At 44.2% G+C, this 72089-nt stretch overlaps 3 protein-coding genes across 5 annotated transcripts in view; 2 read left to right on the top strand and 1 right to left on the bottom strand.

Moving 5' to 3' along the window:
* Positions 1-13434, top strand: part of necab3 (N-terminal EF-hand calcium binding protein 3) — a 31555-nt gene extending 18121 nt beyond the window's left edge. Inside the window, exons 7-13 of the mRNA XM_034532865.1 lie at positions 2251-2372; positions 3901-3980; positions 5712-5765; positions 8188-8306; positions 9395-9472; positions 10154-10245; positions 12568-13434. Coding sequence (XP_034388756.1) covers positions 2251-2372; positions 3901-3980; positions 5712-5765; positions 8188-8306; positions 9395-9472; positions 10154-10245; positions 12568-12596 — 574 coding nt within the window. The 3' untranslated portion in view covers positions 12597-13434. The remainder of the gene's footprint in view (positions 1-2250; positions 2373-3900; positions 3981-5711; positions 5766-8187; positions 8307-9394; positions 9473-10153; positions 10246-12567) is intronic.
* Positions 13435-25690: 12256 nt separating this feature from the next.
* Positions 25691-61473, bottom strand: cbfa2t2 (CBFA2/RUNX1 partner transcriptional co-repressor 2). 3 transcript variants are annotated; one of them, XM_034533798.1, is made up of 11 exons: positions 46895-47327; positions 35184-35342; positions 34791-35032; positions 34613-34702; positions 32263-32447; positions 31905-32164; positions 30316-30401; positions 29839-30031; positions 28563-28631; positions 28225-28415; positions 25691-27635 (listed from the first exon to the last, which is right to left on the bottom strand). In XM_034533798.1, exons 2-11 carry the CDS (start codon positions 35314-35316, stop codon positions 27297-27299), a joined length of 1788 nt encoding a protein of 595 aa, XP_034389689.1. In that variant the 5' UTR covers positions 35317-35342; positions 46895-47327; the 3' UTR covers positions 25691-27296. The 3 variants fall into 3 exon arrangements, with proteins under 3 accessions (XP_034389689.1, XP_034389688.1, XP_034389690.1); XM_034533797.1 differs by lacking the exon at positions 46895-47327 and adding an exon at positions 61207-61473 and having other exon boundaries at positions 25692-27635; XM_034533799.1 differs by having other exon boundaries at positions 25698-27635; positions 35184-35338; positions 46895-46909.
* A 9375-nt stretch (positions 61474-70848) lies between these two features.
* snta1 (syntrophin, alpha 1) overlaps positions 70849-72089 on the top strand; it is a 26273-nt gene continuing 25032 nt past the window's right edge. The window contains exon 1 of the mRNA XM_034533025.1: positions 70849-71200. Within this exon, the coding sequence (XP_034388916.1) occupies positions 70918-71200 (283 nt within the window). The 5' untranslated portion in view covers positions 70849-70917. The remainder of the gene's footprint in view (positions 71201-72089) is intronic.

Below are 72089 nucleotides of genomic sequence, written 5' to 3'. Positions count from 1 at the left end.
CAGGAACCACAGGCTTACATAAGGAATTTAAATATATATATATATATATATATATATATATATATATATATATAAACATGAAAAGAGAGGGTAAAGATTGACCCAGTTCTGTTTGAATGAGTGGAGCGGTGAGGATAATGTGCTCTTGGGTACCTAATGTTTTGGCACCTGGAAACATGTTTTAAAACAGGATATTTATTCAAGTACATTTTTTCTTGCACTTTACACAGTATAAAAAAGAGAGAAAGTGCCACTCTACATACAGCAAGTAACACTATGAGCAGTAAGACACAACACTGGGTCCACATACACAAAAACCCTGGAGGTGAAGAACGCCAAAGGTTCATGCGGATGTCTGAGGACTGATGGAGAGAATTGTCAATTAGTTTGAATTACTAATTATGCAAGTTCATCCATAGCTTTGTTTCTTTACTACACCGTATTATCAAAAGCACTGCAGGAAATCAGCCCTATAAAGCACATCAGCTACCATTAAGCTGTTAAAAAATGAAAATGTTGACGGAGAAGTCCGCCTTGGTCTTTGCAGAAAGGAAATCCAACTAATCAGCGCTGCAGAGGCCATTTTTTGTTTACATTCTCACAGTATTCAAACGGACACTAATAAGCAGACTGCTTGGAATTCAATATTTCTCTCAAAGAGCCTCACTTTCATAAAATAGAGCTCAGAATAAAAACAGTTCTAAATTGCTGTCACCAATTTGGGATTTGGTGAACCACCACTTGAAGGGACACACTTTATACATTTCTCTACACGTTGTGGTTCATCAAAGACCTCGGCATAGGCCCCCGCATGTCTTTGATGCTTCACCTATTAAAGAAATTCAATGCAGAAGATGTTTAGAGGAGCGATCCGTCAAGGACCTTTTGATGAGTCGATACCATGACCAACACCTTCATCTCACTGTTGACTATTTTGAATAACAAAGATGCTTCCTCCTTAACTTACAGCTGAGGTTGTCTGGTACACTGCGTGCGTCTTTCTCCCTTCTTGGTGCCACAGTAGTATTATTGGAAATAATGGAGTGAAACATAGCCAAGGTGAATTATTGAGATGGGACTGGGGGAAGGCAGAGGGGGAGCAGAATGTGAAAGGATGATATGGGTGGCATTGAAATATGAGTCATAGGGAAAGAGAAAGCAAAAGAATGATGAATACAAAAATTAAATGAAGGTCTGATATGAAAGGGACAAATAGAAAAGAGAGAGAGAAACAAGGACACCATGAGGATCCTTTAGTCCACACATAGCTCCTAAGATTGTATAAACATGTATAGGTTTTGGAAAGAGAAAGGGAGAGTGTGGCAGGCGGGGAGGGGCTAAATTAGAGATACATTGAGTTGGAGTTTCTCTCCCCTCTGGTTCCCTGCAGTGGATATGGCTGTTCGGTGGCCTTTGGGCTCCAGGCTGTTCTCAGCATGAAAACCTCCTAGCAATGCGCTCCCTCTGCGCCGTCAGCATGATGCTGGACACACACACACACACACACACACACACACGTTGTGAGCGTTTCTCAAGTGTCACACTCGTAAATGCACTCGACATGATGCATTTACAGGCGGCAAACACTGTGTGTGTGGGATTGTTTTACCTGTCTTGTGGGGACAATAATCAGACCACATGGTCACATTATGTGATCAATTGCATGTACCCATAACATTAATCATAACATTTGAGGGAGAATACTTGGTTTAAGGTTATGGTAAGGGTTAGGATTAGGCTGGTAGTGGTTAAAGTTAGGGTAAGTCTCCAGGAAATAAATGAAAACCAGACAGTGTGTGAATATTTGAGTGTGTATGTAGAAGGCCTCATCCCCCTTAACACATAGCCTGTGGGTTAATAAGCAGTGGTGTGTATCTGGCCTTTCTCTAAACGGGTTCACCTCTATTCTGGACACTTTCTCTCTGCTTCTTGTGTCTCTACACAATTGACTGCTCTCTCTCTCTCTCTCTCTCTCTCTCTCTCTGTCTCTCTCGCTCGCTCTCTCAGACATTAATCTCTGATTTGAATCAAATATTAATGCCTCCTTCCATACCTTTCTCTGCTTTTCTGTTGTGCCCTCTCTCCCCATCTTCTCTCTTTCCTCTTTAGTGTACTCTTCTCTATTCCCTTGTGCGGCTACCTCTGTCTTCCCAATCTTCAATTTAATTAATTTGTATGTTGTTTTACTCTGACAGCTGCTGTCTTTCTCTCTGATGTTTGTCTCCCTGGGTCTCGGCCGCTGCATGGCAGGAGAGAGGTAAAGGTACCGGAGCTGACAGCAGTACAGAAGAATGGCAGGCGGTGTGGTCGCAGGATCCATAATAACCTGTGCATGTCCCCATCAGATCCCTCCTCTGGCATCCTGACCACAGGTAGGAAGACTATCATATTATCTAAAAAAAAATGTTTTACCATTTTATACCCTCAACAAATCTCAGAAAAAAACAAAAGCGAATTTATACCTTTACATATTACTACACACGCATTAATTGATGCATTGTCAATACTCACTAATTTTGATACTCTTTGAGTCTCTCAACCCCAGGTTCCTGCTGAAGACGTAATTATTAAATAACAGGTCACGCTTATTAAAACAGTGAGTCTACATCGACGCTGACTTAACCAGCCGCACCAAACATATGCAAAGCCGTTTTGTGTTTATCATGGAAAATGTTGTTCCGTAAGATTTAAACTCGTAAACTGTCAAATTAAGAAAAACATTTGACTTTTTCACACCGACATTAACAACCTAAAAAAAAATGTATGTTCAAATAAACCCTTGTCTAGTTTAGAAAACAGTTTACGTGTTCATTTAATTGTGAGTATTGTACGTCAGAACTACTTTTTCATAAGCTGCCACATCAATATGCAGGCAATAAGACGTGTGAGGCATTCGGAGGAAGTTTGGGAAAACTGTGAGGTCCTGACACTCTTTGGGTCTAATGATGGTCAGCAAGCATTTTTTTTCTCCATTTAAAAAAAAAATATTTGTAAGATACGCTAAAGCCTTTTGACAGTTTTTGTTATAGTAGAATGTGGATAAATCAGAGAGCCAACAAGTATTATGTTTGCAAGAGAGCGGTACGACAGTAGCATGCTGACACATTAGTAACATTAACTCGCTAACAACTAACTTGTCTCATCCCATCATGCTTTTAGTTATCAACTGCACCACTGGTAGACATTTGGTGCTAGATTAATCCTTTGACATGCATAAATCTGATATTTATAGTGAGATACTTTCAGCTACTTTTCAGTCCTTGGTTGCGTATTAAGGAGCTGATTGTTTTTCCCCACCGGCGGTCGTGGTTTCCACAGTGTGACGGGGTGCGCTGTAAATCTATTGAATCAATTTCTGCCTACATGGGCAAATGACACCATGCTATAAATCGACATTTCAAAGGTCCTAATGACATTCCAACCAAAGCATATTAGTAATAACGTGTACTTATTGTCATCCCTTGGGGAAATAGTCACTGTCATTACAAGTATTGGGCATTATTGGAAGCGTCTGTAAGCTCTCTCTGAGGGCTCTTTTCACTTAGATCATATCGACATTTTCAAAGTCAATTTTCGATCAACTGTATTAGTTGGGTGTCTTTTCGATACATGATAACAAGGCAGTAATTGTACAGTAATTATCATTTAGTATCGTATAGATTTTGCTCTAAACTGGGATTATATTTTTACAAGGAGGCATTTTCACACACAAACCATGTCTGAATTGCTTTCTGTGTTTTTTTGTCCTTGGGCAGATGGAAGACATCTGTTTTGACAAGACATGGTCTTTTATATAAATAGTACTACTGCTCCAACCCAGTCAGTTGTATGCACAAAGGAGCTGTGACCGTTTTAATTGCTGTTTGACATTCCGATGACTCAGCGTTGTGGTGTCTGCAGGTGTCTGCATGCAAGATGGAGAGAACTGGTCCTCTCAAATCAACAGGCTGCAGCAACTGCTGGATAAACTGGAGTGTCAGGTATGAAGCGGCGCCTTGTGTATTTTTTTCATTTATTGTCATTGTACAACACGGTTGCACATTGTTTTTGCTACATAAGAAAAACCACAGACACAAAAAAAAAACACAACTATAATATATGGTGGATGGTGGAGAATGAATTTATGAGTCTAGCAAGAAGGAAATACGCTGCTCTGAAGTCTGCTGGTACGGCAGCGGATACTTCTGCTCTCTTACTAGACGGCAGCAGGTTGAACAGGGTTTGACCGAGGAGGGGATTGTCTTTTAATGCCATTTGGGCTTTTAGCAGGCACCTCTATCACCAATATCACTGATGCTCAGTAGATGGGTACCAATAACGTTCTGGGTGGTTTTAATCACCCGCAGTAGATACGCTAAATACCCGCCATACTAGTTTGTGATGCCTCCAGTCAGGATGCATTCTATTTAAAGTATACTACAGGTGTTCATTACCTGTAAATCTGTCTGCAAGGCTACATGATAACCGAGGACACGTGGATTTCACTTGTATGGTTCAACGTTCTGTTTTTCATTATGATGTCTGGGACAAGGTGTCATGTGCTTGAATGGTTTCGGCCGTGATGTCAACACGCCCGCTTGACTGTGTTTTCAGTTGTTTAGGTCTTATAAGCTGTCTATCATTTCAAATAATGAGCGTAATTCAGAGGATTGTCTTTGTGCGTTTGCGATGAGCAAAAGGTGCACTGGAAGCACGTGAAAACGAGTTCAGCAGATCTGAGTATCTGTCAAGTCGCCTCCCTGCCTCTCGTTTCTCATCCTGCGTCCTGTGACCCGTTCTCGCTGCCGTGTCACCAAACCTCTCCTCACTCCTGCCCCGTCTTCTGCTCCCTCTCGTTCTCTCTCTGCCTGTCGTTTTCTTTATCAACTCCTGTTATTCCCTTCTATATATGCTCATTGATATATGCTCATTCTTCCTCTCACAGAGCATTTTTCTCTCTCCAGCCCTGCGTTATGCCGACCCAGAGGGACTCAGAGTGCAATATCAAAAGCAATGCATAACCTGCAGCATGTTCTGAGTGCAATATTCATCCCCACACTTCAACGCTGGCAGCATAACACACACACACACACACACACACACACACACACACACACACACACACACCTTCTGTGCACTTCGCTCCCTTTCTCGGCTCTCTCAAATGCAACAGAATGGGTTTTAAGCCTCACAGGTTATGTTCTCTGTGGATAAACACACACACACACACACACACACACACACACACCTACACCCACACAATAATCATAACCTTTAAGATGGGAAGCTCAATCTGTTGTTATCACATTTACTGTATTTCATTATTCATAACCTCATACATTTACTATGTGCTGTATATAGCCTACAGGTGTGGTTGAAAGAAAGACAACATGTGCGTTGAATTACATGTTTCCACTTGTTTTCCTTCTCCGTAGTGCTGCAATGGCTGAAGTCATCCCATCATCTGTTTACTTTCACATGACATATTTAGTTATAAGAAACATAATGGCATTATTGAATGCATAGATGTAACCTTTATAGCCCTGGAGGCAATATGTTCTGCACATGAAAAATGCCAAATCACATCGCGAGTACACTTTGGTGTTTACCCAATTGTTTTTCTAATGACTTTCAAGAATGAAAAATGATGACCATGACTATTGCGTCACCGAGCTTTCATTACGAGAAGTTTAACAATACGTTCTTCTCATGTTGTTATCTTCTTGTTTCAGGGTCCCAAGTTGGAGCCACTGAGGGAGGACACACTGGCCAGCACGTACAAGTCTGTAAGTCAGCACTGATGAACACTGATGAACACTGATGAACACTGATGAACACTGATGAACACTGACTAAGTAAAGACGCAATGACTAAACAGGTTGTTTTGGGGCAAATATCTTTATTGAGTATTTGGGCTTTTCGTCATTAAAGTAGAATTTGTAAACGGTTATTGATCGCTTAAGTGCGTGGATTAAACTTCAGGCCGCCACATACAGGGTGTTATGATAGCAAGGTGTAAAAAGGTTGCCAATTACACAACTTACTTTGACATTTTACAGGATAATTAAGGTTGCATAGCCACACACACACAATTCTGTCAAATGTATTTCATTGTCCTTATAAACTGAAAGTTTACAGACAGCATTTTACAGCAATCAAACACAGTGAGGCTTTTGCATTGTAATGTTAACATGTGATATTTAATCTGCCTGGGTTATAATATGGAACAACGCTTTCTTCATGAGACTTCACAGTGCCTTGATTACAACGCTTGTGAATGACTAAGTAGAGTACACTGTGGAAAGAAAATTATTTCATTTTTTTAATTAATCATTTTTGATTGCGTAATTCCCCTTTTAACTAAATATTCTACTCCGTTGCCACCCCCGGTTACTCCACGTGTCACTCTCTCTGACTGTGTACTCCTCCGGTAGTTACAGTACGTTCCAAACAGCTGTTTCTGCACACAGGAACTGGATTTAGTTCACTGTCCCCATTCTAAATGTCAAGCGGCGCATCTGTTTCCTCCTCAAAGCAAATGATACCATAACAGCAGGTAGCTGTTTTTCAGTCACATTTGTACTCATTCTAGCTATACAAGTCAATATATGACAAAGCCTCAAGATGAAATGGTGTTCAAGATGAAGCAGGCGAGGGCCAGTGTGTGTTGGACAAGGTGAGACAAAAGAGAGTCAATGATTATTGGTCTGAGTTTGGCTCTGAGTGTATTTGATCACGTGGACAAAATAATGTACTGACGCATGATGCACTTGAGAGGTAGAAAATGGTGTGAAAACTCAGGCAGGTGGGGGTGCCAGTGACCTATATTGTTAAGGGGAACTATGGTGACCCTTACTTAAGTATTTATAACAGCGATAGTAAAGTGAAGTCTGTTTTCACAAGTTTCAATACATGTGAAAAGGAAAATGATGAAAAAAGCAATGTTTGCGTTTCTCTCTGTTCTTCTAGGATTTTAGAATAAGCCTTCCGAAATGAAACCCAGTAAAAAGCAAACAATATTTCAATAAGGGCTTGTGACTAAATACTAAAATACACACAGGATGCATGCATAAACTCCTGTCCTTTTTCACTGTGTATTTCCGTGCACAATAAAATCCACAAGATCTAAATGGTAGATTTTTACTTAGATTACAAAACAATATATATTTTCAGTGACTTTAGTCGTTTTTTACGTGTATGAAAGATGCACCTATACAATTTCTGCCACTGCGATTCAATTGAGCTGGATGTAATTTTGCTTGCGCCTCAGAACACTGACACATTATTGACAGCTCTTTAAAGATCGGTCTGTGGGTTGTGCAGTTTATAAATGTAATTTTTAAATGCCATGAGAATTATCAATTCAATTCCCATTCTCCTCTTTTAAAAATTGGTATCTGAACACTAAAGCTACATGACAAATACAACCAAAAATATATTTTTGCCATTCTACCTTTGTGAAAAACAGACCTTACCAGGGACCTTTTCTACTGGTTGCAGTGGTGACTCACCCGTGCATTGATTTGTTGAGAAAGTAAAGAGGGCAGCAGGTCACCGTTGGGCTTCAGGGACTTTAGTTCAGCCCAGTTTCCCTGAAGAGGACGCTGAATCACGGCCAGCTGCAAGGATGTTGCTCGTTAGCTGGGTCCATCAATCGATAAAGTTACATATTTCAACGTTTCTTTCCTCCTCCTCTGTCAGGGGGTCCAGGGATTGATGCAGCTGCTTTGTGGAACGTTTAGTTGGTATTTTATATGAAGAAGTAGTGACAAAGGGCTCTGGTGTCATGGCAACAGTTATTATAGTGCCGGTATTGTTTTACAATTCGGTTATGCAATGCGGTTTTCCTTTAATTACTATATTAAGATTACTTTATTGTACTGCCTCTATCTTACTTCGTGCTGCTGTTTCCACTCAATATAAATATTGCCGAACAAAATGTCCCAAAAAAGTGGGTGAACTAGGAGCATAAGTGGCATACATGTTGATTTATTTCCCATCTGTTGTTAGTGATAGGGAGATTTCTACATTAGAATATGATCACTTCCTCATCAAAAAAAGTATCCATCTCGATAATATCTACACACACACGGCTGCGCCTCAGGGGGTGATGTGAGCCTCCTCACACACACACACACACACAGCAACATGCTCTTCTTCTGGTCCACCAATGTGTCATCCCTCCGTCTCTTGTCTCGTTGCCAACAGAACATCCTGTTGGTTCAGAGGCAGATGTCGCTGACCGATGAATCTGAAGATCTGGAAAACTTCCGTAAAGTCCTGAAGAGCTACATCGATTCCACCGCAGCGCAGTCTGACAACCTGCAGTGAGTGTTTTGCCCGTTTTCAGACAAAGTAATACTGTGTCAGGCTCTGCTGCTGATGGAGCTTCGTGAAGATGGAGGCCATGTTGAATCGGGGTTTTGGAGCGTCGACTTTGCCAAAACTAAAAAGTACTTTATCATCTCTCATCCTTACAGCGTTCATACATTACAGCAGCTGTATCATTGAAATAACAATCTAATATTTTCACAAATATGAAGGCTAATCTTTTAATGATGTCTGTTGTCTTGCAACAAGCTTTGCTCTAGCGTTGCCTAGTTGTAACACGTTGTGGAAGAAGTATTCAGATCTTTTACTTCAGTAAAGCTACAATTGGTAACTGATAAAATATATTATATTCATAATTACTCAGACTGTCGCTATATGCGGACAGTGGTACGTGAGACGGATCTGTGAACCAATCCAGCTCCTCTGCCTCCTTTTGGTGCTCCCATTGGCATTTGAAAGATTCCAACACACCAAAACAGCCAATCAGAGACTCTAACGCAGCTGTCAATCACAGCTTGTGAAGCTCTGTGCTGATCAAGCTGTCAAATTAAGCAGCGTTGATCAAACATGAATCAATACTCTGTGACTGTATTGATTAATTCTCGCCTCAAAATGTGTTCAGAAAGATACTTTAGTGTTCCGTTTAGCTGTGAGATGAGAGCGCTTTCTCCGGTCAGTGGGCGGTTCTTGGTTTTAGCTTTTACAGCTTACTTAAGTATTATCATCAAAATGTATGACAAGTAAAATAAGTCATTGTGCAGTAAAATGTTACCTGTCAGTGTTTTACTATTATTATGATTTTGGATCAATATAACTGCTGTGTTGCATTTTACTGATGTAGATGTTCTAATTTGAACTACTTTATACTGTAAATTAAACAACAGCAATACATCATATCCTTAGATACATGGTTTGACAGGAAGGGGTTGATCATTATTTTTCTGAAAAGCAATGAAAGGAACTGAGGTGCAGCAAAAAGTACAATGAGATGAAGTGAAGGAGGAGGATAAAGTTGTATAGGGAAATACTATGGAACCTGTACAAGTACGATGTATTCTCTTCTTCTTCTCCCTCCCGCCGTCAGTGTGTCCGTTCAGAAGCTCCCGGGAAAGTTGTGTTACATAATGTATGAGTTCTGGCAGGACCGCATCTCCTGGATGAGGTCAGTATAGTGTGTGCGTGTGTGTGCGTGTGTGTGTGTGTGTGTGTGTGTGTGTGTGTGTGTGTGTGTGTCAGATATTGGCAGACTGTTTGGCAATCTTAACATTTTGATGGAAATGTTCCCCCACCAGGGAAGATGAGCAGATGGCACATCTTTCAGTTCGCAAACATACACACACACACGCACGCACACACACACACACACACACACACACACACACACACACACACGCACACACACGCACACACACTCACACACACATGGATGTAGATTAAATGGTTTTAAATAGCATCTATATCTTTATCTGGGAATGAATTACTCTGCACGGACCTGTTGAAAATGTGATAAAAAAAATAAATAAATTAAGGTTTTCAATTACAAGTTCTAAATAATTAAAGGTCCAGTTTGTAGGATTTAGTGCCATCTAGTGGTTTGGTTGTCGATAGCAACCAGACAGCAACCACCAGATCTGTTGTGTGAGAAAACGATCCTATTTTTCACTTGATTTAACACCTTAGTAAACATTATTAACATTAGTTTAGTCTCAATAGCTAGTCTCAAGTCATATTCGAAACAACAAGATGTGCGTTTTATGAATTACGGTTCCAGTAAAATAGACCATAAAGCACAATAAATGTATAAAGCCGTCTCTATGTTGCTTCATCGTTGTCTTCTCTGTAGCTACCTGCAGTCCAACAGCAGTAAAGACTTCCAGCGCTGCACCATCGACATGTTGGAGGATGCTGAAGTAGTTTCCACCATGTTGCTGCCAGGTTTGTATACGTGTGTGTGTATGTGTGGGTGTGTGTGTGTGTGTGAGTGTAATATTAATGAGCATTTCATTGTTTTAATGTTATTAAATGAACATTAAAACCAGTTCTGTAAACTAACTTTCAGTGAGACCTCGTTGTGGTGTCCAGTAGCAATGAGTCACCCGAGACCACAGACATTATGACATTTTGTCACTGTTTTTGGAACAGTGATGGCACATTAGACCCGGACTGTGATATGTGGTCATAATGTGCGCGTCACTCAAACAGAGCCTTGTGTCTTCAGCAATTCCAAGTCTTTTCGAGAATATCTTTCGGGGGAAAAAAAGCCTCCCTTGATACTGGAATTGTAAATGGCAGCCACACGTATCCGTGACAGGGATCTGCTCACATTCACCCTTTTCAAGTGAGAACACACTGCTTAGTCACAAGATCCAGAGTACGTAATATGGAATTGGGACACAGGTGGATGTTGTTTTTTCATATTGGCCAAGACGAGTTCATGTGGTAATCTGTGTGTCACATTCAGCTGTTGCATTAGTACATGAGGCCTGGATGTGTTGTGATATGTTAAGATGTACTAAAACCTCCCATCTGTGGAAGCCGGCGGTGCGTCCAGAATTTCTGGTCCTCCTGACAATAAATCACTTTAAGAATTTGGTTAAAGGTATAAATGTTTTCTAATCGGGGATTTAATGAATGAATAAATATATGGGGATATTCACTCCAAACACCCCAAAGACCGGCGTATTGTGATGTGTTGCTCACACGGCACAGATGTATTTGTGTATTGTAAAGGTGTAATCACTGCAAAAACATTGATTATCAAATACTTTCTTTGCGTGTGGAAAATGTTTTCCAGCTGGCAGACTTATCCTTGGCATTATGACTTCTATCTGACGCACATTTCTCATTTTCTTATGTTCTTATTTTCCAGTCATGACATCATCACCTACATGGCAGAGTAGCACTGATCACTGCCAGCCCACTCCGGGCCACAATCACGACTCTCCTCTTGACATTTATTTATTTATTTATTATTTGATTAATTTGTTGCGGGCCTCAAAAACATGCTTCAGAAAGCAATAAGATTAATTATTAATTCTGCGTCCATTGCACAGGGTTTTTAGCTGTGTGGGCTGCACGGGTCGCACTCGTTGCTAGGTTACTGTACGTGGTTGTTTACTTCCACATCTGTGACTCGCACGTATGCATGCTGACTGTTTCCGACATAAATAAACACTTGTGGCGTAAATACAGGGATTAGATAAGAGCCACTTTTTTTTAAAAGCAGGCATAAACAGGCAGTAAAAAGAAATGTGATAAAACAGAAGAAAGAAAACCTCAACGTGGACTCAGCAGCTTGTGTGTGTGTGTGTGTGGTTGTGTGTGTGTGTGTGTGTGTGTGTGGTGTGTGTGTGTGTGCGTGTGTGATAAATCCACAATAAATCAAAAATAGATTTCCAGAACAAAAACTAATTAACATTTTAAATACATTATGTCAATATTTGAATATATTAAAAAGTGAATACGTTATAAAAGATGATATATTTTATTAAATTGTACTGAGACTGCACTTTGGCTCGCATGCTGTGCAGCATATCCAATGCAATAGCTGTACGGCTGCTTCTTCAGGAACACCGTGTGTGTTTGCATCGAGAGACAAAGTCTCCGATGAGTTTGGCTGCTGGGGATTCGAGTGAGGCCACAATGTGCAGATTGGAAGCAAGAGGGAGGGACAGTTTATGAGGCGCACGTCAGAAGCGCAGGAAGGAGTCAATGCTGGAATCAATAATAGAACAAATAAATAAAACAGTCACTGTGCTGCTGCTAGCTGGGGCTATTATTGTCTGTGTCAGCGCCAGTCACACTCCTTTCTTTTTTTTGTGTGTTCCAGGAGGAGCTTTGCACTTACTGTTTAAAATGCCACTAATAATCTGTTCAGCAAGCAAGTGCTTCTCTTTAACTGAAAGGTTAAACATAATGTAAAATCAAGTTCTTTGTATCTGCCATATGTTTGCTGGAAATTGACTGTCACATCAAAAGAAAAAAGGTGTAAACAGTTTGAAGAGAGCAGAACTCAACGGCCTCTCGTGTAGCTATAAAGCTGAGGTTTTCGAGCAATTCATTGTTTTAATTGCCGCCATCTCCAAATGATGTAAATCGTTTACACATTTGTTATTTTTGCTGACGTAAAGGGTCAGCTGGAAATGTGTGAGAAATGAGAGCTTAGTCAAGTGTAAACTCGATCAATGATGGTTTCTAGATGTACCCTGACGCGTCCTGTCGGTGTGCGCTGACCCAACTCTGTGTGTGTTTCCTCAGCTTCCTGGTGGATCGGGACTAACAACTAGCAACCGAATCCAGAATCTACTGCCTACACTGTCACACGGACAAAGACACACCCACACACACACACACACACACACATGATAATTCAGAAGGCCTCCTCCATGTGTTTGATAGCAACAGGAGACAGAGACAGTGACGTCATCCAGCACTCTCCAGCATCTCCTCTGTGTGTTCCTCTGTCTCCGACTGTTCATTATTGTGCCGCTTGTATCAAAAGGGATAGTTGCATCCCTCTAGCCGATCTAATGACTTGAACGTGTTTGATTCTCTGCAATTTTCTTCTCATAACCCTGTCTCACACTTGGCCTCCTCTCTCTCGCAGTGTTTTTCTGCCATTACGCCAGTGGAGAACAACCCAAAATACGCTAGTACAAATCCAATTGAATTAAGTTTAAGTTCACCATGCCAGTAGTGTTAATGTGCTTTTGATGAGTTGTTTACAGTTGAATAACATTAAATAGGAGATGAAGGGTTTCTTCAGGCAAAACGTGCATGTCCTTGAAATCCTGGCTGTATATGCTGTTTTCCTTTTATTTAGCTATCCTATTGTTGTGTGCTCAGAATGATACAAATCGGCCCCTATTGCTAGATATACAACTTTATATTAGTGACATCTACTCTGAGACACACTCTTTGTTTCAAAAGTATCTCCAGAAGTGTGACTATCTTAACGGAAGTCACGCTTTGTGAGGACATTCCATTTTACCACTAAGTTATGAATAGAAAATATGTTTAATGTGTCATGTAATATGTTCTGTAATCGTCACCACAAATTGTAACTAAACTGAAACTGGACTTCAACACAAATAAGATTAAAGCTATTCATTGTTTTGACAAGTGAAAAATGCCTCTGAATCTTCACTTTTCTACAGATATTTCCCTCTGATAATGCAACTTTTCATTCATTTGAACTGAATTCTCAAATGTTTCCGTTTCCATTGAATCCAAGATTACCTTCTCATTTGAAGCTGCATTAATCAAGTTTTGGACCACAGAGGAGGTGAATAATAACAAACCAAGCCGACAGATACAGAGCACTCAGTGGCAGATTATCAATTCATAAAGTCGTTATGGCCAACATTGAGCACGCGTCGGCATTCAGCAGACACAAAGTAGCAACGCAGGGGGCACAGTTTACACCTAATACATATTTCAGGATGTTTGGTTTTCATAACCAGGAAGTTGTTAACTTGTCTCTCAAGGACAGGAGGTCATTTACAAATATGGTTTATCAGTGTTTTTGTTCTCATACTCAACCATGAAGTAAACAAAAGATGTAAACAATCTAAAGAGAGTAAAATAGCTCATGCATGTGTCACACGCAACCGTTCCCACGTTCCACTTGGTCATTTAATTCAATGCTTGCACGAAAAATATGAACTTGTCCAAGTTGATACCAGCTGAGTCTGAACTTAATTGGAGTAAGATGTAGAAATAAATATAACCAAGTGAGCAATCTGAAAACAAAAATCGCCCTGTAGTCTGGTTCACAGTTCTGGATCATACAAATACAACTCTTCTTTCTGTGAGCTATAAATGCCTCGTATTGCCTTGAAATATTGACAGTTTCCGTGGATGACAACAGCCACTGAGATTATTCAAGTGTGTGAGCCGAATGCAGAAGAATTAATCGAGGTTCTGCATCGTGACCCGTGTTGGTACACAAATTGGGACTTGGGATGCTGCATCTAATGTTCTGTGAACTACGGCTGTGCAGAGAGCTGAAGAGACGTCCTTGTGCAGCTTTTTCATTCTCTTAAGCAATCAGAATAGTTGGAAGTGAATGTTTTACAAGCTCTGAATAGCAATGAAACGTCCATTTCCCTTCTTGCAGCCCGTTATCGTGACAGAAACATAATGCCGAGATCCTCTGTGCACATCATTGCTCTGATTGCTGGGGCTGTAATATTCGATTGCTTGATTACTGGCAAATTGAAGCCCTCTCATCTTCAGCCTTGTGTCAGGCTGGCAGTCTGCTGGCAAGACAGAATGAATAGTGGTGATCAGGGCAGCCATGAAGCTGTTAGGATGTGTACCCACACCTCCTGTTCCTGTAATCACTGAGGGATGAACGGCACCGCTTCATCTTTGACTTTGAAGTTACAGCGAATTGTTGGCAACAACTAAAATAATAATGTCTGTTGCTGTTTGAAGAGGGATATGTCCAGCAGATGTCACAGACCGATGAAGTAGGAAATGGACGGTACATTTTAAACTTCATTATGGACGTCATTTGTTTTCCGGTTTCCAACTGTTCTTCTGAAAAGCAACGCGTGGAACATTTGAAAAATACTTTTCGCGATGAGAAGATCCAAACTCGACGAGGCTCCCTCGAAGTTTAGTTATAAAAAATAATCTCCACCTCAGGGTCTCTAATGAAAGTATCCAGCTCCTAGTCACCTCCAGTTATACATAAGGTATAAATTCATCCCCCTGCTATAACTGATGTTTTATTGTATATCTTGGCGGTAAAGCAGGGATTAACTTGCCGCTCTCTCCTGCTGCCACTACTGGATGAGAATTGTGTGTTTATTATTTATTATTCTCTCAAAATACAACCCACGAGTCTCAGGAGAGGTTTTCTTGCAGTTATAATATTCCAACGAGACACTGAAACAACACAACATAAGGACCGACTGGCTTCTTTGACTCTGACTTCATTGAGTTTTAATTGGATAGATGACTGATTGGAGCTATAGTTCAATACATTGGTTTAAAGACAATAATAAAGCACATTTCAGTACTCCTTCATTTTAATTAAAGGATATGTTCCTGTGATTCATTTCCTGGTCTTGAAGCATGCTGTTCTGTCTGGTGAATGTTGTTCACTGATGAATAGCCAAAGTTTAATCATTTGAATACCGCTCTCCTTCAACAGGAGATTTTTATATCCAGGCAGGTGCCCTTGGCTCTGATATGCAAACACAGCTCATCACTTCAGAGGGCCAAGGGCCAGGGCTAAGGTGACCAAACAACATCTGTTGTCCCGTTGTTCATTTCCTCCACTGTGGGTACTTTATTGTGCAGAAGGCAACACAGAAAACATCCAAAGTCAAAGTCTGTGTTTGTTGTTGGAGTGCTGGAAGAATACAAGTTGTAAATGTACACGATTGAAGTAAACCTTGACGGATATGAACACGAAAGCACTAAGATACTTTTAAATCTCATCTGTCAGTGTGTTGAAACAATTATACAAGTGTGTATGAGGTCGAAGCAGCAAAATGAAAAAGGCATATATAAAGAGAAAATTCATCAGAATTAATTAGGCCACAAGATGATTGATGATGATGTGTGTCTGACGTGTTCAACTGCAACTTATCTTCACAGAAATCTAAAGACCGGAGGCCAAAGGTGACGAGGCAACAGCTGTTGTCCTATTTCATGCCTCAGTATCTTCATTTCTTTCACACTGAAAACTGGACTGTGTGGGAGGAAACATGTCTCGCCTCTGAACGTTTAACTCACGCGTCGGCTTCGACTGAGCGGCGTCTCACATGGACTTGAAGTCCCAATTTGTGTTCTTAAAGGAATAGTGTGTAGCATTTAGGGGAATCTATTGGCATAAATGGAATATACTATTAATCAGTATGTTTTATTTAGTGTATCATCACCTGAAAATACTCTTCACAGAGTCAAACACATTCTCACCCCCAAATGATGCCTTGGTGCGTTGTGTTAGAAAACAGAGGAGTAAATTGCGGTATTTTAAGTGTTGGGAGTGAGAACGTGTGGTTCCCATAGTAACCAAGAGCAGACCAACCAAACACTGGCTTTTGATTGGACCTTTTGTGCTTTTGCGCCGGCCACCATAGTTCTTCTACACACCGCTAGAAGCAACTAAATCCTACACACTGCCCCTTTAAGAATTGTTCTCGTCAATGTTTCTGTATTGATTGTTTAATAGAAGTGTGGGATTAAGCGTCTTCCCTGCGTCACTACTGGCCTTGAAGAACATTAAGAGGTCATAATAACGTTCTGTCAAAGAACATTTGCACATTTTAACAGAGGAGCAGACAAGGTGAGAGAGAAAAGGGGAATACAAATGTCTGTAAAAGAGATGTGAAGATGTGAAAAAGACAGATGGGAAAAGAGTTTTATCATCCACAAAATTGCTTTTTTTTTTGGTGGTGTTATGTGATGTCCAGCTTGGCAGTAAGATCAACTCCAATGTCCTCTTGGGCTCCCTGGGATGATGAAGTGTGACAGATCCTCCAATGCCAGTATGTAATTTAAGCATCAGGCTGAGCAGAGCTGACATACACAATGTTAGCTCCCTGCGCATCGATAACTTTTATGAGTGCACTGGAATTGTGTAATTTGGACTGTGAAAGTGTGAACTTTATATTCTTACTTAGCCGTGCTCTCATCGCTGGGGCTCTCGTATTACGTTTACCATGTATTACTTGTTATCCTTGTGTGGTCGTGGTGTTTATCTCGTGTTCAAATAATCTCATAAATGTGTGAGGCTACCTGTTTTTTTTTTTGCCATGCGAGAGTTGGTCAGTCAATCCACTACTTTCATCCAAACAACATATTTCAGAAATTCATACTCCCCAGATGATCCTACTGAATTGGGTGATGAGTTTTCCTCTTGTTCCATTATGAGGTGAACATTTCTGGCTTTAGCGAGATGTCAATTACATCTATTGCCATGCATGCAATTTGTTACAGATATCAATGTTCCCCCTAAATTGTAAAAATGTTGGTGATCCCTATTCTGGCTGACACATGGCAGCCGGGTTTAACGGCAACCAGCACCAAAACGGCTCTGGCCCGTTGATGGTGGCCGAATCTGGGCCGAATCTGGCATTACAGAAACGGGCCTATTCTGGCTGGGACATGGCAGCCGGGTTTATCGGCAACCAGCACTGAAACTGGCTCTGGCCCGTTGATGGCGGCCCAATCTGGGCCAAATCTGGCATTACAGAAATGGGCCTATTCTGGCTGGGACATGGCAGCCGGGTTTATCGGCAACCAGCACTGAAACTGGCTCTGGCCCGTTGATGGTGGCCGAATCTGGGCCGAATCTGGCATTACAGAAACGGGCCTATTCTGGCTGGGACATGGCAGCCGGGTTCATCGGCAACCAGCACTGAAACAGGCTCTGGCCCGTTGATAGCGGCCCAATCTGGGCCGAATCTGGCATTACAGAAACGGGCCTATTCTGGCTGGGACATGGGAGCCGGGTTTATCGGCAACCAGCACTGAAACTGGCTCTGGCCCGTTGATGGCGGCCCAATCTGGCATTATAGAAACGGCTATAGAATCTGGCTGAGAAATGGCAGCCGGTTTTATCGGCAACCAGCATTTGCTACTGAGGGACATCAAGCTGGAGCAGACGGGGGTGGAGCCCCTCACCAACCATCCACAGTATGTGTGGAGACGGGTGTGAGTCAGACCTGGTGTCCTGCAGCACAGGGGCCCCACAAGGAACTGTTCTGGCACCATAAACCTGGGACTTCATAGGACACAACTCTGCTAACTGCCACATACAAAAGTTCTCTGACGACTCTGCAATCATCTGCCTCATTTCCGCCGATGACGACAGGGAATACACAGAACTGAACCAGGACTTCATAGGATGGTGCCAGCGGAACCGCCTCCAGATCAACTCTGGTAAAACCAAAGAGCAGTTGATGGATTTCCGCCGGGGTAAACGCTCTCCTCCGGAACCAGTGAACATCCAGGGAATGGACATTGAGATTGTGAGATGTCTCACATGTGTTCACTTTACCAATAAACTGGACTGGACCGATCACACTCATGCACTTTACAAAAAGGGACATAGCGGACTGTATCTGCTGAGGAGACATGGTCTCCAGGAGTGCTCCCTGCACTCCTAAAGACCTTCTTTGACTCAGCCATCTTCTAGGGAGTGGTCTGCTGGAGCAGCAGCATCTCAACAGCTGACAGGAAGAGACTGTGCTGGGGTGTCAACTGGATATGGTGGAGGTGGTAGGAGACAGGAGGGTGATGGCTAAGCTATCATCACTGAGGGACAACACCTCCCACCGCATGCAGGATACTCTGGCAGCTCTGCACAGCTCCTTCAGGAGAGGTACCGCAAGTCCTTCCTTTCTGCTGCTGTCAGGCTGCATAATCATGCTGAGCTCCCAAAGACCATAAAACACTTCAATCCCTTTAACATTTCAACCTGTGCTATAACAATATGGAGCAGATGAAGACAATACACAACACCCAATACTGATATCGAAATAAGGCAGGCTGCAAAAGTGCTTTATAATCAGAAAATAGCAGTTCTCTCGGCGCAGTTGTGGTCTGTCGGATTGCTTAAGGACAAGCTCTGTTTCGCGGAACATAGATGATTTTTGAATTTGTTATATCCTTCAAATCATTTTTGTTATTAAAGTTGATCTTAAACTTTTATTCGAATTCGGCTATTTTGTGATCGGTCTTTCTTCAAAGGGACAAGAATCCCTCGACGGATTTGAAACGCAACAGACATCATCAGCGCAGATCAGCTGTGCAGGATAGTGGAGCATGTCTTCAACTTGAGCTTGAGGCTGCGTAAAGTACCACAGCTATGGAAGACATCTTGCGTGGTACCAGACCTCGCGGCCCAGGGACTTCAACAGCTTCAGGCCGGACTTTAACATCCCACCTAATGAAGTCTGTGTAGAGGTTGGTCCTTGTACATCTCCGCCCCCTGGTGAGCTCATCTCTGGACCCACTGCGTTGCTCACCTGGAAAAGGCTGGAAGCACTGTGAGAGTCATGTTTGTAGACTTCTCCAGTTCCTTCAACACCATACAGCCTTTGCTACTGAGGGACGTCAAGCTGGAGCAGACAGGGATGGACCCCCTCACCAACCGTATACAGTATGTGTGGAGACGGGGGTGAGTCAGACCTGGTGGCAGCACAGGGACCCCACAAGGAACCGTTCTGGCACCATTCCTCTTTACCATATAAACCTGGGACTTCAAACACAAAAGTTCTCTGCCTCATTTCCGCCGATGACAACAGGGAATACAGAGAACTGAACCACTTCATAGGATGGTGCCAGCGGAACCGCTGCCAGATCAACTCTGGTAAAACCAAAGAGCTGGTGGTGGACTTCCTCCAGGGTAAACGCTCTCCTCCGGAACCAATCCAGTGAATGCATTGAGATTGTAAAATATTATAAATACCTGGGTGTTCACAACAATAAACTGGACTGGTCTGACCACACACATGCACTCTATAAAAAGGGACACAGCAGACTCTTTCTGCTGAGGAGACTGAGGTCTTCAGGAGTGCAGGGAGCACTTCTTTGACTCTGTGGTAGCATCAGCCATCTTCTATGGAGTGGTCTGCTGGAGCAGCAGCATCTCAACAGCTGACAGGAAGAGACTGAACAAACTGGTAAAGAAGGCCAGCAGTGTGCTGGGGTGTCGCTGGATACGGTGGAGGTGGTGGGAGACAGGAGGATGATGGCTAAGCTATCATCCCTGATGGACAATCCCTCCCACCCCATGCAGTACACCCTGGCAGCTCAGGGTGTCCTGCACAGTTCCTTCATCACTGTCTGCTTCACCCCCGGTGTGTGAAGGAGAGGAACCACAAGTCCTTCCTTCCTGCTGCTGTCAGGCTGCACAACCAGCTGAGCTCCCAGTAGACCACAACACACTTCAATCACTTTAAACATTTCAACCTGTGTAATATAAATACACTGTACACTTCTGTAATTCAGTTATTGTAGACATAGTTTTTATTACTGTTTTTAAATTGTTTATTATTTATAATACAACCATTTTTTGACATCCATACTGTGGCTTGTCTTCGTTTTGGAACTAGCTGATGCCAGGTAAAATAATGGGAATGTGAGAGCAGACACGTGTTGTGTTGCAACCTCATGGGGGAATGAATGGCACACACATTCCTTTGATAGTTGTATTACATAATACATATTACATTACATGTATGCAATAACATTAAGATATCCCTCAAAGTTGTCTCGCTCATATAAACCTACACAATAAAAAAAGTAGTTTAAACTGGCTGTGTAAAAGTTTTAAATACTAGTTGTAAAAGAAGCAACCACTAGGGGGCTTGTATAAAAGGACCGGACCTTGTTCTCGCAATTTCTTTTCTTTCTCGACGGACCTCCGTATTTGTGGTCAGTACCAGCATTACTACATTGTTCAAATATGGTGGGAGATGTATACTTAACACATTTAGAAGCTCAATTTGTCCACCTGACCCGTGTTTATTCAACTGTTGACCACACTTGTAGCAAGTTAGCAAACCTTGGCCTGAGAATATACTATGCATAGTACCCAATGAATGCTAGTTTTAATTATACTAAGGTTCAGGTCCTTTCGAGTTGAAACCAGCTAGTACAGTGAGTTCCACATAAAATACATTTTATTTAGCGGCTCGATTCATCCAAGAGGACAGGTGTTCTAGCTAGCATGCTGAGTCAGGGGAGGTCAGCACTAGAAGGCCTGCACCAGCACGTTTTCAAGCTAACGACCTCCCCTGACTTTAGTTAGGTTAGCTAGAAAACCTGTCCTGAGGACCCGAATAATGCTGTTATCTGATCAGTCATTTGAGCACAGACACATACAACAACGTATCTATAACGGTGTTAAAAGCAGGCCCGCAAAGGCGAGCATGGTTGGGTTAACTTTAACGTTAATTTAATGGAAATGTGGCGAAAATTGCATTGCACTGTTTTAGCTCCTGAAATAAAAATGTATTTATTCGATCTAGCAGACGTTTTTTTCGCCGTGAAATGTGTGTACGGCATAGATTAAAGTATATTATTTTGCCGTGAATTTTGTAATTCATTATAAAGTATTTTTAATGATAGATTGGGCCCAGATTCAGCCATTAGCCGGCCAGAACCCACAGTGCTGGTTGCCGATAAACCCGGCTGCCATGGCCCAGAATAGACCCGTTACATCTGGGACGATATGGCAAAAATTAAATGGGCCAAAGCTGGCTCACATCTGGCGCATCGAACCGGAAGATAGCGGAGTCAGTCGACACTCAGCCACAATACTGCCGCTAGCTACCACAAACTAAAGGCTTAATTTGTTTTCTTTACTAATAATAGATAGTAATATATGAGCTCTCTTATCACTTTATAGTCCTAAAATAATCTATTGAAATACGGAGGCATTATTGATGCATGCATGCACTCCGTGTTCCACCTTAATGGCTTGTAAATAAAAAGTGTATGTATATATAAAAATGCAGTACTTTTATACAAGAGCTCAGAAACTTATTGTGAATTGTATAAACTGTAATATCAATGTCACATGAGAATACAACATTTAGATATTACATGTTTGTCATTTCTGTCTTTCCAGACTACAGTTTTGCTGCCATCAATTTTAGACCAGTGTGTAAGTTACCCCATTTGTGTTTTGGCTGTTTGTCAATCAATTCTGTTCTTTTTTGTTTCATGTTTTTGACAGCCTTGAACAAGATGTGTCTCGTTTCCTGTTTTGAAAGAAGATGCTTTTATTTTGAAGGCGGTTCGTGGAGTTACACAGGAAGTTGCATTGTGCGCGGATTTAAGGTTACGTTTACGGCAAATATGTCCGATTTAAACACAAAACAAAGACTAAATTAAAGGTTTTAGCACTCCCCCGTCAAGTTTAGTTTCTTTGTAATGAATGTAATAACTGTACGTTTCAGAAAATAAACAAACGCTGGTCACAAACTAAAAGATGCAATATTGTGTATAGTGAATGTGACGTGGGCGTGGGCGTGGCTTCTCCACTCTCTTGGCTCCTAGCTCCCTGATTGATGCCAAGCTGTTACACCTGCTTCATGCCACACACCCAAACTACATCGGCTCATCCCTTCCCAATGCCCTTGCCATCGCCTTGCCATCACCCTTGCCTTCACCGTTACTTCACCCTTGCCATCAATTCCAGAGGTTTAGAAATGTTATGAAAATGCATTAATGTATCATTGAGGTAAATAGGAGCCACATGATCAATAAAAGAGGTTATTGTCCCCAAATAAAAGGCACAAAAGAGGATGGAGGAGTACATCATTCCTGTGTGTAAACTCTGCAGAAATAACCTTATTAAATGAGAAAAGTTGATTGACAGGTGGATAAATAGTTGAAAGCAATACAGCAATGCATGAGAGCCTTGCTGCTTTATATTCCATCCTATTTTGAACTGTCACCTGGTGACCAAATGTTGTGTTTTTCTTTCCATAAATAAAGATATTTCCACGAATAATTGCTGCAGAAATCGGTGCATAAAACATTTACCAGAATGCAGGAAATGTGTTTGGATTAGAAAGCTTTATTAATCCCCATTGGGGAAACTCATTTTCCTCCAAATCAATTCATACAACAATAAACACAATCCACAATGCACAACAGACAAGACACACTCTGTGATTAATGCTCAAATGGTCCTGGGGAGGACCCACAGGACCCTCTGCTTAAAGTGTCCCTCAACAGTGTGGAAACAAAACCTGTGACCTCAGGGAAACAATGACCTTGGTAAGGTGAAGGTCAGTCTGGCAGAGATCCTTTTGTGGAGATGGGAGAAACTTCCAGAAGGACAACCATCACTGCAACCCACAGTGGCCAGATAGAAGCCAAAGTGAATGACACATTCACATTCAAAGGCTGCTTGGAGTTTGCATAAAAGCACCAAGAGAACACACGTCTCTGGTTGGATGATTGAACTGTGGTGGTGGTGGTGGTGTGCAGCTGCATTGAGTGAAGGACAGAGATTTCTTTTAAGGAAGTGTTCAGGGTCTCGGACCGGGCCGACGGTTATCCTTGTAATGGAACAATGACTGAGGGAATGTCCTCGACAGCCCAGACCGGAGGCCAATCGGATATCAATGAACTGAAAATGCCAGTCCACCGAAGCTCCCCATCCAACCTGAAAATCCCCAAAGGAGAGCAAAGTTTATGTCTGCCGAAGGCGCTTCAAATAGGTAGAGTAGAGTTAAGGGTTCCAATAGTTATTTCAGTGTGGTATTTCTTTTTAATAAATTGTAGGAAATTGAGTATGAATACTTCTGAATGCACTTGCCGTGTGTATATAATGTTCAAAAACCCAGCATATACAGATCCATGTCAGAGCTGCAAGTACAACAGCAGGAAACGACAACGTTTCTGATCTTCATCTCGAAGCAGACGTCATGATCACGCTGCTAAATCACACGGATTCTGGCTCACGTGCTGACACGCGCATAATTCTCTCCAGATAACAGATGAGTCACATTTCATTTTTAGATTGACTAATGATCACGAGATACACTTTATAGTCATGTTATTTTTGTAGATCTGTCATGAAACAATGATGCTTACAAAGACAAACAACAGCAGCTGCTTTTGTTATGATATATTATCTGCAATTAAAAAACTATGCTTATATGCTTTTGGTGGAATGTACTCAATTACATTTGCTCATATACTGTACTTAATGTGGTGTTTATATTGTTGTTATTCAGCCAGTTTTCGTGGCTGGTAGACCTGCTGCATTTATTAATTCAACACAATCAAACAATGTTATGCTAAAACACTCATATAAAACAGTATATATGGTTATGCGGGAAGGTGAGAGCAGACGGGTGTCGTTACTTTAATTTTTCAACTTTGTGCGGGAACAGCAGGGGCATTAAAGCCAAACTCTCACACTCACACACACACACACGCACACACACTAAAAGCACCTAATATGTGACCTTAACAAGGGTCACATATTATATATATATATGCATATATATATTATATTGATATATATGTATATATATATTATATTGAGGTGCTTTTAGTTTTCCATTTCATGCTGTGTGTATATATACATTTTAGATTTGATAATATACTATGCAATTTTATAACACTGTCAAAAAAAGCATTTTTATGCATTATGTACTTTTATTTTTGATAATTTGAGTATCTTTTGCCATGAATACTTCTGGACTCAAACTTAAGTAATAGTTTCAGCGCAGTACTTTTACTTTTTATTTATTCTCTTTGTGACACAAAAATCTACGAAGGAGATTATTCTGTATAAAGTAATATTTCATAGATGAGTAATTGTGCTCACCTTCTGCTTTTCTTCACAGACCTTTCCATCAAGTCACCCACCATCTTCTAACTTTTAGAAGTGGTCACTTCTTAAAATATATCATATACTGCCACCTTGTGGTTAAATACAATATTACATATTTCTCGTGCATTTTGGCCTCCTTTGAAATGATCATTTAGCTTCTTTTGTAAAACCCAATGATAACTAAAGTAACAGTTGAGTTTTTGAATACAGACGTTCAGTATGAGCTGACTTGGTGGAAAACATTATACATTATACATGACAGAATTTCAGCCACTTCAGAATAATTCAATCTCGAGAGGCGCCTCCCCATGACTTCATACCTGAATTCAAAGATTCTACATGCATATTTTATCAGGAGTCACTGAATATTTCACAACATTGAAGAGACAAAGAGGATGCAAAAATACTTTTAGAACTGCTGTGCAGTAATATAAGTTAAGAAGCAATTGTTGTCAATGTTTTTTTAAGATATTAAGAAGATACTTCCAAACATGTGTAATGAAGTTATACAGAAATATTATGATATTGACAAGGAATATGAATAAAGACTTTTTCCAAAAAGTGTTTGAAGCTCTGTCAAATCTACTTCCTTCGGAAGAAACCGTTTGTGGGTCAATATAAACGCTGGTTTGTAATGAAAATGAGTTTATCATCAGTGTCACTTGTTCATCTCTGCACAAAACTAATATCTGAAATATTAGATGCACCGTTGAAAGTAACCCAAAATAAAAGCAACAGCGCTCTTCATATGAAATAATTGTAATTAGATTATCTCAGCTAAGAAATATTATGCTGTGCTAAACAACTGTGACTAAACAACCTTATAGACTCTAGACTCTACATTTCAAATTCTGCATTATTAATTATATTTAGTTTCTAAATGTTGTATAAATTATATTTAGCCTTAGTTTCTGATATCATTATTTTTAAATAAAGATAAGTACTGTTAGTTCACAAGACATGTTAACAGATGTTTTATTTCACACCTCTCCCAACACCGTGATGAATGATCGTTATTTCATCATAATATTCAAATCAGAGAAAAGACAAAACCTTTGAGGTAATTCTATTTATTTATTTCATACTTCATGTCAAGATATCTTTTTGTCGTATGAAGTTATGCCTCAAAACAAAAGAACGTGTTAAAAGAACGAAGAAAATCGTGGCTCACAAAATAAAGGCATTCTCTCATAATATTCTTTACAAAGTACATCTTACAACAAACGGAAGAAAGAAAAAAAAAAACAAGAACAATGTCTCGGTTGTCACAGCAGAGTTTGACAAATCAAAAGTCCCACTCTAAACTTTGGACTTGAACCCAACTGTGATTTTAAAAAAAAGAGAAAAGAACAGAATGATCTGTACATACAAATACAGTTTAGCTGCCTCCTGAGATTCTCCGTGGGTCGGAGTCGCTGCTCTAGACCTGCGCCACACGGCAACGGGAGCATCAGTGACAATGTTCACCCTTTTTTTTGGGGGGGGGGATTATTTCAAATGAAGAAAAAGAAAAAGATTTAACCATCATTCATTTTCTTTGCGTTGTGTGGAAAAAACGGTCCTTGAAGAGCTGCATTACGATCCCCCTGATGCAAATGTTGCGATGGTGGAAGATCTGGAGCAACGTCCGAGTCCGCCGTGGTGACGCCAACGAGGGCCGAAATTAAACTGCGACCAGAGTGGAACATCGTTTTAACTTCCCCTTCCTGCGCTCACCCTCAACCTTGCTCTCTGCTCGTTGAAGACTGGTCAGAAATTAAAAGATAGTCACCAGCGCTCCTCGTTAGGCTCTTTATAAAAGTAGATATGATGCGGGGTTAGTGTATAACTAACATATCGTTCACAAGACATTTACAGGCGATGGAAACGTGTCTCTCTCTCTCGCTCTCTCTAGCGACTGAAAACTTTGGTGATGCAGAAACGGCTTGAGATACCTGAACACTTCACTTTTAATATTGCTTTGACAAACGTTATCATATGCTGTACAATATTCACGAACTTGCACGACTGTTTGACACACGCATTCATGAAAAACCTGACAGAAGAAGTTTGGCGAAATATTTATGTATACAGGAGGTTCCATGAAAACCTGACAGAAGAAGTTTGGCGAAATATTTATGTATACAGGAGGAGCTGCAGACTTTCCTACAGGAAGAAGAAGGCAGATGCTTTATGGCTGGTAATATTACACCGTTTCCATTTCCCACCGCCACCTCGCCATCTTAAATCTATACACAACAAAGTGAGAATATGGGTGTGAGGGGAGGCGCCTTCATACCTCACTGCTTTGTTCCCCCCTTTCTTTTCATATTCCTTCTTTAATAACTTCCAGAGATAAAAAGCAGTTCTTTGCAGATCCAAGATTTGGTTGTTTTTTTTGGACGAAGACAAACGCATTTCCATCTGTTACGGAGATCTGTTCATCCAATAGATGCTTTCGAGACGTTCCCTTCTGTTCTTTCCCAAAGCCAAAGTCCCAGTTGACATAACACTCAAACAGTCATCCATAATCTGTTTTGTTTGTTTTTCCTTCCAAAGAGTGTGATGAAAAATCTGTTGTCCTAACTTAACCCACAAATAGTTCCCATCTTGCTGCTGATTCACTTCTTCCCCAGCAGGGAAGCGGAAAGGTGACACGTTCACCACTGGTGTCCTCGGCCTCCTAGTGCCCATTGGTTTCAGGGCCGGAGGCGGGGGTGGAGGGGGTGGAGGAGCGAGAAGCGACCGAAGCCTTGTCTCCTCCGGGACTGGAGGCTGACGGGACGCTGTCGGGGGCCTTGACCAGACAGACGGGAGACACCCCGGCTGCTACCGCCGCCGCCGCGGCCGCCGCCCTGCTCGCCGTGATGGCAGACACTGGTTTGGGTTGAGCCTGAAGTCCTGGGCTGCAGATGAGGTGATGCCTCTCCCAGTCTTTGTGCTGGCAGAAGGAGCCGCAATAGCGCGCGGCGTTGCAGCCGCTGCACGTCTCGCTGGCTTTGCGGCCGCAGTTCCAGCAACACTGAGAGAAAAGGAAAGAAAGAGACCGTCAGTCTTCACAGGAATGTCTCGCATGCAGATTTGAGTCTCTATTTGAGGAAGCAGAAACTTAACGGTGATATATTGATAGTCGTGTTCCTGGAAAATTCCTTCTTTAACCTTTTCTCTTCTCTCCACCAACCCCTGAGGGAAATATCTAGCCTTTTAGCTGCTAAATGATACACCGTCTTGGTCTCTTTTGATGTTTTCCACTGTACAAATAGCAGGTTGTGGAGTTTTAGATCTCTTTTGCACTGAAAACAACCACCTGCATCACGATACTGATGAGTACTGATACTGATAACAGTGAGCTAAAAGATGCTGTGAAGCTCCGAGCTGAGAGGTCCAGCATTGTCAGGTGATAGTAGTGTGGATTCTACCCCAGTCACTTAGATGTAGTCTTTTAATCCAATTTTAATATTTAAAAAAAAATGTAGATCATAGCAGTGACTCTATATCTAACTGTATGTTGAATGTTTAAAAATAATTGAATCTGATGCACTCGTGTGCAGAATCCCTTATTGTCAATGCATGACTTCATAGAATCTCCTCAACCGATTTTTCGGGCTCACCTCACTGGAGTCCTCCTGTTCATTGATGACCATGACGGCATCCTCTTTAGCCTTCTTCTTCGCGTCAACCAGAGTCTTTTCCATCTTGGCCCTCTCAGAAGCGATCATCTCAAAGGCCTTCTGTTCGGCCTCTGCGACGGCCTTCTGAACCTCGTCCATGGCCTGACGCTTGACCTCATTCACCGCTTCTTCTGTAGAACAGAATCAAAGTATTATTTCATTTAATCTGTGCTCCGAGAAAAATGCAGGACTACCTTTTTGTGTCCAAGTATATGTATTAACCCCCCCCCCCCCCCCAATAAACACATCTCAGTAAGTAAATGTGATTGTGTTCTCACCAGCTTTCCTCCAGATCTCATCTGTAACGTATGCTGCGCCTGGCCGTGGAGCAAAGTCGCGCTGGGAATCTGCGGGAAGACAGAGACAGACGGGGTTAGCACCTGCCAAAGGCTTACAAAGATGATTCATTGTTGACATAATGGCTGTCTTTGTGACCGACAGCTCAATCAAGGTGCTTTCAAAGAGAGGCCACAGAGGCGGACAGTGATACCATCTTTGTCATCTGGTCTTTTATTTCCTCCGCATATCTTTCGAGGCCATGCCAACCGACGTAATTGTTGTTTATCAGGAGTCTTGGACTGATCTGAGATCTGACAGATTTGGAAAGGAATGCGTTTGGCTCGGAGGGAATTGCAGACCAACAAGCTGTGTCAACATTCTGTCTGTTCCCTCAAATCTCTCTCTCGTGCGCGCTCGCTCGCTCTCTCTCTCTCTCTCTCTCTCTCTCTCTCTCTCTCTCTCTCTCTCACTCTCACTCTCTCCAGCACTGCCACCTGGCTCATCTCCTCTTTCCCCATAATTTACATCCTCCGTCTCACCATTCTCTCTTTTTCTTCATTTACATCCGCTCTCTTTAACTAAGCATGCATTCACCCTCCCGGTCGCCATTTCCACCCCCACTACAGTCTTCCTCAGCTCGAGCCCAGGCAGGCAGGCAGGCAGGCAGGCAGGCAGGCAGGCAGGCTTCCCGGCTGGGGGCCCAGATGGCGCTCAGGCGAGTCAGCCAGCTCTGGGTCCCTGAGCCTGCAGGACGGCAGGACGGCCCTTCTGTGGCCGATATGGCCGATATGGCCGAGTCCAGTCCTGGCGCCTGTCTGTGACTATGGACCAGCAGGGGGGGAGACAAGGCTGGCACTCAGAAATAACTGTGCCCGTACACTGCAGACTAAATGTGAAAGGGACTCAATAACACTGTGACTTAGCTGCAATTCTATTACTGGCCACTAGACGGCAGAAATAGAGAAGGGGCGTTCAGACCCCTTTTGGGTATAGTTACACTTTCCTGCCAAGACATATTTGTTCCTCCAGGATCTGAGACCAAAACTCACATCATGAAGCACTCAAAATATTCTCTGCTCTAATTTGGGTGACTCGGCCCTTAAAGCAGAACAACAAACTTTCCAAAAACGTTTTCCACTGGTTTGGCATCATCTGCTTGTTCATGAGGCAATCTTCTCTTGTGGGAAACAATAGGCTCCAATCACAGAAACTACTACAGAGTTCCTGGCTTCTGCGGCATTCTAACATAATTGAATTGAAAGAAGCGGTACCCACCCGGCTCTGCGGAGTGGGGGCTGTGTGTCTTCGAGAAGGGAGCGGGGCCCGAGCCTCCTTTACGTGGGTCCTCCTGCTCGCTCGAACGCCGTCTCCAGTAGTTGAGCTCCTCGCGATCCGACTCCTGGCATCGCCTGAGCACGCTCACTGACCGCCGTGTCTTCTCCACCATGTCCACAATGCAGTTCAACACCTGGAGGATGAAGAAACACACACGAAATTGATTGTTTGTTTGAGCCATTTATAGATAATTGTGTCAAACTCTTCTCACTGCAACTGAAACGTAATATAATTTGGAGGTGATTGTTTTAAATTGGTAGCAAAAAAAAAAAAATGTATGTATAATATCCAGATGTGCTACAGAAGTCATTGCTTTCAAACTCTTTAGCGTAGTAGGATCCTATAAGACAAATTACATTTGACATTCTTTGTACATCACAGGCCATTAGCAGCAGTGGTGCCTGTCTGCAGACTTACATGGTCCAGATGCCTCCATTCATCAGCCCACTCTCTGTCTGTCAGTCTGTGGTCCACCGGCTCCTCACGGTAGCCCCCGTTAGTGCCTGATTAAAGCACAGAGAAGAAAGACCACAGGCCAATGTGATTAACATTCTTTTTAATGTAAGGGAAGCCACAAGTGACAGTAAGGGAGTGAAAGGGGTGTGGCAAATCTGAAATGTGAGCTACCGTAGCGTAATTATACATGCAGAACTCAAAGTGACGGCAAAGAAATTAGCAGCAAAGAAAAAAGTAAAGATGCAAGATGTACCGGGGGAGAGAGAGGGGGGGGTTGTGAGCGAGCGAAGGTGGGGTGAAAGAGAAAAGGAGAAGCCTGTGATGCAAAACAGACATCCAGCACCCAGAGCCTGCACACATCTGGAAGTCAGCTGTCAACCACACACACACACACACACACACACACACACACACACACACACACACGCTGGAGCTCACAGCATTCCAGTAGGGAGACACTCAGGCTGAGTGGAGTGGCTCCACCTCTAAACACAACCAGCCGGTCTGACACTCACTGTGGACTATTATAACCACGAACACACACACACGCACAATTTCAGTTGTTACACAACACCGTGCATTAAACAATACATAATTGCACAATAAACAGCAATTACAGTTTTTGCACACACACACACACGGGCTTGTGCTCATGCAGAGCCCAACAACTTCTCGATGCATATCCACATAAAAGAGACACAAACGGACTCCAAAGACATAGCAAACCACAATCTCATAAAATTGAGTAGCAAACAGCCAGCAAAAGGCCACATGCATACTAGCTGCTGAACAGGATCTCTCTCTTTCTCTCTCTCTCATCTAGCCTTCCCCTCGACCTCTTCTCTACTCCTGGTTCTCATCAGTGTCCATCAGTTCAAAGCCACGAGTGTGTGGACTGATGTGTTTATGTGTGCGTGCGCGTTTGTGTGCACATGAGTTAAGTGGCGGCAGGCGGGCGGGAGGCTGTCAGACAAGGGACTAAGGCCTCGTAAACACAGCACCTCTACCATGAACATAACCAGGTATGTTTCTGTACGTGTGTGTGTGTGTGTGTGTGTGTGTGAGCTACTGCAGTTTCCACTGCATGCTGACAAGCCCCAAATGGAGGGTAGATATACACCAGAGTAAATCCGACCCTCCCTGCCTGGACAGTACGACTCTGTTTATACACACACACGTGGACTCTTGAGAGAGATATAGATATATATACGGGGACGTCTACACAGACACACAGACCGCCCGTTATCTGCGGCAGATTATATGCGTGTGTCTGTTTTTAATACAAAATGTGTTAAAAAGTACAAGTTGTTGGGCATTTAAGTATTTAACAGGAATTCCGAGTGTACATGACTTAACGTCCACAGGGATGTATGGTAGCCTTTAATCATTGACTAAAATGAGAGGAAATCTGAACGAGCAGCCATGACTGAGACAGAATATCTCTAGAGGGATAAATAATATGTCCGTCGTCATTAACTTTAAATATCTTGAGATGCAAAATGACTCTCAGAAACCTGTCCAAAGAAATTAACCTAATATGAGTCACGTACCAGGGAGTCTGGGCCTGTCTTTGAGCTCGCGGATCTCCAACATGCGCTGGCTGTGCTCGCGGTGCAGGATGTGCGGCGCTGCGATGTCGTCCAGGGCGTAGTGCTGCAAGGGCGGAGGGGTCGGGTGAAGCTGGGCGCTGAGGGGCAGCGGGTGGGCGGGGCTGTGTCGGGGAGCGGGGCTGATGGTGCAAATCCGTTTGGCGGCGGGCTCCATGGCCGGGGGCGGACGTTCACGTTCGTGGAAACCATTCTCTTTGGCTCTGAAGGAGGGAGGGGGGGAAGTGGGCAATTAAAATAAGTGAGCAGAAGTACGAAGGCCGTGTATGTAGACTTCCACTAGCGTACGCTTTTAGCTAACCTGTTGGGGCTGTGTCTCTTGGTGACCGCCTCCGGAGGCTCCATCAGCAGCTCGGAGGAGTCCGGAGAGGAGGCCATGGTGGTGCTCAGCAGGAGATGCTCATGCTGGGACAAGTACTGTGCCGGGGTCTGCTTGGCTGCCCGTGCACAGTGGAGTAACTCTCTCTGCAGAAGGGGCAGGTTGGCCTGGCAAGAAATAAATACATTGGTGGGGTTTCATTTTAATGTGCAGACAGATATAAAAGACTGGGAGGAGGACCATTTAGAAATCGTCCTTTTTTTTCCTCTTCATATGATGGAGCATTGTTGTACCGGGTTAATTGTCAGCCATCGGCCCCTCACGTATTCAGCCACATGTCAAGTCATACATCACATACTCATTCAGAGGCAGATAGAGACCACCAGAAAATAAGAAGGCACCAGTCAGCTTGTCATTAAAGTAGTGGAGGAGAGATCTGAAGCAAACAGAGCAGAAGTGTCCTCGAGAGAGAGAGAGAGAGAGAGAGAGACCACCGGCACACCGAGCTGAGAGACACACTGTACACATGGTGTGTCTCTCGTAGTGGTGGGAGTAAGGGGGTTTTAAACAGAGGGGAGGAGAGGGGGGGGGGCACTGACTCCTTGAGGTCTGGCTGTAAGGCTCAATTTGTGCCTGGGTGTTGTTCTGCGGCTGCTTCCATGGTGGCTGCGGCTTCCCTCGCTGAAATGAAAATGTTTTGGAAGCTGCCGCCGAAGTTGGTTGCTAAGCACACTACTTTGGTCTCTCGCCATATGCACGATGTTACAGGGGCTTATGGGCCGAGAAAACATTTCATAACAAATGATACACAGAGTGCGCGTCTGCCTCATTCCTCACCTTCTCTCTGCTTTTGAATATTTATCTGCGACTGTCTCTGTCCTATCTTCCATCTCGCTTTCGGTTCCCGGCATTCCCCTAATTGGGAACAGACTCTGGTGTGTTTGCAATTACACCGCTTCCTCACTCCCTCATTTCCCCCCCTCGTCTTGAGCAACCAACTGGATAACCCTACCGTTCTCATTTAGTGGCTCTGACCTCCCCCTATCATGTAGCCCCGTTCAGCCATTACCGAGCAGATTCTAGTGAAGCTTCCTCCTCTAATCTGACCTTTTCTGCTCAGTCTCCACAAGCATCTCTCCCTAATGATGTGACCTCTTCACAAAGATGATACCTCTCCTTTAGGGTCTACTAATGCAACTCTTTTTTTAATTATTTTTGCCCGTCTCCCATGCTCCTAGGCCTCCCTTCTTCCCCGGGGCCCCCGAGCTAGTGGACACATGTGCTGTGTGTCAGCACAGAAGAGGGCTCTCTGGGGTTCAGCGGGGCGGATGCTAGATCAGCGGCGCCTTGGCAGCTGAATGCTCTTTTAACGGGACAGCGGCTCCATATGGCACATGGAAGCCCATAAAAAGAGAAGGCAACACTTTATAGGCATGTTTCACACTTCCGAGCTCCCACTTTTCCCTCTCTCCTACTCACCCACTTCTCTCTCGCTCTCTCTCTTGTCCACGTCCTCACCCCCTGACTCTGTCCCATCTCAATTTCTCTCTCTCTTTCTTAAGACAGGCTAGTCTCAAGGAGCTGGAATTAAGTTGTGTGGACCCCACCCCGTCGTAATAAATTAGTAGAGGGAGGGGAACAGAGGTTTCTTGTCTCGGCGCTCTCAGGCAGACAGATGGAGGGGCTCCAAAGGTGAGTAAGAGGTAAGTGTGGAAAAAGAGCCGATTTTGACCACTTGGAAGTTACAGCGGTCCAACGGACTGAAGATTTATGGGCTGCTTTACAGAGGGGAGCTCTTAAAAAGTATACTCTAGCAGACTGCACTAGTTACAAAGGGGCTTGGGAGGCTGTTTAACACACATACACACGCAAACACACACACACACACACACACACGTCTGTTACGTGTAAAGTCAACACGCAAATCTTGATACAGATTACTTTGAACCGTGGAGAAGCCGTTTATTCAATTAGACAACCTACAAAGAGGCCTATTTATAGAATACTGCATTGTATCCTGGAGACACAGTTATACATTGTAATGAATGTATTACAATCACGACTCTCAGGCGTGATTGGTCAGATCACCCTCAAAGAGGGCTGTGTTGATGTCAAGGACTTTCTCGCTATCACTTGTTATTCTGCGATTAATCATGTTTTCCGCGGGGCGAGATGATTCTGACGGGCCACAGGCGTACCGTATCGTGTAGGGTTTCAAACTTGAACAGAGAGGGGGAAGAAAAATACTGCTGCAAAGAAAAAAGGAAGTAGTCCAACAGAATAATGCAGAGCAAACATGGGAGCAGTGAGGGCAGGTCGGAGATGTGTTTACCTTGAGAAAAGGAATAACAAAGGGCCGTAAAGGGAAGTTTGTGGCCTCCTGAAGCCTCGAATGGAACTCCTCGATGGTAACTGTCGAATTCTAAGAGACAGAAAAGAAGAAAAAAAGTGACGTTCAAGAAGCCAGTCTATCCAAGTCGTGGTAAGTCATCTTTCACACGAGAACTTACCACGAGGGCCAGAACGAGGCTTCGGACGCTGTCTCCAATCTCAGGAGAGATGTCGTTGCCAAACTGCTGCAGCGTGGTCAGGAAACGTTTCAGCTTGCTCAGCTGGCGAGCGCCGCACGTGGCCGGCAGCTGCTGGTTGGCCAGCGAGGAGGAAGAGGAAGAGGACGGTCCGTTGCTGTAACGCTGCGGTGGCGATGGCACTGCATTCAGGGTTGGTGGGGAATGATGATTCCCATTGGTCACTGGGGAGTAAAGGTGGCAAAAAGAGGAGGGGTTAAGATAATAGAGTGGACCCATGCTTTGAAGCTGCTTATAATATACCATTTGTGAAAAACACAAGCCACAGATCTACTAAATGAATTGCAAGGTTTGAGGAGGTAACGTCATGCGTACATGCTGTGGTGGAAAAGGAGGCCGGGCGGGGGCCGCTGGAGTTGACAGAAGGCAGAGGAGGCATGGTGGAGCTGGTGCTGCTGCTGGGGGCTGATCTAGAATGAGTCTTAGCATCCACAGGAGAACCGGGCATGGCAGGGCTCTTCTTCTCTCTACTGTCTGCAGGGAAAGGGAGAGAGAGAGAGAGAGAGAGAGAGAGAGAGAGAGAGAGAGAGAGAGAGAGAGAGAGGTCAGCTGTCGGTCAAAAAACAGATCACTTTCAAAGATGTTACCTTCACATTGTACCATTATCTCTTTATTAAATGAACAGCACACACATGTGCAAAAAAAAAAAAAAAAAAAAAAGGGTTTAAAAAAAGACCATTTTAAAAAGGAATGAAGGAATTTAACTCACTAAAGCATCCACATGAGAAATAAACAAGCAAACAAAAAGAGCACTTATGCTTTCCCTATGAGCTCAGTAGTTTAAATCAATTCAAAAGCGTCAGGTCCATAGCCACAAAAGAAAACAAAAATGCCCGCCCTGCACCCCCTCCCCTGCCCGAACCCAACCCACTTCACATCATACAACACTTGCTGCCAGGGCATCAACCGCCCTGCCTCCCTCGCCCCCCCCCCCCCATCAAAGAGCCAGATGTCTAAAGTTTAACCCTCACTCCCAACAATTCAGATCAATAACAGAAGAAATGCTGAAGAAGCCTATTGTGTGGGAGAAGAATGTCCCCTTATTGAGCTCCCCAGCAAATGGGGGGGGGGGGGGGGGGGGGGGGGGGGGGGGGGGGGGGGGGGGGGGGGGGGGGGGGGGGGGGGGGGAGGAAGAGAAAGGGACGGGGTTATTTCACGCTTTGCTAACAAGATCGTCAGGGCTTTTGAATGTTAAACGCAACTTCTCAATATGCCATTGCCACTGAATGAGACCACCAGATAAGGAGTGTGGAGAAAGTGAAAAGGGGGTATGGCATTGGGGCGATGTGGGATCAGAAGGCGTCTTTGTCTCCCGGAGATCCATGAAGGCCGGGTCCCGTCTCCATTTAGAGTAGATCAGACTTTTCTAACTGCTTCAAGAATGGACGATTAATAGACAAGCACGGTCTCACAGGTCATGGGTCAGCAGAGAGCAGCTTTTTAAATGTGGTTTCATGGTTTAAGGACTTTGGCTTCAATGGCACGCATTATATCTTTTTCACAGCTATGAACTCTGCATGGCCTTGAGCCACAGGGACCCAGTTTATAAATGCCGGAGTTGGAAGGTTTAAGCCGTCAGTCGGTAACTCATGAGAACTCGAAATGAAGAATAACAACCATTGAATGAATAGAATGCATTTTAGATTGGGTGCGACATTTTTTATTTTTTTTTACATACAGAAATCAATGCATTAACATCGCTCCACCTGTTTACCAACACAGGGGGGCAGGAAGGAGGGATCTACGCAGACATTTGGACTGGTTGTACCACCACCACACATGCGGCCTGCCAGTGCACCGCTGGACGCAACACGCGCATGCACACACACACACACACACACACACACACACACACACACACACACACAGAGAGGTTCTCAAGCTCTGCACACTGCGTCCTTATGGACAGAAAATTAGACTGACATCTCAATAACAGAACCAACGGGGCATATGGCCTTAGTGTCAAGACGGTTACCACGTAAACAACTACAATGTTGCACGGGGGCTATTGACACGAACACACTGGCAGCGAACGGGGTCCAAATTGACTGTCATCCTTGCGGTCGGCTTTTTGTAGGCCCGTTGTGTTTGACCGACAGATCCACACAATGCCGTGGAACACAAACATGCGCATATGTCTTGGTAACGAACCCCCCACGTTGGAAAAAACTGACCAATTAGGTCACAGCCGTGTTGGTGCAATCTCGATGCGGCAAGGTGTGTCGACTCGTTGGCCGTGACAGAGGTAATGGCCAATATAGGAGGCATCAGGTGCGTGTGCATGTAGTGCTGACAGCCCACAGAGAATTGCCTGTGCTTGTCAATTAGACAGCGTACATAGCTGGATGACTTCATCTGGCTGACGAGCACCTGAGTCCATCCAGTGTAGTCACAGGACTGTCAGGGGAGGCAGCTGTTACAGCAACACACACACACACACACACAGTCCAAAGTGGTCTAGTGTTAACTCAGGTGGATGTTGGCTCAGGGGGGTCGATGGGGTGTTTGTGGTCAAAAGGCCACCTGTCATCTTTGCTCAAATGAAACAAAAGGCTTGTCACTACACAACAGGAGTTCGTGGAAATGCCATGATGCATAGAGAGCACTTTGTCTCAAAGCTGGAAAGACCATACTGAATATAAAGCTGAAAGCCATGGTGGTTTTCATCCACGGAAGAAGAGTATGGATCACCGTTTCATGCATCTGTTCTTCCTGTTGTCTTCTCAAAAGTATAAAATAGGCCTACATATGACGTATGATCTTAAAGGCTTTCTTTGCTGCTTTTTACAAAAGTTGTTGATGCACGGATGGGAAAGTAGCGTGCATCTGTGACGACTGCCGTTGCTAGCCAGGTGTTCCTTGTTTGTTCAGCTTCAGGTGACGCTCGTCTGCATTAAAACATTTAATCGGCCTTAATTGCCTCGGCCTCTGCAGATGATGGTTTTAGAATGAGGCTCATGGCGAGACAAAGAGAGAAATGGAGAAATACAAGAGGGATATTACCACTCTGTTACAAACTGTGACCGAAGGCAATCCATTAAATAATTAAATGTGAAACAAGACCGTGCGGAGAACATTCATTTACCTCCCTCTGTGACGTGAGGATGGATAACTGCAAATACGTTATTCTCAAAGTGATGTATAAATAAATGTGTTCAGTGTTAGGGTTTATTAAGCTCTGGGTTTACCACCAAAGTTGAAACTCTCTGGCGGCTGTGAGTCACGAGGCAAGTGTGTGCAAGGGTGTGTGGTGATGTAGGATTGTGCGTGCGGCTATCTCTCTCCTGTCATTGGAGAGGAGGTGAGAGAAGATGTAACACAGGCCTGAGTCATTTATCAAGGAGCAAAAAGACAATTCAGAACATGTGCAATGCTACAACTATGTGGGCCCAGTTAACGCCCACAGACACACACACACACACACACACACACACACACACAGACACACAGACACACACAGCTAGTTAAAGGAATAGCGCTCAATCGTTCCAGTGTTTGTGCTAAGCTATGGCTAAACATGCCCTACGTTACTAACCTAGCTTTGCAAAATAAAGATAGCATACAGCAACTCCAAAGCTTTCATAAAAAACATGTTGTAACTTGCGTCTTCTTTTTTTATATTATTGAAGAAAGACAAAATGTGTGAGTTTAGTGAGTCAGCTTGCATACTGTAGCTTTTCTGATCAACAGCAGTACAAACGTGGACACTCAGAAGTAATGTCCTCACTTTCCCAACTGAACCATGGGTGTTGTGGTGGGTAGCTTGACAGCTACCAAGCCAACACATGTAAATGATTTAGCCCCCCCGTCCCTTCTTGATTAGGTTTCTTCGTCCAATTCTGCTCTTTGTGCCAAGTTAGGCTAAATAAATTGGACCATGATTGCACAGAAATTAAAATGAATAAACTTTGTAACGCTCTATAAAACAGTCTGCATCAAAACATTTTGGTTTATTCCTTGGACGTATGAAATAATTCAAACTAAACTCACACTATTTGACAACAAAAAAACAATAATCCCTCATTTTAAAAAGAGCCCCCCCCCCCCCCCATTAATATCAGCAAAGAAGACACCATCTCGACTAAAGCGGCAGAGAGCAGACCAACAGCAATATATGTGTAAATGAACGAGGGGGAACAACATTAATACAAACTCGAGAGTGAACAGAAAATAATGGTGAGACGTGGAGTGGGAAAAGATGATCAAGTGGAAAAGATTTAGGCAAAAAGAGAGACGAGCTAGCAGCTCCCTAAGCACCCATATAACTGATGTGCACTGCTCTCTCCTCCTCCTCCTCTTCTTCCTCCTCCTCCTCCTCCTCCTACCATATGGATCTAATCGGCCAAGAGCTGGCCAGCTGGGACCTCCAACAGTCACCTGTGAGGGAGGAGGAGGGGGGTGCAGAAGGGACGGCTGGAGCCTCCTCCGCTAAGCCAAGGCGGCCCCTCCTCCACACACACACACACTTTTTTGCCTTCCCTCCAAGGAGTGGAGGAGGACGTGGAGGGGAGGGGTGGGGAGGCACGAGGCGGCTGAATGCAAGCGAGTGGACTTAAATGCCAGGGAGACAAAGGCTGCACCTGGTCCCCGTCCGTCCACGCACACCACCACAATACAGCACACATCTGTTCCTCTATCCTGCGCTCCCTCCTGACCTCCACACACACACACACACACACACACACACACACACACACACACACACACACACACACACACACACACACACACACACACACACACACACACACACACACACACACACACACACACACACACACACACACACACACACACACACACACACACACACACACACACACAAACTGAAGGCTAGGGTGCATGCACCGACACAACATCCACTTATAAAACAGATTATTTAACAGCGTATGGTGTCTCTCAAGTGTCAGGTTGTCGTTATAACCTTATGACAAAACGACAGGTTCAAGGACTTCGGATTTTAGAGACTTCTCGGTGTGTGAATGGTGTCGAATGTCTGAAAATTAGGACATGCGTGTCCCCTCTCCTTATTGCAATCAATTTAAGTTATACTATTGCTCTCTTGGGACTGACGCCCCTTTCAACTGTTGCAACAACACAGTTAACTAACTTCCACCTAAGCATCACCAGATACTTTTTACAATGTGGTTTACAATATAAAGACAAGCAACATGTTACAACTATATGTTCATACGGGTTATTTAAAATCTTGCATTATTTTCAAATGCATTTCTTTATTAAATCCAATTGAAGAAAATAAATGTGGCTTTATCACGAACACTTTTACTGAGCATGCAAGAGTGTTAAACAAGCTCCGACTTTAATAAGAAATTAGTCTGAGGCGCCAGAGGTGGAGAAGGAGAGAAGTGTGCAGACAGAGAGAGAATGAGAGAGATGGGTGGGAGGGAGGGAGGGAATAACAAAAGGAGAGAAAATACGGTTTTCATTTGGTTTCATCAGAAAGACAAGCCTGGTTGTCAGACTCACAGCCGGGCTGTTTTTCTTGGCTCTCATTACCACCGTCCAGCCCCGTAGACATATTTGGACAAAACCCAATGTCAACACTGTGCTCCTCACTCTGCGAGGGAGGGGAGAGCTGGGGAGGTGGCGAGGTTGACAGCAAAAGGGAGAAAGCAAGCGAAAGATGGAGGGAGGTAAATGTATCGGTGAAGGAAGAGACATTGTGACTTTCATGCACACATGTGAAGAGACACACACACACACAGAGAGATGTTCCTGAAGGGAACTCATCCCATTAGCCCGTGGCATTAAGTGAAAAGAAATGACTTTGTCACTCACAGAGTAAGTACAATAACACTGCTGTAATCCAGCATGCCACATGGTGAAAAAAAAAAAGCACCCGGGGATGGAAATGTACTTAGTGGCTGAACAAGAGAGAGAGGGAATAAATAAAAAAAGGGAACGGCAGAGCAGGCAGACGTCTTTCATAAAAAACTAAGAATGAGCAGTAAAAAAGAGGCGCAGAGATGTGATGCCGGAAGCAGGGGAGGGAGAAGAGGTTCGGCAAACGCCGGACGGCCAGAAGGGCCAGTGTCCACGTGTACATGAGGTCAGGGAGAATATACTGGATGGGATTTTTAAGTTGGTAACTTCATTCTCCAAAACACTTCGATCTAAGAAAAGTCATCTCGGCATGTTCCATTGCTGCGATTGCCGAGTTGGGCACTTCCTCAAACCCCATCATCGTATCAGCAAGAGCAACTGCATTTAGTGGTTTTTCGGGTCTGCGGGACCTGTTAACATTTTTTTACCAACCCCCAAAAATTAATAACATTATTTTTCAAGCTCAGACTCATTGGCTTTGGCTCATTTTCTGTGAAGAGCATATATCAGAAGATATTTTCAATGAACACACACATCCCAACCACACATTTACATTACTTACAGAGGTGTGTGTGTGTGTGTGTGTGTGTGTGTGTGTGTGTGTGTGTGTGTGTGTGTGTGTGTGTGTGTGACCCTGCCGTTCCCGCACCAAGTTGCAACATTGTTGAAAAATTCAAGTACCGACACCTGTCTGCTCTCACCGTCCCACACATTTTACCAATCTTTATTTGCTCTTACAAAAGTTGAAGGGCAAACCAAATATGCTGTTTATATTGATTGTAATGGGGATGAAATTATAAACAAATTTGATTGTGTGAAAATGCAGCGGGTCTACCAGACCCACGAACACTGGCTGAATAACAAAAGAATTAACACCACACAAGGTTTGAAAAGGTCTGGATCTTTGATGAATAACATGCATTTTTTTTTAATTAAAGGATGAGAGAAAACAAATAGCAGCACATCCAAGTTCTCACTTTTAGATCCCATCTATGTCCCAGCATAAAATTACAAGCAGGCCAGAATGCCCATATGTAGAGTAAATTCAAAGAAGATTAAGTACAATTGTATGTAATTGACAAAGACTCACGCTTGTCTAGTTGTGGTCGGCCTCCGTTTCTAGCTCCACTGTCACTGGGTCAAACGGATGCGTGCTATTCAGAGTGGCACAAACCTTAAACCCAGACGCACGCCTGCGTCACACACAGCTGAGCCACGAGGGATATGCTGGAAGTGGATGTGTGTGTGTGTGTGTGTTGGCCTTGAGTACCAGGTGTTGGGTTTGTCATCGGCTTAGTGGAGAGAGGCCTGAAGTGACACACACACCTGTGTGAAATGGCCAGCCTAAGGCACGTGTACACACACACACCCACACAAATAACAACTGTGGCAAAACGGAGACAATTCAAATCTGTCAATCATGACCTCGAACCACAAAAGCTTTGAAACACACACACACACTCTTAAGGAGACTGTCCCACACCCTTGTCTCCGAGGGGCAGTAGATTATGTGCCTATCTGGTTACAACCCTTCTCACCTCTCCGTAACTAATTGGTTAGCCTGCCCATCAATCACCGTGAGCCCGCTGAGTCTTTAAACCCGAGACGGCAAAGAGAAAAACGATCAGCTATTTGGGAACATGACAGCATTTAAAACTAAAGTTGTGTTGCCCTCGTTTTCTTTTTTCTCCCCGCCATGTTTATTCTCAGGGTGAAACCAAATGATATGATGACAGAACCGACTTATAGAGCTCCCCTGACAAGCGGTGAAGATGTAGATCATCGAGTCTGTCTGGAGGGTTAAGACCGGATAGCTCCTATACATCATCAACCCAGACAATTCACTTAAACTGCAGCCAGGCTAAATACTGTTTTTCCTCGTCTCCGTACTTCGGCATCGTACGTATACGCGGGCAAGCACTCTGAACCAGTAAGTTACGGTAGTCCATAAAACTAAATACGAGCTCGAGACATGACAAAACAAAGCACGCACTAAGACTGGCCTGTTTCAGACCAGGTGTCGGAGGCTCTCGACAGTGAAATGGCCTGGGTTTGGGTCCAACCAGATGTTGCCATCACCACGGGCCATGCAGAAGACATTTACACAGCGTCGCTTGACCCACACTCGACTTCCAATGAACATGTGGGTAGAGGGTCGAGGTTTCCTCACCGAAATCGTGACGGTTCATCGATGTACACAAGTGGTTTTGGAGATCTTCCGTTTCAGGTTTGAGACCCCCTCCCCGAAACAAACATTCATATCACTGTGTGAAACGCTGGCATTTCTGGGAGTCACACACACACAGCAGTACAGCTCAAACTACAAACATTTCTACTGTATTGTAGTAAGTTATAATCATTCCCCCCCCCAGAGTATTGTTTTGGGGTTTCAGTGAATCAAAGCTGAGCAGTAGACCCATACTGGCCCATAGAGTCCATTAAACTGAGCTGGGTGTAAGCTAAGCCCAGCTGCATGAAAGACCCAGACCTCAGCAACCACTGATAGGGACAGATAAGTAAAACAAAGAGGCCAGCTGCGCACAAAACAATGAGGAGAGCGAGACGGAGATAGCCGTATGAGGATTGTATGGGTTTGAGCGCACATGTGTTTAAGAACGCAGTGTTTTTTTTAAGAAGATCATGTCTTGATAACATACATCATTCTTCTTGATAGTAAAGTAGGGTTATTGTTGCTCCAACATAAAACTACAAAATGTCAATGAGTTTGTGTGTGAGTTTTTAGTCTCAGCCAAGCAAATTAAATGTTTTTTTGGAACAACAAAAACATTTTAATCCATGCTTTTTCAAGAAGGAGATAGAAGGGAAAGGAAGAGAGCAAATAATGACTATGACAGACAGTTCATGCAGAGAGGCTGCAACACCCATTTCTTGTCCACCCACACGCTTAACAACAGCACATACATTTTTTTTTTTTGCTCTGGCACGTCCTCCGAAGTATCAACGCTTGCCTTTTGGGTTTTTCCCAATTGGAAAATAACAGTCTTTCCAGGAAAGTCTGAATGCATCCTGTTGCCTGGGTTTTTCACAGATGCTCACAATACGCCAATGTCCCCTCTGTTTGTCTGCGTCTCCTTGGTTAAATACTGGAAAAGTTAAAGACTTCCCTCCATAAATATTTGGGATATTAACGTTCCAATATCTCTGTGTTATGTCAAAGGGTAGCTAGTAATGCTGAACAAATATGGTACCTCTGTGCAGACTGAAAGATCACCACTGGCATCTACCCCAACTATAAAAGTGAAGGCAGCGATTTTGAGCCAACAAGTTTAGACAAACCAAGTACAAATAAGTTGTACTGACTCGCAAGCTTAAGACAGATGTTTTTTTTCCCTCGGGAATTGGTGGACTAAACATGAGCTAAAAGGCTAACATTCGGTAGCCAGTGGGGCGCTCATGTGGATCTGTGTCTGCTGGATGAGTGAGTCGGCAACCGTTAGCTAACGTGTTAGCAGCTGTGTTTTTGGGAGATTGTTATTTTGAAGGGGGGGGTTCGTGCAGTTTAAGAGATCGAGTTAAACTTTTAAATGTTCCCATATTTTTTTATTTGATGTATTATTCTTGCAGAACTTGAAGACTTGAATTGATTTGTTTGAAGAATTTGACTGAGCCTTTTTAAGAATGTGCTGATACTCTTCCCCTCTCAGACCACACAAACCCAGTAAAAAGAGTTCTTGTCTTGGGTCACTGAGCGGGTCTCCCAGGCCAGTAAAGAGTTACTAGACCCCGGGAAGAGACCTTTACTCACGCACTTAGCACAAGGAGAGGAGATCCCATACAATGTCAATGGGGTTACAATAGGAGAGATGGGGGGAGGGGGACACAGGTGGTTAGATGCTCATTGACACAGATACGGGTCTGCACGCTTTCTCACACTCACACACACACACACACACACACACACACACACACACACACACACTGTATTGCATGCTCACCACGATGTTTAGTCACACAATTGAGCAGCACTATTGATAGTAATAGTAGACACGCACACACACACACGCAAACGCACACGCACACGCACACACACACAGTCAGGAGAAGCTCCGAGTGATGAAATAATCTTTCATTGCGCCACTTGTAGTGACTGAGCTGATTCTGTTGAGTAAATGACCCAACCCATTCATGTCCACACACACACACACACATAAGCGAGCGCACACATTCAAACACACAACGTCTCATTGAACCCCCCACCCCCCCCGGGGCCAGATATCACAGTCCTCACAACTGGAACTAATAGAGCACTTCCTGCATCTTGACGCAGCTGCTCCATTCTGTTTGCATGTGCACATGTGTGTTGAAAAAGGGGGTTTTCTGTGCATGAAGTCTTCACATAATAGCACGACGAGCAAGGGTCACGGTGGTCTGTTTCTCCCATTTATTACTAAACCAGCAGATAAACCACAGCTGAGAGGGAGGTCAGAAAGAAAGGGTAGAGCAACCTTGTACTTGTCGGCAGACAAAATGTCCACAAGACACCAGGCACACACATGCACACGCGCTCACCTCCTCAGACTCAACACTGCGTGTATCTAGCGTGCTATCAACAACTTCAAAAGCCACACGAATCCATGTCAGACACAGCCACTGCCTGATAGGAACGAGCGGAGGCGAAATAAAAAATAATTTCGGTGCAATATAAATGTCACATCCTTGATCGGCGCGCAATCACAAAGCCTCGCACGCGGACGCAGAGCAGTGCCATGCTGTCAGGAGCGTGACAGAGTCCAGCGGAGCAGACAGGGGTCTCTGGTTTGAGACTGCAGGCGACAGTTAGTCGCTCCTATCTCCCTGATGGACTGGTCTGGCCCGGCGAAACACTAGCCAGGTCTTGCTGCCTTTTCTCTGTCTGCTGCTCCCTCACACACCTCCTCTTTCCTCCATGCACAAAAACAAGATTTTCTCCTGAAAAAAAGGTAGCTTACTGTGCACGCATGTGATAAAAAAAAGAAAAAAAAGAAGAAGAAAGTTACCTATATTAGAACAAAGGTGTTTTAACATTGTAACTCCAGTTACTTTAAACACAATTTGCACGGTGCAACAATCTGACATTTGCACTCCGCTGGGGTCCACATTCCCACTGATGTCTGTGTTGTGTAACATGTAGGCACAGCGTGAAAGACCGAGACGGCACTTCCCCATCCTCTTTCCCATATGTCTGGGGTACTGTACAACAGATGCACACGTCTTCCCCACCTATTTTCTTCTGCTCTGCTTGCCGTCTGGACAGAATGGATTACTATCCGAGTAAATGACAGCTGAGCGAGATGAGCCCCTTTCACACATGGAGCCAATCAAGCTGCTGTCTTTATTTATCCGGTTGAGGTAGCAGATTTTGATGTTTACATATAAGCACTATTTCTGGGGGGGGCTCCCACATAACATAATCATTCCAGGTGGATTCAACGTTTCTTCTGCTTGCCACACTTGGAAGCAAACAGGGGGGGGGGGGGGGGGGGGGGGGGGGGGGGATTAGGAGCAAGATGAAAAATAAAGGAACAACAGATGGCTTCATGTTTTGGCTGCTAGTCCTGGGAATGTATCTGCTTTGGTGTTCACTAAAAGATGAGAAGTTTTTAGGGGAAAAAAATATACTGAAACCTCAGATGTCAGATGGCCACAGCATTCTTAAAAAAAAAATAAAAAAAATGCAATCTGCTTGGGAAGTTACGACATGATGCCAAGCCCTGAAATTTGCCACAGTATTTATGAGTTGATTTAGGGGGGGGGACACACACATTTAGATTAACTCCATGCAGAGAAATTATTCCGCAAAATGTACAACAGCTCAAAGGGAATGACCATAAACTAGCTTGTAGGACAAGATAACAAGAGCCTGAGCGATCAGTATGTTTTCAATATGGCAACAAGAAGTTTAAGTCCACTGGTAAAGGAAGCAGCTAGACAAATTCATCCCTCCTACCTCAGTAGATAAGGATGAAGAGATAAGAGGAAAGGATGAGGCACCATCTGTACAGCAGTACAGAACAGCTCTGGGAATTAGACTGGAACAGACACACGCACACACTTAACTGCACCGTTTGCAAAAGCAACACACACACACACACACACACACACACAAATATAAATAAATAAAAATACACACAGGACAATGCAGACACAAATTCCACGTTGAGATGCTCTCCGCTCTCTCCTACCTCCACTCTAGTAGAGTCAACTCCTCGGTCCTCGGGGGGGGGGCGGGGGGGAGTCAGCTGCCGTGGCGGGGTGTTCTGCTCTCTTATCCTTTCCTTTTTGTCTCGTCCTGTGACTCCACGCCTTCATATGTCAGGCATGTGTTTGCATTCCCACATATGTGAGCTCCAGTGTGGCGAAGGCCAGAGCCAGAGACACAGATGGCACCCAGATGGAGACAGATCACCGAGTAGACCAGCGCAAACGCTGCCACTACTCTCTCTATCTCTCTCTATCTCTCTTACTTTGTGCCCGTGTCTTTTGTTGTTTCTCTTTCTCTCACGTGAAGCTCCCTCCTTCCCTCAATCTGCCTCCGCTGCGGTGTTTGTTTTCTTCAAATCTCTTCTCTCTCTCAGTGAATACGCGTCCGCTCGTGCGCTCTCTCTCTCCAGCTCTGAGCCGCCTCCCACCTTCTCAATCGCTCCCTTTCCGCTCTAGCTCCTCCCCTGTTTTCCCACACACTGTCCTCTCCTCTGTTTTCATGGGCCGGGTGCACCCGACGACGTAGTAGCAACCCCCCCCCCCCCCCCCCCCCCCCCCCCCCCCCCCCCCCCCGTCTCCTCCCCTCCTCCACCCCAGTGGATCCTGGCCAATCATCCGCTGCTGACAGGCTCTATTCAACCTGCATTCACCGGCAATGGCCCCTGCAATTAACATAACTAATTGCTTTGGCACCTAAAGGCTAAACAAGAGGCAGTGCCAAGAGAGACAAAAGTGTGTGTCCGTGCATGTGTGTGTAAGGGGGGGGAGAGGAGAGAGGGGGGTTCTCTGCAACCCCACTCCCTATCAAACTCCCCACTACCCCTCGATGAGAAGAGAGGATCTCCCTTTAAAATGTTTTCATACCATCTCCCCCCTCCTTGCAGGCTCTTTCATTGAAGCCCTCTTTTGTCTCAGCTCCTTAATGTGGCGCTCAGCGCTGCCTCGCCAGCCAAAGCCCATTGGGGGGACACTTGAGGAGCATGAATGAGTTATTCTTCTCTCCTCTTTCGACTCTGCCCTCCCCTTGCGCTGCGTCTTCACTGAGTTAAACTTAAATCACCGACTGATTTATGCCCGGCCTCGAGCTCAAGTGCTCCTGGAGACACAATGCAAGCTAAGACAATGGGCCCCTGGCTGAAATCGGGCGGGCCTGCGTGCTTTATTCACTCCGCCACTCTCGTTCTAGATAGTAAAGACGATGATGCTCAGTTCATTCCACGTCATTAATCTGCTTTTAATCAGACGTCCGACAATGGAGAGAACGCGATCAACGTGTGAGAATCCACAGGCACTTACTTGGCCGTGTAAACAAACAAGCCAATTTGTGTCGGATAAATACTAACAGTTCGTCCCTCATTTTTGCCCTTTACACTTATGAACAGCACTGAATAACCTCAAGAGTCATCCTTTTTTTTTTCCTTCTTCGTTCTGCCCTTCAGGAACACAAGTAGAATCCACAATGATGTGATATCTAATCATTTGTAAGTACACAGAAAATAGCTTATTTCTCTGGGTTGAAATAGATATGAAGTGAATAATCACCCATAATAACCTCTACTTCCCCTCCTCTCTCCTTGTAGGCCTGCTTTATTCAGGGTGCATCTGGTCAGCCAGCAGGCTCAGAGGCAGAGCCAGGTGGCAGTGAGGGAGGGAGGGAGGGAGGGAGGGAGGATGGAGACATGAGGATGGCCTCACTCATACTGTAACCCACATGCTATTGTAGCACATGAGCTGCTACTGACACGACCGATGGACAAAGGCTACCAGCTGATTTAGATTAAAACCCGGGTGTAATTGCAGCCAGGTGGCATCGTTAGAACCCTTTGCCCTTTTCGCCATCGTAGGCTGAAAGCTAAGTTAAATCCTCCTTGATTTTAACTTGATCAAGTTTACACAAAGATATATGGGAACTTACAGGAAATACAAGGTTTCTGCAGTGGCAATATAATGTACTATTCAATAGCTTGAGAAGATGAGAAATATCCTTTTTGATAGACCACAGAATTATTTCGCCCTCCATCTGTCACGCGTTGCTTTCAAAATCCTAATATAAAAAAATAGAATGCAAAATTGGCCGTACGATCAACTATTCTGTATTTATTGTTTAGTCTAAAGGCTGTCAAACGTGTTTAAAGGCTTAGCGGGGGTCCGCTGAGCCTTTAAACGCATTAATCTGCTACTTCAACTGAACTTCCTGGATCGTATTTCACATGTCTCACCACCGCTACCCGAGGCCGCATGTCCCGCGGCCACGCTGGCCCCCCCGCGCACATGGTTCAACGCAGGCCGGTGTTCTGAACCTCTGCTCGCACTTAAAAGGAAACGTGAGCAGCTGGTTGTCGTTAACCAAGTTTCCATTCGATTGTCAAGGGAATTCTAACTTGTACATGCAAATGAGGCACGTTTTTCTATCGTTTTGCAGCCGACAAACTCGGCTACAGCGGAGTCCGGTGATGAGTTGGTGGGACCGGCTGCACGTGGCTGTAGTGCTCCGGTAAACGGGATAGAAGGAGTAGTGGTTGCGTAGCATAAAACCAATCCCCCTTGGTCGATCTACAAGAGAGCAAAATGAGGAAGGTCTGAAGGAATTTGAGTTATAATTGTTGTAAGCAACCCCTTTTCTTCTTTACCAAATATGATCATCAGAAAATCACTCATGACCACTTTCACATATTCAAGCGGCTCTTGCAGCACTTTGAAGTACATTGGCCTTAAGTCTGAGTGGCTCCTTTCAAGACCAAACAAGGAGACTAAACACTACTATGCATACAATACTATGAGCGCATATACTGTATGGATTCCTTTTCACTGTAGCTGCTAAAGCCTCAGGCAGCTGTTTGCCATTGTGTGTATGTGAGAAAGAGAGAGAGAGAGAGAGCGACGGAGCAAGAGAGTACGGAGCATCTGTTTCTGTTCACACGCTCCCTCGCCAAACTTCCACTTTTAGAAAAAGTAAACAGCATTTTTTAGAGAGGACAAGAAGGAATGGTGGATTTTAATACTTGGGGATTGAGTAAACAAGATAGGAGCACGAGTTGTCTATGTTTCTCGGTTCCGTCAATTATGTGTAGATGTCCCCCATTTAAATCCATTTGCATTGAGTTTTCAGTTATGTAATCTGTGTCATTCCAGCAAGTCAAAAGCTGGCCTCGGCCTAATGATATTTCATGCACCAAAAAAACTACATTGGAATCGACGACCAACTCCATTCATTTACCTTTACCACTGTCTTTACACTCCTGAATCCCTGGATGCACATGTGCCTCTGATCTGTTTTTTTTTCTTCTGAAGTCTCATTACCATGACAATGGCTGCATGAAAGGCATTCAGAGGAGTTGCATGTGGTGAGAATGGGAGTTGCATGTGTAAATAGGGGATGCCATTGACCCCGCATAGCTGTGCTTTCACACCAACAATAGCGAGCGACCCAGCAAAACAATAACAACATGGGGCTCTACCGATGTGGGCGTGTTCCAACAGGTAAAGAGGATGAATTACCAACCAAGTTGAAAGGATTTACAAAAGCAGCAAATCATCACAATACAGTACACGTTACAAGGTTTTTTTTAGTATACTTTGCATTCATGCAGATATTCGATTGGGTAACGAACTGGGATGGGCACCCCAATCCGTGCTTTGATATTTTCATGAGCAGTCTTCCAGTTCAGCTATTGTCAAGATGGAAATCAGGAAGTGTGAGATACCCTCTGATGAAACGAGGTCTCCTTGGCAATCGGCCACATCGGCGCCGCTAGGTGCGAGAGGAAATATAGAAACTCTGCCTCTGACACAATCTGTGCAACTGGAATCACAGAAGGACATAGATTTTGGGAAGGCAATATATACTCGCACATTGTGAAAGCATTTTGCTCCCAGCATTCACTGAGCGGCTTGAAAGGGTAAAGTGGATAATGGGATTTCACTGGGAAACGATGGAGATTCTCATAAAAGAAGAAGAGTCCTGCTGCTTTGTATTCTTTTTCCAGCCACAGCTTACTACCGTCAGAGGCTTTTCCCACTTCACTGAGTTGAGTCGATCTTTGTGACATTTTGTGAATGTGGCCTTATCAGTTATCAACAGCTAATTCTGGTCCAACTCCCACCGACCTCGATTTCACTGGCCTCAGATCTCTAGAGGATCAACCGAGCTCAGAGAACTAGCACACATAAAGACAGACTGGCTTTGTATGGCCTCTCGATGGCTTATGTTTTATGATGACAGACAGTTGCCACATGTATGCATGAAAAAAAAGAAGAAGCGACACCAAACGGGTTAAGATCCGGTTTGCTCGGTGTAACGACCAACAAGATCGCTGAATAGGCGACGTGGCTGCCAATAAATGACGACTGGAGTCAACAGTGGCGGACTCAAAGCAATAATAACCGCTTACAATGCCTGGAAAATGTCGAAAAACGGCAAAACAACATTGGTTGAGTGTGTCCCTTATAAAGTAGTCACATACCCGGATGCCTCTCTCTCTTTCTGAGTAACTAATACAAAGTTTTCGTTTGGTTAATCTTCCACGTTGTTGATATTTTTCCCACCAAGGCGCATCATTGCTGCCCCCCCCCCATCTTTCTAACTATATTACCAGCAGGGCTCCCCTCCCTCTCCTTCCCCTCTTTCCCTGCATCCCTGTTCAGACTCCTGATGTTCCCTAATCTGATGCAGCCATAGATTTCCCTGTCTGATCACGCATAGCCACATTTTCCATTACATCTACAACAGCATATTTATCTAATCGGGACACGTTATAATCCAGGTCCATGTCTGTCTGGAGGACCATTTACTGTAAAATAAATAAACAACATAAAAGTGGTCATATACGATGATTCTCGGTAGCGATGAGGGCTAAGGGAGGGGTGGGGGGCCCATCTGATAAATGATGGGCCATATAGACCAAAAGCGATTTTACTGTACGTGTTGCTTCTGGACAGTGGACTAATACTAAAAAGTATTACTGGAGGATGGGCGAGAGGAAATATGAGGTTCCGAGAACACGACGCACCCACACACACGCTTTTGCTTCTGCTTCCTCGTTCTTAAACACCGACGGAAAAATAACAGTTAAATAACTGCTAAACAACTATCTTTTTTTCCCTATTCACCTTCTATTCAAAGCGGCCCAAAGAGGAGTTTGCTTGCAAACAAACAAAAGTTGCACACGATAAACAAGTTGTGAGCCGGTCATCAAAAAGCAGCTCCGCAGAGCTACCGGAGGTCTAAAACGCCACAAGGAGGCTTTTAATAGCAGTCGGCTAAAACCACGGAGCGGTTCTGGTAAGCAGTGCGGCTGAGTGGAGGAAAACATCTCACAAACATGCCTGGTGACACAGGCTTTCCACGGCGAAGCTTCTAGTTATGTGCCTGTTTTTGTTTGTCACTTAATATTTGGTTCAGAGTAGCCAGTCATGGGAGGTGCATCTACGACACTGCATCAAATACATTTTCATGACCTTGTGCAATCCTGTGACATTACAATAAACACAGACGTGGATGGAGACGGCGGGAAGTTTGCTTCCTCGTTGGGCAATCCACACCGCGAGTGTTTTTGTTTTGACGTTTTGTCCTCCATAAATGTTTAAGGCGGAAAAAACACACCAGAGTGGCGGTGAACTGCGGACTGCGGCGAGCTGCCTGCCGTGCAACGTAGAGGCCGCTGCGTGCTCGGTAGCGCGACCTAACTAAAAGTTGGGGCTAGTGTAACTGCCGGCCAATCAGTTAACACGGTGCTGTGACTCCTTGTTTTGCCATGTCCACCTGGGTGACAAAGAATTTCTTGTTATGAACACATGAATACATCTCCGGGCTGCAGAAAAGTATAATTACTGATTGTGTGTCAGCGTTACGCTTCCATTGCTGACAGTAGCTGATAAAATAAGATAATCCTTTATTAGTCCCACAGTGGGGACATTTACGGGATTACAGCAGCAGAAGGTACAGTGCAAACAGGAGACATGGTAGAAAAAGAAACAAGATCAAGTATTATAAATAAGGAATATGCAATATACAAGTAAAATAAATAAACACAATTTGCGTTATTCAGATCCATGCGCGTCTGTGGATTGACTTGTAATGACATGTAATCTACTCTAGTGAACCATAGCGCAAGAAAAAAGGACGTGAAGGAAAAAAAAACTTCTTTCATGACAGTGATCGTATAAAAACAACAAAAAGAGTCTGTGAATATGTGATATGTGTTTACAGTTAATCAAAATTCCTCTTCAGTATTGTGGAAGTTTGTTTTGCCGCTTACGGTTACAAACTTTGCCCGCGAATGAGTCGCCCCTTCCCCCGTTCTCTACTGTACGAACTAGCTAACGTTAAGCCAAAAAGCAGATCAATAACGATTTTAAATGTAAGAGCTGAAAATCACACAGCAATCACATCAGTAATAGGGAACACATAACACGCTAAATATGTAGTTTAGCTTTGTTAACTACAATAGCTAGCTAGTGTTACTACTGTTAGCTAAACTTTGCCCTATACAATGTCTTTAAAATGTCATTAAAAACTATTTGCTCCAAGGTTTACTTTGCACACCGTGTGTAAAATGTATACATTTTTCCTATTCAACATATTTCGATGAATACAAGCAGAGTAAAATTATGTTCTTACCTCGGCAACTCTTGATCCAAAAAGGAATTTTCTTAATACACGTCGCTATAGTAGCCAATTCATGGGGTTGCCTATGTGCTTTTGCAGGGACTACACAGTTGAGTCAGCTGGGACATCTGTTTTTGCTTAAACTATTCCAACTGTAGTGATTAGTTGGGCACAGTTGAACTTGATATTTCAAGTTCAACACTTTAGTTGGTAGGGAAATGAGCTGAATGAACTATAACCTCAAATTCTTTTTTACAGTGTAGCCAGTTATGTTGATGACGTTGATGAACAAATTGATGCTTATACACTACCGATGCCCCGTGTAGTGTGTGAGTTTTTTGAGTGAGACATTTGCTTAACCACTCTTTTGAATATGTATGCTGTTGCCATGCTACATTTCCGCAAATCCACATTTCTTGGCACGCCAAAGCCCCCAACTGTGCAAACTGCATTTGCATCCTCACGCCCGTGCAGCACAAGAACGAGCACCAAGCGGGCTCATCAAAACGCGAGTACGAGTAGTAAACAATGTTACTGAGGCGACGGATGACGGAACAGCAGCCTTCGCATCCCTTTTTATGGCACATCCTACAGCATGTACGTTTTTGTTGGTCAACACTGCTGACGTGGTTAAGATGGAGGGCCGTCTGCATACGTTCGGACATGGCCTCAATTCAAAACTACAAGACTCATTCACAACTCATTCCAAGGACAAGGGGGGGGGGTTCCCCATGGTGCTCTGACACAAAACAACCACCGACTGGTACTTTACCCCCTCCTGACATCCCACTAGCCCAAACACGCCCCTCCCCTCCCCTCTTTCCCCACAGTCCACCGACCCGCCCTTGCCCCCCACCCCCACCCCCGTCCATCCATCCCACGACTATTGTGCCCTCCTATTCAGGCATCTCCACATCACCCAAAACAAATGGGTCCCGTATTTTCCCTTCTCTCCTCCTCCCCCTTCGCTCTCTCATTTCTCTCCCTCTCTTTCTCTCCCTCACTCTGGGCCGATGAAAGGCAGGCATTGAGCCGGCGGTGGCATTCCAAAACCTCAGGCCTCGGCTCCAGTGTGTCTGGCTATTCAACACTGCTGGGAGCCATTAGTTTAAGTAAGGTCTGACCCGCCTACTCACCCACGGAAACCCCTCAGATCTCCTGTTACACTCGGCACACAGAGGGGAGACACACGGCTGCTCTCAGGGCGCAACGAGTGTGTGTGTATGTGTGTGTGTGTGTGTGTGTGTGTGTGTGTGTGTGTGTGTGTGTGTGACGGGGACAAATAGAGACGAGTAAATATAAGGAGAGAGAGAGAGAGTTTTATGAGCGAAAGGGAAAGTGAGTGTTAGTGTGTTGGTATGAGAGAGAGCGAGAGAGAGAGCGGCTGCATGTGTGCTTACAATTTATGAGCATTGGGTCTCATGCTCACTTGGCTGCATCTTCCTAAAGTTTCCACACAGGGAGGCCAAGTGCATAGCCAGACGCCAAACCCTTCTCACCAATAACTCCCCTTAAACGATATTCAACAACCAGCGCACTTTTCAAAGTCTCACCAGCCGCTCTCTTGTTTAACTCATGGACCAGATATACACTGTCGTGGGATATCCATCCACGGCACTCGCAGTTTAAACCTCTAAATGCTGCAATTTCACTAATTGGAAAATGATACCGCCGATCAGAACTTACCAGCCTCACCCAATTGTTGGCACATAAAAATGAAAAAAAGGGAGAAAGTTGTGTGTTAAAAAAGATTGTGCTCGCTAAGATGTGGACAAGCCCACACACATACAGTGAGTAACTACACACTGGACATTCCTCTTAGTGCAATGGGCTTTGATTTAATGGCAGTAGGCCCATTGTGTATTGTTCCCAGCTGGCCAGTAAAGGATTTGTGACTTTGCCACCTTTTTTTATTGGGAATTAATCATTTTAATCACATAATTTTTATGTTATTCACATCTTGTTAGAGGGTGACACCTTCTGAAGACAAACCATCCACTGGGCATAAGAAGTGGGCGTTGTCCTCCTGACATCGCCCATTGATTCATTGAAGCCGGCTTTAAACCTCGAGTTCGGCCTTTTGGCCTTTCATCCTCTTGGTTTTTTGCAGTCGCCATATTGGGTTTTTTTTTCCAACCAGAAGTGAGATGAGAGGGTGGAGCTAAGTAAAATAAGAATTTTCTAGGTGACAAAAATGTGACATTTAACTGAAAAGACACTGTGAAAGGGTCAAACACAGAGAAAACCTCCTTCTTGATACTGACCTGTCAATCACAAGGTAGCCACGAGCATGATCTTGCTTTGTCGTAAAAAGGGAACACAATTTTACTCCATGAACATCAAGCTGTATTGAAGAAAACTTGAGACTTAAGCGCATGTTTAAAATGTTTACTGAGGTAATAAATTCTCGCATGGACTTTTTATACAATCTGACTTCTTTTTGCGTCGCCCCTTGATGTCTTGCATTTAAGGGTAAAAAAGTCGAGCCGTAAAAGAGTGGACCCACAAAAAAATTCCCCAAAAACGCAAGAGCATGGATGTCTTTCTAATATTAATTTTTTTATGATAACATGCTACGTCGAGGTTCACAACAAAGCCCACTCTTGTCGAAGCCGTCACGCCGAGCTGCTATAATTAAAAGCACAGCAGGGAAAGGGAAAGTCATCTTTACTGAAAGGCACCACCTCCGATATAATGTTACTTTATACTTTATACTTTTTGCCTGCTGCGTGTGTGAAGAAGCTTTATGCTACCAGCGACTGATTCTATATATGAACCTTCCAAATCTCCCTTTTTTTCTCTCCCTGAGGCTGTAGGAGCAGCTGTGTTGTTCTCTTCCCTGGCAATAGCTGCACCTGTGATCTGCAGGTGGTTCATCTGGCAGCGGAGCCGGGAACACCTGGCCCGGGCAGAGACAGAGCCTCCAGGCTCGACTCACTGTGTGTGTGTTTATGTGTGTGCGTCATACTTTTTGAGGTTTCTGAAGGGCTCAATTAAAGCGGAGAGAAGATAACGGCTGGCTCTGCACACACGCGCGCGAGCACACACACACACACACACACACACACACACACACGTGTTGGCATTTCCCAAGGTGAAGCCTCAGGGATGTTTGGGCTTGTCAATGTTGCAATGCAATCTTCAATAGTGTGTAATTGAGACGGTGGTGGCGGAATTTACAGTTTTACCTATTCTGTTTTCTTTTTTTACTTCAAGACATAACTATCGAACCTCCTCTTGTCTTCAACGGTACAAAACATCTCCTCGGACCAGAACAGCAGCAGCGGGTGGCAGCACCTGCTCGGCTTGTTGCTGTGCAGACGCACCACGGGCGCTCCGCTAGAACAAAACTAGCAAAGACAACAAGCAGCGACACCAGCTGAGGACAAGACACATAAACAACAGCACATAGAACACATTCCACCCCGGGAGCAAGAGAGCCGGCCCTCGTTCTGTGGCAGCACGAGGCCCGGCAGGAGGGAAATCAGAGACGGGACAGATGAGGTGAACTTGACAAGAGTCATACGAATCATAAACTCATGACTCTTGAGAGCTCGGGACTGATATTGGCTTAGGCTACATTCCTCTGTGTCAGTCACAGTGTGTGTGTGTGTGTGTGTGTGTGTGTGTGTGTGTGTGTGTGTGTGTGTGTGTGAAGCAGTCATTATCTGGGACTTCGCTGCGTGTTGCATGTGCTTGGGATGAACATTACACCTGTTTCGGCTATTAATTAGATAAATATTCCTGCGTGTGCATCGATCCGACTTTATTTAGTACCGATAACAATACCTAAGCTTTGGGTCTTGGCCAATGCAGACTACCGATCCGATACCAGTGTTTAATTAATAACAAACAAATATAGATCGTAATTGTTATTTATTAACAAAATGATTCGTTCACAAGAAACTTGGTAAAAAGTCTCCAAAAGAACTGAGACTACTCTTCCAGAGTCTTCAATCAGAGCTCGTGCGTAGCTGGATGTCGGTGACGGGCCATGCAGCTGCAGTCGGACTCTCTGCGCGGCGGCCGGGACGAGGCGAGCAGGGATGGAGAGACGGTTCGGGGGCAGACGAAGGGAGACGGAAAAGGAATGAGGACAGAGAGACGGGGGACAAAGAGGGATGGGTGGAGGGAGGCCGAACGTCAGACAGAAACGGGAGGGGAGAAAGGAGCGCTTGAGAAACCCAAGGCGTGGAGAAAAGGGGGAACCAATGCTAACTCCTCTTTGTCTGAGCCAAGTGGGAAATCATGGAAGGTGTGTGTGTGTGTGTGGGGGATGGGAGGGGGGGGGGGGGGGGGGGGGGGGGGGGGATGGGGGGGGGGGGGGGGTGAAAGGCCTTTATTTTTTGCCTGATCTTTCTGATTCACTCTGAAGTGACTGGGCCCTTTTGTTCCCAGCCAATGTCCCTCCACTTAAGAGTAGAAGACCGAATAAATGCCTGCACACAATCCTGGGACCTGCGCGCCCCCCCCCCCCATCCCGATAAAGGATACATGATTTTTTTTTTTTCTTCCTCCCTGTGATGATTTAAACGAAATACCGAAGGACGCACAAAAGAGGCCTTTATCCCATTTTTGCTGAACGTTTCAAAAGCCATGTGACAAATATGCAAAACCCCTCTCGAACCGCGCGAGACGTCTTTTTGGAATAGTCAAATGTGTCAAAGCGATGTTTACGCTAGCAACCGACACCTGAATACAGGGAGGCCTGCACGTCGGTGGCTGGCAGTAGGACAAAATGACAGTGTTAACAACGCGAGGGAGCCGAGCGTGGCCTGCAATCACGAGTGAAAAAAAGCGCGGAGCTGGTTTATCTTTCAAAAAAGGCAGGAGAAGCGGTGTTTTGTCAGGAGGTGGGCGAGCACGGACACTCTAATAGCCCTCGTCTCCCGTACGGCTGGTATTTCTAAGGATTGTTATTGGCGGGTGATGCTCGGCGCAAGATCACATCTGGATCCCATCCTCCCAGCCGCTCTGTGCAGTGCCGCACGGCAACAAGAAACAGCTGTGCAAAACTGGTTTCAATTAGCCTCACATTCTCCCTGACAGTTAATCCCTTTCTACTCCCCCCCCCACCCCCTCCCCCACCGCCCTTTAACTGTTCGGTCACTCATCTCTTTTTTTTCTCTTCTTTTTTTCAATGCTTTGCTTCAGGTTGCCACACTGTCTGAAGTAACAGACAGGAGGGAGGGGGGGAACACAGTGTGCAGAATTGGAAGCAGACAACGGGACAGAAAACTCAGATGTCTCACGAAACACGGAACATGACAAATCCTATCTGTTTGAGAGGATCGATGATGCTGTTTGCAGTGGTTTGGGCTTCAACACAAGGGAACTTGATAATAGGTTGCAGAGACAACATATTTCTCCTTCCTGCCTTTGGGTAGTAAACATGTCATTACAATTAGGGTTTATTGAAATCTCAGAATTTCACAGCATGCAATCCTTAACAGTAGATACGTGGCACATGCACACTGTGTAAATAGCCATTTGGTCACATAGTGTTATTACTCAAACAGAAGATGCCAGATTCTTTGTTGCGGTTCTCACATGTGGAGCACAGGGCAACAAAGTGACCCCATAAATTCAGCCTTTAAAAAGGTCTCCTTTCCTACTAAAACCACATTTTGCAAACATTTTGCAGCACACTGAATAAAAATGTTCTCGCTCATGAGTCATAAATTAAACTTGGCTCAAAACTCGACTCAGCTAAACGGCACTGGGGACTCGATGGGAGCCTGGTCTGAGGTAACGGAGCCGATCCGATGAGCTAGATGAGGAAATCTGGAAGGTTCTGCAGTCATTGTGGCTCTTGGGGCCCCCGAGTAAAACACTAACAGGTGGTAGTGCTGGTGGAAAAGACCCACGCAGAGACCAGAGGGAGCGAGAAGGATACTGGGCTTGCAGCCTGACACACACACAAACACACGCACATAACAAAAACACAGCCAACCGCACGCATGACACATAACAACACGCAGAGACGAGCATTTGCAGCAACAGAAAAACATGCAGCATTTGAGTACTTTCTTAACAGACGTACCTGAAATGGCACTTCTCACACACACACACACACACACACACACACACACACACACACGCACACACACACACACTGTGCAGGGATGACTCAGAGAAGATCCACAGGCTCCTCTCTCTACCTCCAGCACGGGCAAATTCTCCCACATGGCAAAACACAAAGGGCCTACGTCTGGCAGTGCCAACAGCCCACTCAAGCCAAAAGCAATTAGGTCTCTAATGCAAACCTGCAGGGCCCCTTTGTCGTTTATTTCCCCTTTTAATGTCAGAGGCTTGGAATCTGACTCCATAACCCAACCCAAAGAAAAGATGGGAAAAAAGAAAATTATCGGGGGTTCCAAATTATCCACATGTTTTCGAGTAGGGCTAATTGAATCAGTGGTGAATGGAAATGATTGACTAGTGTGAGCAATGTTGAGCCTACATGCTCTTTAACACATTTTCTCCCAGTGGGTACACACACACACATACAGAGCATCTCAGCTTCCCAGAGGGCTCTTTAACTTTCTGCGAAAGCATCGAATTACCCAAACTAAACAACGGTTACGGTAAAAACAGAAGAACACACATATTCTTTTGTGGGCGAAAATCCAAATCAAGTTTTCCAAAACAGGAATTGTTTTCGAAAACCCAGAATCCATCATGTTTACAGTTTTGTATTACAGTACACACTCTGCTGCTCCCTGGTGGCAACTGCCCAATCATCATCATCATCATCATCATCATCATCATCATCATCATCATCATCACCACCATCATCATCAGCATCACAGTCATGTCTTTTGTCATGCAATTATTTGTTTCTCTGTGGGGAGAAGGGGGACCTGGTTGGAGTCCTGAGGGGGGACGCATGTGACACAAGGAGGCCTACAGTCCTGCACCCGGGGCCCTCGCTGACCCCATGCGCTTATATTGCAGGACTGTACTGTTCAACCCTGATGTAAAGCAGGCAACAACAACAAAAAACACAGACAAAAAGGGAAGAAGAAGAAGAAAAAAAACTCCTCCTGGCATCAAGCAGCAGCTCCAGCCTGGTTTCACACCGCCTGGTGTTTTTGTCTTAAAAAAGTCCAGATGGTGGAAGGAGAGAGAGAAAAAAAAAAACTTTGCCTGGTGGATTAAGGGCTCCAAATCCTCTACTGAATAGACACACAAGCCGAAAGCTACTTTTCAATCAAATGGGAGCATAATAGCTGTCTTGTGGGGGCTATATAAGGGATAATGCATCCAATAGAGTGTGTGTTATGCATAGTTTATTCTCATTCTTCAATGGATCCTAATGAGCGTAAGATCTCGGCGGACAAAGGGATGAGGGAGCTTTTTGTTTGGTCATTATAATGATTGGATATGATCTGAAGTAACACATTCAAAAGGTCTCCGCTGAAGACTGCTCTGGGAGAGGAATCTGAAAATAATAGAGTCCACTTTATGTAGCCTCGATATATGGGCTCATTACGAGGCGACGACTTAACATAATAAAAAGAAAATGGGATCGCGCGCGCGGACGGGTTGTTTTGGACTCAGCGGCGGCGTGTTTAGCGCGTGCAGGTGCTCCACGAGCCCACCTGTGGATACATGATGTCAGGTAGAAGTAACCACAGGTCGTGCGATGCTTCATTTTAGGCCTACAATGTAAAGTCTACTCACAGTTTAATAAAGCACTGGGCATTCCGACCATCCTTTTTTTCCTCCGGAGTTGTCTTCCTCTTTGCAGAATGATGGCTGGCACGATCAGATCAGGCTGGGTTTTTTTTTCTTCTGCTTCTTCTTCTTTTTTTTCTCTCTTCCTCTTCTTTTTTTTTTTTTTACGGTTTTTCAAAAACCTTTAAAATTAAAAAAAAAAATTGAAATAAATAGGGCGGAAGGGAATACTACCCGGAGACGATCGATCCGGTTCACCTCGCGGCGTCAGGTATCTATTCTCTGCGGCAGCGGCCGAGAATAGTTGAGTGGGCGGGACTAAGCGCACGTATTTAAAGCAGAGGGCCAATCACGCTGCGAGGACGGCGGGGGAAACGTTGTCTGTGTAATGATTAACTCCGAGCGGCAACAATGGGACGCCGGAGCTCAACTCACATAATCCTCACAGCAGACACACTTCCATTGCCTAGAGCAAAGTCGTTTATGACCTCGACTTGTTGTTGCCGTATTGATTTTGTTTTTTTTCGTATAGCCTCGCGCTGGAGCGCCGGAATTGTCATTGCAACACGTAAAAAGACAGGGAGAGGCCTGTGGAACCAGAAATGATGGATTGAACTTGGATAACTCGAGGCCCTTCAGGGGGAAACTATGATTTTTAAAAAAAATGTTGCACAGCGTACCTAGCACGCATGAAGTTAAAAACAAAAGTCAAATATTTGGTGTGTGTGTGTCATCTGTTGGGTTTCATAAGCCAGAATACAAAACACCACACGCACACACACCAGACTCCCGTGTTACTCTTCTTTACAAGCATAATATTTAGTCGCTGGCCGAGAAGATTGTGAGCTATACCACCCCAACACACACATCCACCATCATCTCTCCCCCCCCCTACAGCCACCCACATATGCCACTCGCTCCGGTCCTCCCCCCTCCTGTCCTCCCCCTCCAGCCCCCCATCCTCCACTCCTGCCAGGCTGCCACCTGCTCTCTGCAGCATGCTGCACAGCTGCTCTGCTACAATAACAAATTAAGGTCCACGGTGGCAGGCAGGAGTCATTACCTACTGCTCCTGCTATAGAAGAGCCAAGGAGCCTTCCGCTCCGCCTCTGTGCATGTGGAGAACACAGGTCACCCCCCCCCCCCCCCCCATTGTTATGGGTAAAGCTGGAGGACCAAGGGCCACTAATTGTTTTGATGTGGAGCACCCGATCAGGGGGTTGATACGGTCTGAGGACACAGAAGCTAAGAGTCACCACTTGCTGTGTCAGAGTCAGGAGCAAGTCCCCCCCCCCCTCACAATCAATGAAGGAAGGAGAAAATACATGATATATCCAACAACACATGGTCCGATACCTGCTTAAAACGGACTCATTTATTTACCATAATCCATTCTTGAGCGATTGTTTAAGCACTAAGAGACACAGTTGCACATCCTCAACTTGAATCTTATAAGCAATGAGTGAACCAACAAATGCTAATTCTCTTCAAATGCATGTCGCTTTTCCTATGGGTTAGTTCTTTTGCCACGAATCGAAACTAGTTTTGAGTATTGAGCTTTAAAATCTTGCGATAAATGTATCATCCAGAGCATTAATTGAATTTTAAATCATGATAAATAAATGCATCAGAAAAATCAGTTTGGATTCGTCAGGAACTGTAGACAAAAGTGTGAAACTACCGAAATGAGGGATCAAAGTTAACAAGAAATACTGACAGAAGAAACATATTTATTTACAGTTTGCTTTGAAGAAACATCCTAAAAATGCTGTATGCAGTGACACCGCGGCTAATCTCTTCACGTAAGGGGGAGACTGTAGCAAATCAACCACCCACATAGTGGCAGGTGCAGCCGGTGCATTTACTGCCTGCACAGACGCAACAAAGTGAATGTTACTGTGATACCTTGAAGAAGCTGCATTGACCGGTTAATCTTGGTAAAAAAAATATATATTAGAGGACACATCAAGGTACCTCCGGAGCTTCAGATACATAACAGTAAGATTAATAGAAAACATGCTGAAGTGCCACATATTCAAGAGAAGGCAGTCGAAGTGTGTGGGAGGAGGGGAGGTGGGGGGGGATTTACGGTATTGGAAAGCAAACCGCTAAGAATCAGCAGGGGTGCATGCAGTGCCTCTGTGCATCTGATTCTTATTTCACATAACCAATTTTTTTTGCATCGCAGCATGAAAATATGTATTCCTTCAAAACGTGTAAATCCATGGGTGTAATTTAAACCTGAACATGTATTCAGTGAATCGTTGACACAATGCATCAATCCAGAGCAAAAACCTTTTGATTGTGACAACAATGTCCCAACTAACTCAGCTTGTCAACAAGCTCAGTGACAGGTCCACAAAGAGATGACTAGTCAGTTAGCAGGAGGCTAAAGTCAAAGAAGAAACGGGCTCAGACGGTGGTGGGATTTGCCCCGGCCATTATGGTTCGCTCTGTGTGACAGCTGGCCACCGGCCCCCCTTCATCGCCTTTCAGCGTCTTTGTCACAGCTCCTTTAATCACGCCAGCAGGACTGTTACACAGCAAATCAGCTGACCTGACCTACTGGCTGAACGTGTCACCTATGCACTGAGCTGCAGCAACGTTTTATTACATTATGTATAACCCTCTCCGCCTAATTCTCACCATGCGCTCATTAAAGTGTGAGGCATTGGGCCACTTTCGAAGCAAAAGTTCTGGCCATAATAATAGAAGATGACCTGTGTGCATGAAAGGTCAACAGTATGCTTTCTTATGAGGACAAAATAAAGCATCCATAATCCCTTGTGGGTCGGCTGCTCAGCACCGAGGAAACACAGAGTTTGCAACTAGCTGCTGAACATAATGGAGAATTTAGCATCTATATATATATATATATATATATATATATATATATATATATATATATATATATATATATATATATATATATATATATTGTATATGGTGGTAGCGATGATATTAGCTGGGTCACGCAACCTGCAACTACATCACCAATTTCCAAGCACCATCTATTTTAAGGGAACACACACAGATGGATTTCGCTGTGCTATTTCAAGGACATTAAAAGACTAGAAATATATGTTCCACGGGGGGAAAAAATTGTAATTTTTGTAAAAATTGTAAAAATTGTCAGAAATCCCTCCTATGTGTTTTCCTCTTCCGTGTGTACAATCACTCTGTATTTTTGCCCGCGGAGAACCAGCAGATCTTTCTACCCGTCCACAGTGGACTCCTCCGCCTCGGGAGGAGCTGGCCGCCCCTCCTCCCTGCTCAGTGTGCCGAGTTAATCACGGCCTCGCAGAGAGAGCCGACGGTGCCAACGATACCGTGAAAAGATGCCATGAATATATGAGCCCACGCGTTTACCCTTCTGCGAGTTCACTCGCCCTCTCCGCTGTACAGTGGTTAACCTGACAGATCCTTAATCCCCGCGAGGGAATGTTTCCCCCGCTTATTTGCTCTTTCACTTCACTGTACCGAGTCAAGAGGGGGCAAGTCATTAGCGGGGACTGTTTACCCTACTTTCTCAGCAGTCATGCCATCTGTGTGAGCTCTGTAGGTTGCGTAAGGCCTGGCAGACATGACACCTCCACAAAACCTGTTCCCTATTATCCATTGTTTCAGCCTGCTCCATCCAATATTATCGGTCCCACCGTCTTATTCCCTCTGTTGGCTTTACACCATTTCCCTCTCCTCGCCAATTATCTTTTCATTATTTAATTCCCCCGTACGTCTTCCCCGCCCTCATATACGCTACTACGCACATCTCTCCTCTGCTCCGCTGTCCCCTCCTCTCCTCCTGTCATCCCCAACAGCTGACAGACCAGACACTGCCTGGTGAAGACACTTCACCCACGCTGACCCGAGCCAGATCGCTCGTCCATGTGGGAGCCACAGCCAGGGCCAAGGCCAGGGTTTCTGCTTTTTTTTTGGGGGGGGGGGCAGCAAGATGGCCCTAGTCATCATAATCATTCATTGCCTGCTGGTCCTTCTGTCCTCTGCCTCCTCCTACTCCTCCTGCTTTTTTTTGTTTCCCCCCCCCCCCCCTCGTGTCGGGGGGCCACGCCGGCACGCGTATCAGCTGAGCCCAGGACGGTGGGGGTCAACGGGGTCAGGGCGGCAGACGCCTGGTTAATTCTCCCGGGGGGGGGGGGGGGGGGCAAAGTGCTCATGTCAGCTCGCACAGACGGACACTGAAGTGCACAGATAGAGACGAGCACACGTGCGTCCCCACTGATACACGGCCGCCGTCTTCACTGCACTAAATGGGGCAGATTGTGCAGACTGCAGATAGAGCACTGCGGCATTAGCGAGAGCTAAATTGTTTTCGGGACGTTTGCCGACGTTTGCCGACGGGTGCGTCGGGTCTGTCAGACAAACAGATAGATTGGTATTAAGAAAGGAGGAGGGGAAGATTATAAAACACATGACCAGATGGAGAGATTGCCCTATTATGTAGATCCGTCCATCCCTCAGCCCTGTCCCCTCTCCCTCGCTTTGGATCCCTCATGCATATATATATACACCTTTACATTATTCAGTAGGTTATAATGAGAGTGACTGAACGTGGTGGGGGTTAAAAACAAAATGGTCGCCGGGCGGTTTAGATGGCAGAAGGTGGGCCACAGGTGTACAAGCCCCGAGACTTATTCTTGTGTTTGACCTCTCATTATCACCCCCGAGTTCTCATTCATTATTATCCTGTGTCCTCGGGTGTTTGGGGAGCACCGTGGTGTGTCTGTCTACCGCAGTCTGTTCACTGCACAGCCTGTCATTCATATTTTGAGAATAAATTATTCCATATTTATTTTTAATCCGTTATCGTCTGCTCATCTCTTTGTCTTTTCTGTGAAGTCCACCCATCTGTGTGTTTCTTTTAATGTCTTTTGACCCTGATCTCTTTCTACCCTATCTAATCGTTTTTGACCACATTTCCGGTGACTCTTCCAATAACTCGGCAGGTGCTTATCAATAATATGATTTGCAGCTGCTCGTCGTTCATGTGACTGTCACGTTTGATTGAAATCTTTTCAAAACCCCCCGACCGTCACATCTGCACAGCTCTCCCCGGCTTCCTCTCAATCTATTTATCTTTTTGTTCGCGGCCTGCTCGTCTATCTATCCGGCAGCCTGTCCTGGGCGGCCTTAAGTGGAGAGGGTCTGGTCTGTTGTTACAGAGGAACAGGTGGGGCAGGCGGACAGTCAGAACAGGCTTGAATCACACACAAACACATACACACACACACGCGCAAGCTGCAGGCAGTCAGCCGCTCAGAAACTGGCCCATATGGTAGACCTCTGGAGCTGTTGCCCTTTGCGGAGAAGGGGAGGGATAGATGGAGGGATGCAGGGATGGCTGGAGGATGGAAGGAGGAAGAGGGGGTGGGGGAGGTTGAAATTAATCAGCAGGCCACCCCAACTGTCCACTGTCTTTAGGGAGTTGAGACATGCATATATGTGGCTGATTGAACCGGGGGTGAGGACGGTAAGTGGGGGTTGGAGTGTGTTCAGTGTTGTGAGTGACTGTGTACATTACTCTTTGTGGCCCATAACATACATGGGGTTAATAAATTATTTTTCACTTAACATCATTTATTAAATAGAAATACAAACATTATTCAGTATTTCTAACTTTTAAACATTGCAATAACTTGAGCGCATCCCATAAACGCTGAATATTTTCACAAATAATAAAAAAAATGTAATGGTAAAATACAGATAAATAAAACAATATATGTATGGTATAATGTTTTCTCGTGGGAATCAAGTTATCTGTTGCTAAACCTCTACCTCTGCATTCTTTGTCATCCGTATTCTATTATATTTCATTTAAATGGTAAAAATACCTCACAAAATATTGTTTTGCATAAAAATCCTGCATACAAAATCTTACTTAAAACGTACTTGCAACACTTATGTAGAATTCTCCCTTTAAGCATATCCTATTATATGTTTTATATAATTGGATTAATATTATTGATGCATTAATGTGTAGGTAGTATTTCAATGTTGTTTTTGGTTCGAGGTGGAGATCATTTTAAAATATTTAAAATACTGCTTGGCTCTCAAAATGTATAAAAGTGACACAAAAAAAACAAACATTAAAAATGTATAAAAGTGCCTCATTTTATTAGATAATCATTCTTGTTTTCACTGTAAAATACACGTTTAATTGTCCACACAGTACATACGTTTCCATATAACAAGAAACTTTTCAGTGCATTACTCTAAATGTGTTTTCCATGAGATAACATTAGATTCTTTTGTCTGTAAGAGATCCTTACAAATCCTGTTGTTCCATTCACTGAAGCTTTGAAAAAATACATAAATATTACGGCCTGGTACTGTGAAAGATAGACTGGCCACCTGCCATTCACATCACAAAAGGAATAGACTGACAGATGTATAGACAAGAGGTCAGATGGTCAAACGCCTCGTCATAATGCTGAACATCATTAGGTAGATGCACTGCTTCAGGCAAGCCCCGTCGTTGAAGCCCCCTGTTCATTGTTCCTGATCTGTTTGTATCAGTTGTTCTACTGATGTGCTAAATACTACATGCAAGTGTTTTACGACAGTGGTGACATTTTAATGGGGAGACGTATACAAATAAAAAAAACTGCATATATATTGATTTGCCATCTTGGTCAACGTAATTTGAGCCCACCTTGCACAAATTGAAAGAGACAGTCTGCCTGAATCTTACATGTATTTAAATGGACACTAGGGGGCACAAAACCTCCACAATTAGCTGTTACCTGTTGTTTTTTTGAGCAAATCCTTATACCTGCCCATATATTTTTCTACTAACTCCCTATCTGGCTAGTTAGTGAAATGTCAGCTAAAAGTGAGTTAAATGCTTCACTGTGTCCACTAGCTGTCGCTAACAGGTAGCACGCAGTGGATTTAGCATTGGTGTTTTTGTATTGTGGCTGAAAACTGGCTAAAAAGCTCAGCAGAAACAAATAGATTCATTTGAGTCTGAAAAAAAAAAAGATTCCATGTTCTCACTGGAGCTGCTAGACAATGTCCATCCCAACATTGTCATCCAAAGTAATTATGAATGATCTATTTAATGCATGTAGTCATTCATTCATAAATCAATCAAACCAGCTGGTACCTGCAGCACTTGTAGTTACAAAGTCTTCTTTTCATATATTGCCAAGGGTCTATGAAACATTATACACATGCATAGTATCCCATTTGCAAACACCCTGCTCCTTTTGGTAAAGAGAATAATTGGTGTGGCGTGAGCAGTTGAGGTTTTCTTAATGAAAAGAAAAAGAAAGAAAGTTAATTAAAAAATAAGGCCTCTGTTCCTTCTTGATTAAAAATGTTTTCACTTATGTTTTCCAAATGAATACTTCTTTAAAACCTACATGACTTGAGTTCTATGCAGAGCTGTTTGTTTAATATGCATGCATTTTCCCTGGTTGGATATATGAATGCAATAACTGTGGTGCATTTAATCCTGGAAAAGATTACTGTGATGTGATGTAGTTTTAGTTGATGCCAGAGTAATTGTATTTAATCTATGCTTAAAGAGATTAATCTATAAATGACATATATTAAAATCAATCTGTGAAAAAGGCATCCTAAATGACACTCCTTCAGTCTGTTTTTAGAGAACAGAACTGGCACCACACAATAACTAACAAATGCAAGATTTTCAAACAAAAAAGGAGGCAGGAAATATGGAATATCCCTTCCTGCCTCAAATTCAAAAAGATGACCTTGTGTCAAGCCATTTTAATGTGTATCAGTCTTGACGTAATGTAGCCATTTGACCACTAGATGGAGACAAACGATTTGGAAAAAGCCTGTTTTGAGCTGGACATTCAGTTTGTCTGTGCATTATCAACGATGCATGGAATTCAGCTCAGGGAAATACAACCACATCTCAACATTAAAACAACAGCCAACTATAAATGACTGCATCAGTTTGTATAGGAGCGTAGCGTATCTGCATTATAAGGAGGTGCATCTTTAAACCATCTGCGTGGGTTGAGAGCAATTTTCAGTCCATGTTTCAAACTTGTTTTCATTAAGGAAGCAATACCCCCTGTGCTCTTCTAAATTTGGACGCTGGAACCTCTTTGCTTTTTCACCTGCTGTGAAGCAGATGCATCTCAGGCTGCCACACACACAGCTGAAGGGCTGCAGGCAGATGACTTGCAGATGCACTACTAGAGCATGGGGAAATGTGGACTGCTTCATCAGCTTCTTTCAGTTATTCACACCTGTTGTTAATGTCTACTTTGCGCAAATTAAGTGCACCTCTGCTGAGTCACCTGAAGCAGTGCAGTACTTATCCACGTTGAGTTGGAGTCAAGACCAAGATGAATTTGTCATTGTGTATTGCTGCGGAAATCATGGCTCACGATACAAATTAGTTTCAAACGTGTGTATTAGACAGCATTGTCTGTGTTTGTATATATTATTGAAAGAGTTATTCATACATGATAAAGAGATTTTGCAAATTGTGGACAGAAAATAAATGGAATTGCTTGATTGATCAGACTAATGGAAGGTGGAAGAAAAATAGGAATTGACTCGAGGAAGTTATTTAATATGTAGTCTTGTGAATTGAAACTAATCAAAATCTAGGCACAGATCTTGTTTGTTTGTCATATGCTTTGGAGGACTTAGGATAAAGCTCTGTGCCATGAGTATAGGACTACATGCATGTATTTCTTAGATGAGTAGCTTTGGTGGCCACCAATTCAAAGAAAACGAACAACAAACTTGCTTCTTAGCTAATAACAACAAAAAGTGATATATATATATATATATATATATATATATATATATATATATATTGTTTTGTCTCTTGAAGTCGTTCTCCTTACTTTAATGCAACTCCATTTGGTTGGTTGCTGTCTGTGCATGGCCAGTATTGATTCAGTGCTCATAAACTGTGCTGCCAACTCATTTAGTGCCTCTATGGATGAAAGCTGACAGCTGACCACCCTTTAGAGAACACCATGCTCACCCTGTGTCCCTGTTATTAAGATTGTGCTGTGTATTGATCGGAGAGGTTTATTTTCCACAAGCGGTTTTAACTAAGGAGCAGTCTATGCCACAGCCCAGAATTATCATGGCGCCCGCATGCGAGTTACTATTATTTCTTTACATTCTGTGAACGAGAATTAATAAGGCCTATAGCCTTTATAGTCTTATAAGATGGGATGTCCCTGGAGCAACATGGTATAATTAGCTAAGTGTGTTTTCTGTCTGCACAGTTCAAACTGAAGATGAATTTGCAGAACAGTATATCTGGCTTTGGAAGCACTATTCATTATATTTCCTTCTGATAGGGTTTTATATATATATATAGTGCAACGATGGTGTGTATGTTGGGCACATTGCAAATGAGATCTGTGATCTGAACCCGGGTGGTTCAATGCACTTGAAATAAATAACTAATACAACGTATCAAAACTTAATTATGTTTGACTCGACCGCACACAGTTCATTAATGGAGGGACTCAACAAGAAGCTCTCTGAACTTTGAGTGTGTGTCAACACCGTTGCTAATCGTATAACCCTCAATTAACTTTTACTTCTTAATACTGGATAAACCTCTTTGGAGTGGGACAAAGTCGGGGAAGGGAGAATTGTGTGTGCGTGTGTTCCCCCTACTCCATCCCTCCACCCCCTATCTTTTTACAGGACTGCCAGCCCGTCTAGAGTTATTCCAGGAATGCGTTGAACATGGCTGCCGCGATGAAGGCGCAGAAAACGGGACTGCTCGAACTCCGAGTGACCGTGGACCGCTGGATCCGGGTGTTGGCCACTCTTACCGAAGACACGCTCACGGTTAACCCCGGGGAGGGCGTCGAGGAGCCGGCGAAGCCCAACCAGAGTCCCGCCGCCGCAATCAACGGAGACCCCCCGAACTTGAGCTCGTCCCCGGTTCCAGAAACCATCACCAACGTGAAGCGCACCGTGCGAGTTACCAAGCAAGACGTCGGAGGACTCGGAATCAGTATCAAAGGTGAGACGCCTTTAAAATTAACACTACCCCAAAACGGCTAACTTCACAAATGGCCGAGTCGGCGTCCGTTAGCACAAGTTTTTTTGGTTCGGAGTTTGAGTGCTCAGTTTGACAACGAAGGCGAGACCGTCGCCTCGCCTGTTAACTTCACGGTAGCTCACTTCAAAACCGACCGTTAAGCTAAACATGTGCGCGGAGACATTTCCGATACATTGTCGCGTATCCGTGTTGTTTAGGCGAGACAAATATCCCATTCGTGTGTTAACTCAGCCTTTAAGACAAATCTCGGGGCTTTTTTGTTTGTTTGCGAGAGAGAAAACTTGACAGCTGTGATTTTCTCACGCTGTGCCTCACCTGAACTGGGGAGGGGGGAGAGAGAGACCATTTCGGAGCCGCTGCCGTTAGACGGTATTTCAGCTGCTGCCGGGTTAGTTAGATGCTGGGCGGGTGGCTCCCCACGCACGAGCCTCCCGACAAACGGTGAAACTCAAACTAACTTGGGCGAGAGACAAACATCTTCCACCAAAAAGGTCCCAACATGTTCCAAGACAACAACAAAACAACCAAAGCCACATTTCTGAAGGGTGCTTACTTGTTCAGCACTAGGTTATATGAAAGTGTCTTCACTGAAAAAAACAAACACACATCACTCTTTTTCCAGATAATACATATATATAAATATATAGGTTGGCTTAATTGTGGTTGCTGAGTAGCCTAACTTTAGTCTTTCAATGAGCAAAGATGCATCTACCCTACACTGCTGCTGCATTACACCCGGCATTGCTACCATTACCTTTCAATGGGAAAAGGTCGCGACCTCTCCATATCTTACAAGCCAGGCTTACATACCTGCGTTGTGTACTGTTCGGCTGCTGATAAAAAAACATTT

This window comes from Cyclopterus lumpus, chromosome 5 (assembly GCF_009769545.1).
Source record: "Cyclopterus lumpus isolate fCycLum1 chromosome 5, fCycLum1.pri, whole genome shotgun sequence".
NCBI classification, from domain to species: Eukaryota; Metazoa; Chordata; class Actinopteri; order Perciformes; family Cyclopteridae; genus Cyclopterus; species Cyclopterus lumpus.
Note: the sequence above shows the minus strand (reverse complement) of the source record. Positions and strands in the feature narration are given on the sequence as shown.

What these genes read in the sequence shown, in the direction of transcription:
- cbfa2t2 (XM_034533797.1), bottom strand. Translation starts at nt 61,237, where the DNA reads ATGGTCGGAATGCCCAGTGCTTTATTAAACT. An exon ending in GCCCAGTGCTTTATTAAACT is followed by an intron (nt 35,343 to 61,206) that starts GTGAGTAGACTT and finishes CTTTCCCTGCAG; the next exon opens with ACAGTAGAGAGAAGAAGAGC. An exon ending in TGAGATCTGGAGGAAAGCTG is followed by an intron (nt 28,416 to 28,562) that starts GTGAGAACACAA and finishes TCTGTTCTACAG; the next exon opens with AAGAAGCGGTGAATGAGGTC.